Source organism: Perna viridis, chromosome 7, assembly GCF_037379345.1.
Source record: "Perna viridis isolate PV_CMFRI_1.1 ecotype Kerala chromosome 7, ASM3737934v1, whole genome shotgun sequence".
Lineage (NCBI taxonomy): Eukaryota > Metazoa > Mollusca > Bivalvia > Mytilida > Mytilidae > Perna > Perna viridis.
Genome location: NC_142451.1, coordinates 386,542 through 447,489, shown reverse-complemented (window position 1 = coordinate 447,489; position 60,948 = coordinate 386,542). Strand labels below are relative to the sequence as shown.

Genomic DNA, 60,948 nt, shown 5'->3' with positions numbered 1-60,948 from the left:
CCAGGGCGATGTTCTATTTGCATGTGAAACTGACTCAGTTGTTGAATCCATCTATGAATTTGACCGTCTGGTTCTTTAAAATTTTTTTAACCACGTAAGGGATCCATGATCTGTTCTCAATTTAAAACGTCTACCAAGTAAATAATGTTTGAAATACTTGGAAAAATATACCACGGCTAACATTTCTCGTCTCGTCACACAATAATTTCTTTCTGGTTTTTCCAGGCTTCTACTTCCATACGCTATTACTCTCTCTTTTCAATCTTGGACTTGAGGCACAGTACCGCTCCAATAGAGTATGCACTTGCATCAGTATCCAAAATAAATTCGGATCCATTAGCTTGCATCAGTATCCAAAATAAATTCGGATCCATTAGCTTGTGGATATGCTAAAATAGGTGCAGTGGTAAGTCTATATTTCAACTCTTGAAATGAATCCTCACAGGTTTGCTCCCAAACATACGTCTTATCCTTCTTCATTAAGTCGAATAAAGGTTTAGCGATCTTTGAATAGTCTTTTATAAATTTTCTGTAATATGAAGATAGTTCAAGAAAACTTCAGACTTGCGTCAATATTGTTGGTCTTTTAATTTCTCCAACTGCTTTAATTTTATCTGGTTTTGTCTGTATTCCATTTTTAGAAACATGACCAAGATACTTAATCTCTTTCTGTAGAAAATTGCACTTTTTAGGTTTCAATTTTAAGCCTGCTTGAGATAATCTGTTCTACACTTTTTCTAAATTGTCAAAATGCTAATCTAATGTTTTTTCCGAATACATTATATCATCTAAATAAAGCACTGCTATTTTCCGCCGTGGAGGTTCCCTAACTGGTGTCTCGTCTTTAAGCAAAATTTTATGTACACGCAAGTTAGTTCGCCCGACCTGACCTTGACTTGCGAAACAATTTTGGTGCTTACATAAAAATTTGCGAAATTTACAAATTTGATCCTTGTTCAAATGTTTCGAGCCATTGCTATACACTATTTTGAGATGTTCAGGGACAACATCTTGGTCTTCTGAGACTTTATTAATGTGTTTCTGCTTATCCGATTTGCTCTCAAGGTCCAAGAAAGGGCCAATTCTGCTAATCGGTGTAAGAATTGCCATGTGAGTATTTTTATATACTGTTACATCACGAGGTCCAGGATTATATACTCTAGTGAAAATCAACTCATTTGACACATCTACTGAGATCTTTGCCAATGCCAATCCCAGCTTTTCTTTTTCTTCTCTGGTGTCAAAATACCAACGAAGGAAACTTTTCCTGCAATTTTAGTCCGGTTAGACAAACCTGACTTGATTACAGCTTCATGTCCGGTTGGTACTGTTTCTAAAGCAATGATGCGCCCGGATGCCCGATTATTATCTGTCGCTTCTAAAGGTAAAGGACAACCCTTTATAATAAAAGCAGATTCGTCATGATCCCAATTACAACGATATTTTGAAATAACCTCATGTTCAAAAGCTTGATCCCCAAAAATTAAGGTCATCAAAGCTTTCCCAAATCAATTCAATTTCTGCCCATTTGCAGTCACATAACAAGTTTCAACAGGCTGTAGTACAGGTTTATCTATCATCTCTTCAAAAACCTCGCTAGCAATGAATGTGCTTTTTGCACCAGTATCAATTTTACAATTCATTTTAACGCACTCTATTTGTCCCTGTACAATCATGCTGCCTTTACTTTTCACTTTAATCGCGGGATTAGTGGTGCCTAGAATCACAGGAGCTCCACAATTATGGCTTGGTGTTCTGGACTCACTTTTATCGTGTTTACTCATTTTCCTCACATTGTATCTTAATTTAAATTTTTCTTTAGGCCTTTTATAATTGATCGACGATTGGCCAGCAGCGTCGATCTTTCTTAGTTTAATTTTTTTTATTATTATCTTCCAGTTTATGAAAATTCTTATTACGATTCCAATCTTCTGAATGCTTGTTTCTTCCACGCCATAAAATTTGGTTGTAAGAACGCTCTTGGAGACTTAAACCAGTTTTCCGTGGAAATCCTATGGAGCTATAGTGCTCAAAATATTTCTCATTTTCATCTCTTCTAGTAGCTACATATGGTTTACCAGCCCTGTCCTCTATTTCATATAGTGAACTCCGGGTGGGATTATTTTTTTTAGCTAGATTCTTCTCTCCAGCTCGCAGACATTCCTCTTGTATTGCGTTTACCACTGCTTCTTGTAAAGTTTTCGGCCTTGTCCTCTTTATAGCAAGTCGGAATTCTTCAGATTGACCACATTTGTCAAGGAATGACTTACTAGCATTTTCTTCAACTATTTCAGAATTTTCGGGATACGTTCTCCTGTATAAATCTTCGATCGCTTGACCAAAATCCCTTAAAGATTCATTAAGCTGTCTTTTTCTGAGTTTCGCCTCAGTAACATAGCGTTCTTTCATAGCTGTATGTCCAAATCTCTTTATCGTCTTTTCTTTAAGACGGTAAAAATCCCGTTGTATAAACAAAGGCATTCCGTAAGCATACGTCTCCGCTTGACCCCACAAAGTGCTCAATAGTACCCTCCATGATTTTTCAAGACTCCACATATTCAATTCTGCTATATTTTCAAAATATTGGATAAACTCGTTCCAAACATCGTTATTTAAACCAAAAAAGGTTCTCCTTACAGGATAATCTGATACTGGTGCTTTTTTACTTTTATTTATTTCACTGTTAGTGGTCATATTCCTAACTCTAGTAAAATCATCTCGCTGATTTTCCCTTGGAATTTCACTTGTTCGATTCACAAAATCTGATGTAGGAACTCGCGGTAATGGTTGACCCATATTATCGGATAATTGCCCTGATAAATCAATATCCATTGAATCGTGTCCATTTTCATTAGGACAAGATAATGCTGGACTTTGATTATACGGCATTTCTTCCGTTTTATAGAGTGTCCCATTTTTAGCAATCGAACTAGTATTAGGAGACTTATAAAATTCGTCACTCTGGACTCCCTGTATCCTGAAATTCATTTCATGCACAGAGTCTGTCTCATTTCCTGAAACTATATAATTCCATACCAATTTCAGACAGATAGTCAATAATATCAACCCTTAAAGCGATAAGGAACCATACATTACATACTCCTGTGATTTTTGTACAACTTCATTTTCGGGAAAGTAGACTAATGATATAGTAACAAGAACGCTACTAAATACCAATAGACAAATCCAAAACAGCCAAAATCGTCTCCAGCTTCCACTATTCTCTCTTTGCACATTATCTTGACCATTAACCATGCTCATTCCATGATAAGGGTTCTCTGTGGACGTTTGTCTGTTATTCCGATAAAATCGAGAAACAGGCGTTGTCTAAGTATGAACACCAAAAGGAGTACAAGACATGGGTGAATTACCTAACCCCGAATCATTCGGAGAAAACAGTCTATTTCTAACGGTTAAGTTCTTTCTTACCTGAGAAGACATTTGAGCCTGAGGTTTCCTTAGTGAAGTTCTTGGTGTATCCATTCCTCAACGAATCTACTGATATCACACTGAATAAATCCCACCGCTGCCACCAATGTAACGTATTAAAAAAGTGTGTTTTGGCGACGACAAGCCTCTTATGAGTTTGACTGAACTAACGGACGTTACCTATACTTGTATGTTGACGACAAATACAAGTGACACTGACCAAATTAGCAGACAGACAGACAGACAGATGCCAAGTGATACTCTTTCAAAAAATTTCAGCCGAACTAAAAGGTAGCTCTGGAAATTCAAGGTTACAAAAATAGGAATGCACAGTCTGTGTTCCCAGAAAATTGGATCCTCAGTGAAGTCTCAATAGATTTAAATGAAATAAGACAAGAAGTCGTACATTAAATCAACTTTGTATTAAAGAAAAGTAACAGTTAACAGTTTATAAAATGTACATAAGACTTCCACTCACTCTAAGTACTTACACTCTCAGGTTCATCTGTACTCGTTCATAATGTTCTCCTTGTCTTCTCTTCCCTCTTTCACTCTCAGTCCTCCTTTTATGTCCCCCAATATTGCCCTATGACAACATAGTTTAAAAATAGTAACAATATGGTAATGAATCTGATGCAATACACAATATCTGTTATCAGGGCACTAGGGCACCATCAGTAGGGCTCAACAGGGCACCAGATCTTAGATAATGGCTCTTTGTTGATAATTAGTATTCAATATAGGCTAATTAATCTTATCATGATTTCTGATGATATGTTTGGAAATACAATAGACCTATTATAATTGTCTTATGTAAAGTGCTATCAAAATATGTCCTAATACTATAGTCGGCGTCACATAAATAACATACTGTTAAAATTTGAATAAAAATATTTTCTACGACTTTATTGACACCTACCGTCGTTTAAATTGTCTTAAATGACTTGCTCATTCGTTTAGCCAAACGGCTTCTCCCTAAACATTGAATCGTTAAATTCCGGTCAGATTTTAATTCTAGGTGGCAATATTTACATTGTAAAAAGTCGGCCATGTTTACAGTGATCGGGTTGCTAGGAGATGTTGTTTACGTTTAAATGGTTTGCCCAAAAACCGAAGAACCCAGAATGCAATTCGGCGTTATTTCGGATATCTCGGATTTATTTTACGCGAACAACGTATAATACCGAGAAGTTGATCAAGCAGACGATTGTCACCGGAATTCGACGGGAACTTACGCACTTCGTTTGTAAACAAATCGTCCCGTAAAAACCAACATGGCGGATATTAGTATGGGATTTTCTCGTAAGGATTTGTTACGCATGATTTAAGCTAATAAGCGACTTGTTTTTGAGAAGCTGTTTGGCTAAACGAATGAGCAAGTCATTTAAGACAATTTAAACGACGGCTGGTGTCAATAAAGTCGTAGAAAATATTTTTATTCAAATTTTAACTGTATGTTATTTATGTGACGCCGAGTATAGTAAGTAAAATAGTAACAAAAATATATATGATTATTTATCAAAAATCATTACAATAGACTGAATAAAATGATTTTGTTATAGTTTCAAGATGATCTTCTTTAATCAAAGAAAAAGGAAAGAAAGAAAATTTATCAAGTTGTAAGAAAAACAATTCCACATTTATTGCTGATTAATGGTGAAATAGTTATGATCTAGAAAAAATGATAAGAAAGTACACAAACCCAATGCATGCGCAAAAATACTGTTTGCATTTTTTTTCTTTTATCATTACCATTTTTTTTTTACATTTTATCCAATGTAATAATATTTACATACACAAACACATGCTTATTTAGGCGGCATCTGCACACAGTATGCCATATGGCTATGGAAGGGGAAATCTGCCATAAATAAGTTTACGCATTTCTTATTACTTTGTTACTTGCTTATTCATTCTCTGTATTTTCTTTCTTTGTTAATCGAACTGTTAATTCGTGAAATGCATTTTTTAGCACTGTAACTCGCAGTTTGTACGTATCTTTCTTTGCTTAATGTCGTTTCTTTTTCTGTAACGTCTTTCTTTTACATTCCTACAATTATTACTTCGTAAAATACTTCTAACTCTGAAAGTCGTAGTTTTTTACTATCTTTCTTTGTTGAAAGTCTTAAATCAGTGATTTGTACAGGTTAAATATAAATTAAAACACGTTTCTTTTCAAATCGACACGATCGACACAGTTACAAAGAACGCACTGACATTTGACGAATGAATAATAAACATGTTACTCGTGAGTGATTTTTCACCGGAAGATCGAGGGGTCGGTATAAAAACAGGAAACAGGACGGTATTTTCTGATACATTTTTGGCTATAACTTTTGTTTTGTTTTATTAAGGACATTCAAAATTTTGAAATGATTTCAAAAGAAGAATAAAAGTGCTTTTTGGTATTTTAAATTGATTTAGAGTGCTAAATCCAAAATCTTGACAGGACTAAATCTTTATTTATCGACATAACTAGGCTTAGAACTTAAATATATATATATATATATTTCATGAAAAATAATGTACATAAAATAGAATTTGGAGGTAATTTTCTACATAGAATCTTAATCAGTTTCACAACAGTAGTTTTATGAGCAGAAATCTTGCCAGGTCGAACTACATATAAATGTTCTTTGTAATCTGCCTAAATTAGATTAACGATCTCTAATCACCATTAACTGGCTCGTAAAACTTTCAAAACCTTGTTACTCTAATTCATAATTAATATATATATATATATATCTTTATTTCTCACATATCTAATGCATTACACTGGTACAGAGACAACATACAAATACAAACAAGACTATTTACAATATATACAAACAAATAAAACAAAAAGGATGAGAGAGGTTCTGCAGATATCTAGGCAGGAAGATAAACACATGAGTTTATACATCTAATCAATTTACAAAGCTTCAACAGGACTGGTTTTCGTTTGTTTGTAAAAAGTGAATAAAATTTAAGTATATTCGGTCTGTTAGTAAAAGTTTTCGAAATACGTTCTCTGCGTTTATCAGAGAAATAATTACATTCTAAAATGTAGTGGAATTCATCCCCAATACTGTTAGTATTACATAATAGACATATACGGTTTTGTCGCATTACATTTTGCCATCTCCCAGTTTCGATCGGTAGCTTATGATTAGTAGTTCTAAATCTACATAAAACAATAGCATTTTTGATATCTAAAATATTGAAATATTCCTCAAATTTCAATTCGGTTTTAAATATTCGATAATTAGTAGACTTTGGAGAATTTTGAACAAGAGAATATCAATCCTGTAGAAATTGGTCAATCAACCTTTGTTTAACTATTGATTTCAACCAGTTTTTATGTATAAAATTCTGTGTTTCCCATACATAATTAAAACCACAAGTATTAAATATATTTTTCACAATTTCAATCCATTTGATTCGTACATTTTGATTTGTATTCAGACAATATAATAGATTATATAAAACACGAGAAAATTTTTCTTGTTTTCTGTTTAATAATCTAGCCCAAAACATCACTGTTCTGACCTTAATATCAATGTCAATAGGATGTCGGCCTATTTCCCCATATTCCATAAAGCTGGGTGTTGATTGTTTCAAGTTCAAAAGTACTTTACAAAACTTTAAGTGAATTTTCTCTAATAGCTGATTATCACCAAACCCCCATATCTCACAACCGTATAGTAATATCTGCAAAATCATTTTATCGAATAAGTTAAGTTGAAGTTTTACAGACAAGTTATACGTCCTTCCGAATTTTAAAATTTCATACATAGCTATTAAAGCCTTGTCTGCTAGATATTTCTTATTTAGTCCAAAATTTCCAGTTGTTGTAAGTAAGACGCCAAGATAATTAAACTCCTTAACAATTTCTATTTCTATGTTATTATAGCTAAAGTTAATGTTTGGTAGAATTCTACCCATACCAAATATCATGACTTTTGTTTTACCTACATTGACCTTTAATTTCCATTTAGTACAATATTCATAGAAGTAATTGAGTTGGTCTTGGAGATCTGTGGGCGTCTCTGCTAATAGAACGGTATCATCAGCATATAACATAATGAAAATTTTAATGTATGTATCTAAGTCATGTTCTATGTTTTCAGTAATGGTATTTAATCCAACAATATTTTTACTGATTAAATAATCTTCCAAGTCATTTAGAAAAATGGAGAACAGAAAAGGAGACAAATTTTCTCCCTGTCTGACGCCATTTTCACAAGGAAAGTAATCTGATTTAAAATTATTATATGAAATACAAGATTTTATACTACTATACATGCTTAGAATCACATTGTACATTTTACCATGAATATTATTAAGTAACATCTTGTAGAAAAGGCCTTCTCTCCATACGGTATCGAAGGCCTTTTCAAAATCTATAAAAGCACAGTACAGTTTCTTTTTCTTACATTTCATAATTTCAAATAGCATATACAAAGTAAATATGCTGTCAAGAGTTGAATAGTTCTGACGAAATCCACATTGGCTTTCTTTTATAATACAATACTCATTTGAAAATTCATTTAGTCTATTACACAAAACGGAAGGGAAAAGTTTTCCCAGACAACTAACAATAGTGATTGGTCTGTAATTCTTCGGGTCATTGAAATCACCCTTATTTTTATAAATAGGTTTTATGGTTCCAATAACCCAACTGTTTGGGATCAGTCCTGTGTCAAATATAATATTGAAAAGTTTTTCATATATTCCAATAAACTGGTCCGATGTGGATTTAATATATTCATTAACAATATGGTCTTCTCCACAAGCCTTGTCTTTAAGTTTTCTAATACAATTGTAAATTTCGTCTCGTGTAATATATGAATTAAGGTCGTTATTAATACGATCTAAATCAGGATTATCGATATCAGGTAATTCATCTCTGTCATCATATTGAGGAGCGGTATTCAAATTTTTTGAAGAATTCATAAAGTTTTGAAATGTCAATATTTGGTTGACATTTCTTTTTAGAATTTTTCAAAAACCTCCAGAATTCTTTCGAATTGTTAGACTTCATATCATTAATGTTTTTTGATAAATGTTTACAACTTATATTTTTCATCCAGAGTCTTTATAACGTGCTTCTGCTTGTTTCATATTATTATAATTACTACGAGACCTATTAGTCTTAAATTTTCTCTCAAGTTTACGAAAATTCTTACGGGCAAATTTACAATCCACGTCGAACCATGGTTTATTATCCCTCTTATGTTTTTCTTGGGTACTTTTACTACTTCTTATGGGTGTTGTAACAAAAGTAACCTTTCCAGATGAGATAAAAATACCACATAACTCATCTAACAAAGCATCAACTGACATTTGATTTATTACATTATCATTCACTACACTTACATTTGATTCTAATTCTCTTACTTTTACACTATCAATATTGTTGAAAAATTCTCCACACTTCAAAGGGTCCCATTTTTTTTTATTTTAAAGACATCCTTGACTGTAGCATTACCAATATTTTCATGATCTATCATTTGTATAGAGCCATTTTCACCAAGGAGAGACAAAGAAAGAGGCGAATGAACGTCCGACAGTCATTTACTAGACTCCAGTATATCAAAATATACAATTGATCTAAATAAATGTGCAGAACTTATACAATAATATACTACGCTAGATTCTCTACAAGTACATTTCCCAATATCTTTATCACCGCCTACTCTACCGTTAACAATAAACAATTTATTACTCTTACATAGATTTAGCAAAAGGCCACCGTACCGGTTTTTGCCACTGTCCATACTCTTTCTGTGTACAGGTATCGACTAAGATTTTAATATATCTATATCATTATCAACAAATTCTGTAATATTATTACCCCCGTGCTCTCTTTCATTTAATTCGACAAAATCAGCGTCTGTACCTGTTCTAGCATTAAAATCCCCTAAAGGCAGAAATATTCCGTAGAGTTTTGAAAGGATAGATACTCTCTTTCAATTTCAGTAAAAGCTTTATCAGAAGTGTATTTGGTGTATTCTGGGGGTATATAAACAACTCCAACTATTACCGGTTGATCTAACTGAAATAATTTACCATCACACTTAAACCAGAGTACGAATTTACAGTCAGTGTTTTTAAATTTGTTTTAATTTGCCTATCTGCTTTGTCAAATAGATTACTAACTCCCTGGCAACTCGTCTCACATTCAGATACTTTGGTTTTTATTTCACTTGTTTGTTTTTCTAATTCTGTAATCCTAGAAGACACAGACAATATAGACTGTTTTAGCTCTTCAACACTTTTATCTAGGTTAGATTCCATTCTTTTCATGTTAGATTCAATGTGTGTAACTATCTGTAGTATCATGTTAAGAATGGCATTGGAACTTGGATTGTCATCATGTGTCGCCTCCACAATTTTACGACTTTCCACTATGAGAGTGGACGTTTCATTCAAAGACATTGCTGGTTTCTGATTGGTCAACACTAAGGGTCAGTGGGTTATATTTACTATGTATTTACTATGTAACAGCTGTAATTACTACGGGTCCAAAGTCCAGAGTTAATCAATCGTGTCGTCAACTGTTTTCGATATTGTAAATACTGTCAATAGCCAAAGGGAATGTTCAGGCCTGGTCACAATGAATATAAACAGTTCTTTGTATTAAAATACATTTGAGAATGGACGAAGGAGTTACAAAAATCAAGATTTTTTCAGCTCAATACGTAATACAGATAATAATATTTACAGTTGCGAATTGTCAAAGCATAATCCAAAATTGAACTATCCGAAATCCTTAAATTTCATCGGAAGAAAATAACACTTCATTTTGTCTCTATCACGTGACCTGCTGAAAATCATGAAGGTAAATGGGTTTTGGACCAATTTGATGGACTCTATAATCCATTCTATGGTAAAACAAAAAATTATCAGAGTCTAAACACAACAATGACTGTAATCGCTCTTAAAGTTGGGCGCAAAACATCAAGAGACAGGGTAGGGTTACATATTTTATTTCTAACAATGACACTGGATGTCTGGATATTATAAGGAAAAAAGGCCCTGCAAAATAAATACAATCATAAGTACTCTAACTTACAAACTTTGCAGAAAATATCAATTCTATATTAGACAAAATACAATTTATACATAAAACATCAATATTAACCGTGTACATGTAAATTCTGATTTTTAACACAGACTTTGTTCCATGCCACATTAATTCCAGCTTACATGTATATAAAATATTCGCATCTTGCCACTTGATATTCGCATCAAGCTACATATATAAATATTACCAAATATGAAAAATAAAGTACGCTTGTAGTTTTTACAAACTTCAACAATATAAACGCATATAAAATCGTAACACGCTATATCTTCTATATTATGCGGTAAGCAAACTAATTAACTATATACATACAAAAATAACTATACAATAACTTGACACTCTGCTTACCTTACATCAAGGTGCAAAGGCTGCAAAATCGTCTACAGTCTACATGCAAAACGTCAATCACAAGCAGGTCAATCTATACTATAGGTGACATATCAAAATACCTGTAGAACAAAAATACCTTACATATAGTATTTTGTCACCTGTATTAAATCACCTGTAAAACTGATTTGTACTTTTACGATACAAATATAATTGATCCAGTTAACAAAAGTATTTACGGTTAACGAAAATGTTTACGATTGCTCTTTAACTTTAAAATGATCAAGACATTAAATCATTCATTCCGGAGCGCTCGAATACGCATTCACTCAGTTTATTTATTTACACATTCTTTATCCTGGAATTACGTTAAACTTGCTTATTTATGAAAAATGCATGAAAAACAATAAACGTTATTCTTTTAATTTATATGCACTTTATCATTAGATTTAAGCGTTTAACATCTACACAACGCACATCGCTCAATCATCATTCAAATAGGGGAAAATCATGCAAACTCATTCCAATTAAAATATTCAGAATTCTGGCATATTATAAAAATATATTAGTAATTTAGGAGTAGAACTAACCTGTAAAGTTGCAGTAGAAAAACTCAAAGAATATATTAAGATATAAGTTGAATTAAATATTTCCAAGACACATCTTGTCTATCCGAGAAATTATTGAAGAGTGACATATAAAAGAACAAAAGAACTTTAGCGCCGAAAATATATCCAATAGAATTTAAAGAAAGAGAGCGGTCAAATCAACCATGAAATGAAAACCCTTTGAATTCAATACAGTGAGATAAAAATTAACAGAACCACATAAATAGTCATCGGTCAATAAGTCATATAACCGTAAATCGTCAATTAAATATAAACTATAATTATTTGATAACCAGTACCATTATAATATCCATGAAACCAACTTTATTAGCCTAAGCAAATACAAATAAAATATAAAAACGAAAACAACAAATACAGTGAAACCTTTCAAATTAGTGTCTACCACATGACGATAAACATTCGTATTTCTAACTTTTATATACGTAGAATTTCATTATACATGCATTGAAGTATTTTCCATGACATACATTTCGGTTTTGGGGTTTTTATGGCCGAAAATAATTAATTCGAAATGAAGACCAAAATGGTAAAAATGAATACCAAAGATCTGGTACGCAAATGCCTATATTTAAGCGTTTCAATGGTGTTATATTTATAAAATTTTTAACCTTTAAAATTATACATGGGAAAATAATTTATCGCGAAAAGAAGGCAAAAATACTAGTGGCTACTAGCATTTAAGACCAAAGACGACGAAACCTGAAACTGGAAAAAAAATATGCATTATAACTTACAATGTAGATTGTCAATTTATTGGTGCATTTTGATATATTGCATTTTAATGTTTTCATTTTGATTCACATTAAAATAGTTAATTTGCTCGTGCATGCGATCAGGTTAAGATCTGATGTAACATACTATTATCGGGGAGTATTGCAACTAACGAATAATCGACGCAGTTGATCAATATACTACCGACAAGTTATATGAAGTGATACGTACATCACAAAGTTTTAAATATCCTGGCTGACTTCTGTTGATAGGTGGCCTTTTTGTTTGTTTGGTTTTCGAGTATGTCTTTGCGGCTTTGGTAAATGATAATTTTAAAGTAGATTGTACAGACTCTGTTTTTGGAAATATGCAATCATTAATAAGTTTTTTTGTTCAATTTATACCTTTGGTTTTCAGATTTTGAGAACCAGGTGTGTTGTACTACATGTCTTTCGTGTCATAGTTTCCCAACAGAAAACCGGGAGCTGCAAGATCGGCTTTTAATAAGATTGGTAGTTTCTTTGCCCGTGTATTGCTCTTTCGGAGATATGTTTTAAGGACTCACTATTGTTGTTAGTCCAGTCTACCTGCCTTTATTTCTATACAGGGACGTAAGACGTCGTCTTCAAGTCTTTTGCGTAGACCGTGTATGAAATAACTTTCAAATGTTAGGAATTTTTCATAGGAATCACCCCGCGTCTGTCTGTGTGTCCGTACGCCCGTCTGTTTAGTACATTACAAAAAATATGTACATTAGACGAGGAAAAATAGCTAAGTTCAACTGGCTAAAAATCTAGAAGCTTAATTGTCGAAAGAAATACACGTTAGATCAGGATGGTTTCCGCATGGCTTCGGGGGTTATGCTACCCTTTTGCTAAAAGTTTAGCAAAAAAATGAGCGGTAAATGATAGCCTGGGACGGGGAGTTTAGTCCCTGCATGGAACTTATTTTCTTTACATACGTTTCTTGACCGGAACCACTGCCCCCTATTGTAAATAAATAGATTCGTCAAGCCCTATATGAAATATCTGAAGACAGCTCTTCCAATTGGTACTCAGCATTCCTCTTTTTCATTGCTATGATCGATTACTTTTTATAATCTCGAACGGTTTTCATTTCTAGCTAAACATCAAATGGTTTACGTATCATGCGTTTAAGAATTAAGCATTCGTAGGCAACTTCAATATAATATAATGAACGATTGGTTTATTCGGGTAAATGAATATGTCAGTGTGCAAGGTTTGTGACAGACAATTTTACGACACAATTGAACATTTCACTATGGACTGCTCATGTACTGACGTCATAAGAGACACATATTGAAACACAGTGTTAGACGTTTTTGGGGTCGAAACATACGTTTACCTTGACGGACTTTTCTCAACTATCAGAGAACGCTTACTCCAAGTGATTCTTGGTTATGTTACTTTGTTAATGGAACATTGTCCAAGTCTAGAGTCTGAAGTTATTCCCAAATTTATTAACATTTCTGCAAAGTTTTTCAGAGATTGGGCATATATCTATTTTTCTAATGAGTAGATAATTTGAAGAACTTAAATCGTTTCGTAGTTGTCTTTCTTTCAAACTGATCTGATAAATACTTCACTTCTCTTTCTTTCTTTAATCTTTGTATTTGCTTGTATAATGACTGTCATATCTCTGTATTAGAGGGATATATAAACCAAATAAAATTCGCAGTAATTATGAAGGGTTTCCTCCACAAACTGATCATTTAAAATTTTTCATCGGTCAAAAACATGGCCGTCGTTCCTAAACTAAAAATAGAACATAGGGGACAAAATGCTTCTTTTGTTATTTTTTCCTCAACTATAGAAGAATAATGAAAATGAAAGCTACTCGTGAGGTAAACATGATATTCTGAGTTGACTGGCAGTATTGAAATTATTATTTATGCGGCCATTTTCAAAATGGCTGCGATTTTACGACCATGTTCACCATGCAGTTGTTCAGTTTCCATCTTTAGGAAACTAGGTATTTTAAGTTGAATGGTGATAACGAAAGATTATCCTGGACGCGGCCATTTACCCGCTAATTTTCATGCTTGCTCTTATTTCTATGGTAATTGGTTTACATAGCAAAAATGGTCTCCTGATATGAATGGTGATGATGAACATTTTTTATAGCCAAGGTTTAACATTATTTTATGTTCTTTTTCTGCAAATGTTTCTTGGCTAATGTCCCTCCAGACCTAGCGGAATAAAAAGGGCACAGGGGGACCCCTGCCCAAAATTTTCCCATAGGTCTAAAACACTTTGAAAGCATTTCCAACATTTTACATTTACATTTTTTGGGTACTCTTTGACACCTTTAATTTACTTACTTAATTAATAGGGTATGGTTTGTCAGGTGAGCGATTTCACAGGTACTTGCGTTCTAAATTTATAATTTTTGGTTAAAAAAAAAACAAACAAAAAAACAAAACAAAACAAACAACGAAATAATGTGTTATAACAGCAAATAGTACACTTAAACTATCCGTATGAAGTTTTCTGATGTATGCATGGGGTTCGACTGGTAAAAAAAACACTATTCCCCATAATAGTTACGTGAAAATAAATGATACCTCTAAGAAATAAGGATCCCTCCTCCCCACCTTGCCGGAAAAAAATGGTAAGTCCTATATAAACACTTATTATCCTCGTTGCCCAGGTTTCAAATACTTTTTATCATTATTTTGTCAAAAACACCAAATCCACGGACAGAACTTCTTGTTGGCGGTCCCTGGCTTATTTATCAAACAGAATCTCAGGATTTGTAAGTCTCGTACCAGTTTCGGTTGCCCTTCCGAAAGACTTGCGTACCTGTTCCAGGACTCTGTGAGAAAAAGGTCCTGTTAACGCGTTGTTGTTTATATTTTGTTTTTGGTGTTGGGCAGTTGATGATTAACCCTTTTTTTTAGTAATATAGCTAGTCACGACAAGATAATACAGATTAAAATTATTTAAGCGTTTCGATAATATTGTAGTTATATTTTGATTTAATTGTTTTTGGAGCCTCAAATATTAACTGCGGGATACACGGAAGTGATTGTATGAACCCCGAAATCAATCAAATGAGCTCATTATGGATAACGGTTTATTCAAAATGAAGAAGTTTGCTGCAGATGCTGGTACACTTTTCAACAGAGCTGTTCAGGTACGCGCTATAAAGGGACAATTACAGTGTCGAGCCACGTGAAAAAAAACATGGCAATTTTTTTACGTCATTAAATCAACATTTCTAGTCTAATTAATGGTACAGCTTGAAACGAAACGATGATTTGTTTTATTATATAGAAGTGTGTCATGTCCTGGTGAGTCACCCAAAGGGTTGAGACGTGGATTTAGAATTATAATGAAGCTTGCTGGTTATGAGCTGATTAATATTTCCATTGCTTGTACATAAATGTGCATGTATTGTATGCTAATGTGAATGATGAGGAATAAGAAACACTTCTGAATTAAATAAAAGAGACATAATACGAGAAAAGGCTTACTTTGATTACCCCTTATGTTGCCAAAGTAGCATTACTGTCAATCCCACCAAATCCCTTTTACCATGTTTACTGTTGATAAAAAAAAAGTGATGGGTGCAAGAAGCTGCAGCAGTTAGTACATGTATTAATGTTAAGGTCCCGAAGGGAGCGTAAGTGGTTGTAATATAAACTGGGTCGTATCCTAATGGCCAGAAAAACGATTAATAACTGGTTTGTGCACTTAAAATCGGGAGCTTAAAAACAGCATCATGGCAGCTTCATTTCGGTATACTTTGTAACCAACATACGGCAACCTGGTTGGAGGTCTCATTTGGGAAAGGAAGGACAGCAGACATTTTTCTTTCAAACTTAAACTATTTAGACTTCATTAAGTAGCTAAATGGTTTGAAATTAATTATTCAGAAGTAACCAAGTACCTGTCGCGGCTACGATAAGTAAAATATTTGAATTTGAAGTCTGCTGCTGTCCGTTGTTTAAAATTAAAAAAAAAAAAAACAAAGTCAGATTTGGGAATATGATAAAGGTCTTTTGGGTTAGGGTCCAGTCTGGGAAACATTAGCTAGCTTCATTGATTGAATACAAATCGAATCTTAGCTTTTTTGGTCAAAACGGCATCCGAATGTTTACAGATATGACATAATCATCTTATTGATACTGAACCATAACAACCTACACTTTGGCCCATACAATGATACATATTTCAAACCGTGACAATAGCATAACGTGTAAGGACAATAAAAACCATATATCATAACAAATTTTACCATTTTGGTATTAAATAATATAGCAGGGCTGACAAAAATAATTAAAGGACTTAGGTTTTTCTTCTAGAGTGTTTAGGGTTTCAGCTCAAAGGCTCTGCATCAGCATCAGAAATTTTTAGACATCACCCATGATCGGGATTGTACTCCATCTTTTAAGTGGTATTTTGATAAGAGTTATCTCTCTTCTGATAACAATTCAAATAAAAAATTGTACCCATTCAAGAAAAAATAAATTTTGAAAATCTTTCAAATCTATCAAATATTCAATTACAAGCAAGTATTTTAATCAGCTTTCGTTACAAATGTTTAACACTGGATATGGAATGAACATTCTTCACTCCAGCTTATGATAATTCATGTTTTATCATTTATATTCCATTATGAAATGTGCAAATTACTCATGCAGTTTGTTGGGACTTGGATTAAATTTATCCCCATTGATAATTTGGTAGAAAACCCAAAGCGTTTCTTTTGATCTTCTTGTTTCATAACTGAACAGTAAAATCTATATTTCAATGGAACATTTCATAGAAATTGATGGTAAAGGAATACTATTGACCACACTTTATGACAAACATAATGACTTTTCATTCAGCATAGTCAACTTTCCTTTCATCTGTGGCAACTTCTCTTCAGCACCTGCATATGGAGTGTTCATATCACAACTTATATATTATGCCAGAGCTTGCCGAAACTATGCAGACTTTTTGTATGGCGCTAGAATTCTAACAAATAAGCTTCTGGAACAGGGTTATGTTGCTACAAGATTGAAGTCATCACTACAGAAGTTATATGGTCGTCATCATGAACTCGTGGATCGTTACGGTGTATCCATGAAAACTGATTTGTTCAACATGTCATAGGTTTCCTTTCCTCTTTCGTCTACCCCGGACTTTACTTTTTATGAGCAACTTGGCAGGTGTTTCTAGAAAAGCAGAGGACGCTTACCCTACCGGTGCACCTGGTCCATGCTCCCAGTTTTTAATGGTCTGCGTTGCTCATTTGCTTTTGTTACTTTGTATGTATGATTTTAGTTACTTTATGTTCTTTGTTGTGTATGTCTGTTTTCCATGTCTGGTCTCTGTCCCTGGATTACATTCTTTTGGTTACCACTATAACCTTGGTTCCTTTGATTACTCTTTACAAGTTTGTACCTACCACTACAATGTGTGTCAATAAAGTTTCAGTCTTGATTTGTCAGTAACAAATTTTGAACATGATAATTGATATTCTTGATCAATTTATATCAAGAGATTGGATATTTTTAACAAGAAACCATTACAGATTAAGTGGGACAGGGAATCAATCTAAGAAGAAAATAAACAAATAAAAATGCCTGCTTATATTGTGTGCATGTAAGTAACATATTAATATATAATTAAAAAAAAGTGTTGGTGAAGGATGCAAGTATGCATTCACTTCTCCCTAGCCACTCCCACTTCTCCCTAGAGTCACCTTGCCATTTCATCTGTCTGTCTGTCTGTCTGGCTTGGCTTGGCTTGGCTTGGCTTGGCTTGGCTCGGCTCGGCTCGACATACATGAAGGTGGGGCATACGTTGTAAGAGATATTGTTTGCTTTCGGATATCAGCTTCCTGTATCGATGGGAATTTGCCTAGCACTAAAATGCATGCAACATTATGTACTTAGGATTATCCAATTTGCCACCTACGGCTTATGCAGGCTTATGCAGTCTACACTAATTCATTTCACCTGTCATATTGTGCATTGCCCAGGGAATATAACATCAATTTGTTTCAAGCCCTATATTGCCGACATAATCACTGATTTTTATGAGGAAATAAATTGAAATTTGAAAAAAAAAATGGTATTGCATGACCACCTTCTAACAAGAGTAAAGAGAGCTTATTACGTCATGTCAATATTGAAATGCTACTGAACAATAACACATACTTTGATTTCAAATTACAGAGAATTCTACCGGCATTGAACTGTGTGTTTGTATTAGGAAACTGTGCAAATCTTACATCAAAGCTTTTGATTAAACTACCACTACACAGTGATTTAGCTAGCGCTCGCCATTTTTGCCATTGATGAATGATTTTCGAAAGTGGCGAATTTTTCTTGTGCACGATTCGTCTCTTGATATTTCGCTCCCCAACAAAAAAATATCGATAAAAAAGCTTCTGATGTTCCCATGACCCCATAATTGACAACTTTATTACCTTTCCCAAGCCAATTAGGGTTTTACAGTAAACAATCATGACCAATGTTTTGATTGCATCACCCTTGATCACACCTTGCTTGATCACCAGGTTGAGGCTAATTATCCGGACAAACAAATTAATTAATGGTAATGATTTGTTTGTTGAGCGCTGTGACACGTTCTCAAAGTACTCAAAGTGTCATCGTATGTATTTAAAATGGAAAGATGTTTGGATATTTCAATCACAGTTTGAATCGCAACTATGTCCGCCATTACGAACTATTTTAGTTCGTCGTCACATGACGACGTACCTAAAGGTCAAAAGTCTAAAAATAAGTCAACTACTACAAAGAGTCGCAGTGATCGACTATTAAAGTCAAAATTTAAACCAGAGTGGTCAAAGATATGACATGAAAACTACTCCAGGTCCTAGGTTGAAGTCATTCTTGTCTCAGGTTTCTACTGATGTTGAGAAGAAGGGTCATTTCATGTTCAATGGTAACTTGATCAAGTACAGTGCAGCTCAGAAGTCCAACTTTGACGATCTTAAGGTGAGGTTTATTGACCAGTTAGTTTCTAATCTTCAGAGTCGTTTCCCATCACAGGACATTTTCAATGCTCTTTCTATCTTTGATCCCAAGTTGATTCCAGAGAAGGGTAGTCGGGAGCTTGTTTCCTATGGCAGTGTTCATGTGGATTTTCTTTGTAGGCATTTTGGACAGGACAAGGGTGAGTACAGTGCTTTGATCAGTGAGGTGCATTTTAGAGAGGAATGGTCTATGATGAGGCATGTTCTTGTAGGGTATAGAGGTTTAAGTATGGCAGATACTCTGTCTTCTTTGTTATCCTAGGGCAGTTGATGACTATCCTTATGTTTCTAAGTTGCTCCCTGATTGTCTTCTTTCTGCTGTGAGAGGGGCTTTAGTAGGTACAATCTGATCAAGACCAGTCTGAGGAATAGGTTGAAGGTGGAATCAGTGAACACCCTTCTTAAGGTTTGTCTCCATCCTTCTGATATGGGTTCCTTTGATTTTAAGAGGGCTTTCACTTTGTGGTGCATGGCTAAGGACAGGAGGTTTATGCATTACTGATCAAGTAAACAGTGCTTTACATTCTTAGACACATGCCAACAATAGTAGCTGATGTATATAATTTTTAGATTTTTACATACATGATATGTATGACACAGTAACAAAGTATTTTTTTTGCATTTTTTATTCATGAATAGTTGCTAATGTAGAAACTGTATGTTGTTATATATTTTTTATTAATATGAATTATCTGTTATTTATATACCAGTGCTGAAATAGAAATAAACATGTTATTATTTATAATATAGTTGTTATAAGTATATGTATATACATGCATGCTGATAAATTTGCGACGCGAAAAGAAAAAACAGTATTGAGATTTAGTCTTATGCAAAAGTGATTAATGGGTTGAAAATCCTGGCTAAATCCCTGCACTATATGTATGTACAACTGAAATTCAAATTTTTTAATTGAGTATTGTTTTTTACCTGAAACCAACAAATTCATATGGATATCCAAATGAAATATTAAGAGGTGTAGAGGATCTGAGGAATATTTGACTTCTTCTTGGTTTGAAATTTCTTGTTTTTATCATGTTTCAGTTCACAGAAGAGAAATTAGGTCAAGCAGAGAAAACCGAGTTAGATGCACATTTTGAGAACTTGTTACAAAGGGCTGACAAAACTAAGATATGGACTGAAAAAGTTTTAAAACAGACTGAATGTCTGTTACAACCAAATCCAAGTAAGTATATATACAAAAAGTATAGATACATGTACATGTATACCAGGAAGATCTTAGTTAAAGTTACAAGTACATGTATTATGATATACATGTAATTTGGTGCATGAAATTGTGTCTGGTAGAAAAATTGACACCCATTTGAGATGCTTTAAAAGAGAATGAGAATTCAGTTTGTTGGCCCAGTGACTGTAGTGAAGTGACCTATATATTTTACACCTGGTCATGATGTTCAAAATGTATCATTGACCACATTCAGCTGTAAAATGTTGGACAGTTAAATTCATATGGGTTTATAAGAAAAAAAAAACACCTCAAAAGTGAGAAAAAGAATCAAGCACAAGTGAGATTTGGAAATCTCAGACACCTTTTGTTGTAGTTTTTTTAAGTCTGCATAGCCTCATTAGACCAATTAATTCTTACCCACAAGTGCCTTATATTTCTCTATCTTGCATTCACACAGGAGTTACAGTTTTATCAATGAAGAATCGTCAGAAATGTTCTATACATTTGTAGGGATCTGAAACAATGAACCAAAAGGCATACAATTGTTTGAACATTTCATGCAAGTGGAGAGATAGTGTTCCAGGAAGTCTCTCCAATGGTTGAGACATTATCTATAACATATAGCTGTGCATCACCAACCTATAACATAGCTGTGCATCACCATAAAAGTTGTTATTTCAGTACAATTAGCTTTGTCTCTCATAGGCAAAGCATAAAATTATAAAATCTCATTGTCATTTTATAAAAATGTTGATTTTGCCTTATTTTATTGTTGAAATTTAATTTTACTTCTATCATACTTGTACACAAGGTCTGTCAAATATATCTTTTACATTTCAGATGTCCGTATGGAAGATTTCTTTTATGAAAAGTTAGATAAAAAGAAGCGAGATCGTGTAGGTAATCATGAACTTCTTGGTCAGATGATGGTGGATGCTGGAAATGAATTTGGTCCAGGTACATCCTATGGTAGGTATATCACAGGGGTTTAGCAGTTTGATTTTCTTACAATCAAATAGATTTATAACTTTTATGATGTGTGGATACTTACCAATTTATTATACACCTTCCTATTTAGATGGGTCATATTATAGTATACCAGTGTCTGCACATCTGTCCATCCACCATTCACACATTGCACACATCTGTCCATCTACCATTCACAGATTGCACACATCTGTCCATCCACCATTCACACAACTTAAGTAGTGGATTGTTTCTTTTTATTGATGTCAGCTCCCTTTCAATTTTTCAAATTTTCAGTTTGAACTCAACAATCAATCAATCAATCAATCATATATCACCTAACTCTTTGATACTTACTTGTATACTACCTAACTCATTGATACTCACTTGTATACCACCTAACTCATTGATACTCACTTGTATACCACCTAACTCATTGATACTAACTTGTAATCCACCTAACTCATTGATACTCTTGCGCTTTCTTCCGCCAAAATGTCAAAACACGAATATCAATCTGCCGTTCACAAAATTTAAATTTATATTGACAATAAAAATGAATAATGCAAAAATCTATATAATAAATAGGAAAATCAATAGGTTATCATGATTAACCAAAATATTATCGCGAGTGCCGAAGAACGCCTAGATTAAATGAGTGTGTGGAACTTGTTCCGCGCACGAGTTAAATCTTAATGCGTTCTTGGCATGAGTTATTCACTCTTTCCAATTAATTATCCTATTATTGTTTGTTTTTATGAAGTTTTACAAAAAGTGTGTATCAGTTATATCATTGATATGCAAGTTTGTAAAGGTAATGTTCCATATCTTGAATCACAATGCATGTACATCTTTCTGTATCTTTTGTCAGTGTTTGATATATGGACACGAGAATTTGAAATAGATATCAAATGATCTAATAGAATGGAACAAACTGTCACAACAATGTCAGACTAGAAACATTTACTTGTGAATGTTGACAGTGTTGTTTCTCGACCAATCATAACACATCTGTCCATCCACCATTCACACAACTTAAGTAGTGGATTGTTTCTTTTTATTGATGTCAGCTCCCTTTCAATTTTTCAGTTTGGTACAAAAGTGGGGGAGATTTTCTGTTTTTGGCTTATGACTCAGACCCCCTTGCAGCAATGTCAATGAAACTTTTTATGTATACTGATGTAAGCTCTCTTTTAATTTTTGTTAAATTCCAATTTTATACAATTAAGTATTATGTGACTTTATTCATAAAAGGGGTGATATTATGATTTTCGGACTATAACACAGTAGTGGGGCCAAACATAAAATATGTTTGTTTGCTGTTCCCCTACCCAATGGTTTGAAGCTTGGGTCAGTAGGTAGGGGAAAAAATTATTGAAATCTTTGGAGAGGAAGAAATGCAGAATTAAATTTATAAGGGACGTGACATATGCCAGGTATTAAGTTAGTCTCTGTATCTTTGATGACTTAAGTTAGTCTCTGTATCTTTGATGACTTGTTATTATATTATCCTAATTTATTATACAGATAGCAGTGATTTACCAAATGTTCCCAGTGTAATTTTTTTGATAATTCACACTGTAAAATAAATTTGGTAATTTCATATATCAAAAAGAATAGGCCTGCAGCAGCGCTAAGCTTGTCGTAAAAGGCGACTAAATAGTGCTCAGAAACCTAGCCGGGGGCTAGGCGCTCTGCCCACAGAGCAACTGGGATGTGTGCCCCAGGTGGTGGAATGGGGTACCCCTGGCATGTTACATGCTGGGGTTGTCAGGCTATAATACGGAAAACCTGACCGCAAACCATAGTGGTGCATCGTGTTGGGAAAGATGCCAAGTTCCTCGCACGTTAAAGAACCCTGCTGTGGTATTCGATAGGAGTAGGAACCACTGCGCTCCGCCGCAGGAGGCTAAATTGCCCGACCTTCCCCTTCCCTCCCTTTTTCTAGTGGCAATCAAAATTTGTCGACCCTACTGTCCTTGTGTCCCATCCCATTTTTCATTTCATCATCATTTCATGTTCATTTTATCATCCATTTCATGTTCATCGTCTGAATATAGCTGAAATATTGCTGCTCGGACATTAAACCCCAACAATCAATCAATCAATCAATCATATATCACCTAACTCTTTGATACTTACTTGTATACTACCTAACTCATTGATACTCACTTGTATACCACCTAACTCATTGATACTCACTTGTATACCACCTAACTCATTGATACTAACTTGTAATCCACCTAACTCATTGATACTCTTGCGCTTTCTTCCGCCAAAACGTCAAAACACGAATATCAATCTGCCGTTCACAAAATTTAAATTTATATTGACAATAAAAATGAATAATGCAAAAATCTATATAATAAATAGGAAAATCAATAGGTTATCATGATTAACCAAAATATTATCGCGAGTGCCGAAGAACGCCTAGATTAAATGAGTGTGTGGAACTTGTTCCGCGCACGAGTTAAATCTTAATGCGTTCTTGGCATGAGTTATTCACTCTTTCCAATTAATTATCCTATTATTGTTTGTTTTTATGAAGTTTTACAAAAAGTGTGTATCAGTTATATCATTGATATGCAAGTTTGTAAAGGTAATGTTCCATATCTTGAATCACAATGCATGTACATCTTTCTGTATCTTTTGTCAGTGTTTGATATATGGACACGAGAATTTGAAATAGATATCAAATGATCTAATAGAATGGAACAAACTGTCACAACAATGTCAGACTAGAAACATTTACTTGTGAATGTTGACAGTGTTGTTTCTCGACCAATCATAACATTGTAAGCATTAGGTCTAGGTATTTAGTTATTGTTTGTGCTTCTGTTGCGTGTTTGCCTTGGCATCTCTCAAAACTTCAAAAATTAAATATTTAAGTTTTTTATTGAAGTCTTGAACCACTGTAATCACCTTTTCAAATCCGGTTTAAAATTTACCAAGACAATATACCCCATTAGCTATTTGTCCAAGACTTAACACTTTTCTCAAGGGTCAAATCATCAAGATGTATTAAAACACATTTTAAAGATCTTTGCATGCAACTTATAATTTAGGTCTGGTCAAACCCATTTTCATGAAACTGAAAAATAGTTTTTTACCTTATGATGTTATCTCTTTTTTCAATTGTTATAAATTTCTGAGTTACTTTAAATAGGAATTTTTGGACTTCAATCATAAAAAAGTGGGGATTTCTCCATAATTGCAGAATAACGTTTTAAGAAATTATCATGATTTTATTATTATTTTTTTAGTAATGTAAGATCCTTTTAGATTTTCATATACTTATTTTCAAATATTAAATCACAATTAAAATTCTGTATCAATTTTGAATTTTGTGTCTATATTTGCCTGATCACTTTAGGGTTCCATCTATGTGGGCGTACATGTATCTAGAGACACTTTGTGAAGCATTATATATAAACATGATTCTTTATGGTTACCATATTTCCATTGTATTTGAAAGAAAGGATGAGTTACACATAAGAGTGCTTTTGACTTTTTGTAGCTGGCACAGGCAATTGTATTTCTTGTTCTTGCTTGTTCTGGAAACTTTTAACTTTGACAGTTCAGAAGTTTGGGGTATCTGTGATTACTAGATCAATTATGTGAATTTTTTAGGCAATGCTTTAGTCAAAACAGGTCAAACACAGCTTAACATTGGAAATGCAGAGAAAGAATTTGTACAAGCCACAGCCAATAATTTCCTTCAGCCTCTCCGAAACTTCTTAGAAGGTGACATGAAAACTATTCAGGTGACTATGCTATTTAATGTCAATTATATATAACAAATTATCACAATTTTTTTATATTAATTCCTCAGCTCATTGTGTAGGATCACAAAATTGTGATATAAGTTTCCATTGTTAAATGTGTGCACTTGTAAAAACTGTAAAGACATAACTTAGGTAGTGACTTCAAGGGGCTGCCTGGAAGTATACAGAATGCTGTAAAATTGTATCCCCATCAATAAATCAAGTTAAAAAAGTATCATACATTGATTTTAGCGTCAAAATACATGTACATCTTATGCCATCCCAGACGTACCACAACAAAAAACACAAAACACAACAAATTATAAATGGAATAAATACACAATTTTAGAAAAATATGAAGTTCACTCTGTTAATACTTGTAATACCTGCAATACTATGAGATCAGAGAATATGGCTTTATTCACTCTAATTTACGTATAAATTATTGATGGTATTTTTATCTGTTGATGATGATATGTATTTTGTGGTATCAGTCAGGCCTAAACTTCTAACTATATGCATGTTTATCCTATAAAGTTTCATCAATTATTATTGAATTAGGTGTATGTACATGTAGGTATATGTTCTATGCAAGAGAATTATAGATTTTCTGAACAGTTTACATGGTAAATAGATGGTAACACATGGTCTCCCAATCAATATTATTGATGTTTGTCACAGTTCTGTTTAATGTTATCATACATTTGAAGTCCATATAGGTTTGTATTATATGGAATAAAGCTCAGAGCTCGTCTCCTGACCTTATCCTATTGTACATTTTGAAAATTATTAATACAAAAATTTATATACTTAGTCATCATTAAAGGATGAAATAAACTAATGTCTTTGACAGTAGAATTAACCTGCAAAAGAGAGCATCCCACTGCCACAACATTACTTAAGTTTGATAAAGTTCGTAACTGTTTGTGACAATATCAATTTTAAAGACTTATTGGTGTAACCATGGATATAAATAATATTCTCAGACTTTAAATTTTGTGGTGCCTAGGCCTGGTCTTTATAAAAGTTATAAGTCATCTAGATAAGAGCATTTTCAGGGTCAATAATGTTAACTTTGGCCAGTCTGTACAGGGTATATATGGGTAGGTGCTATCATTCTGCTTACAGAACTCATTGAGACTCACATATATACCACCTAACTCATTGATACTCACACATATACCACCTAACTCATTGATACTCACACATATATTACCTACAAAAATTTATGCTACATATATTTATTTGGTCTTCTCTTTTCAGAAAGAGAAAAAAATTCTAGAAACTAAACGACTAGATTTAGATGCAGCAAAGACACGTAACAGAAGGGCAAAATCACAAAATACACAGGTATGTGCATAGAATTATACAATATGCATATAGTCTAGGTGTAATTAATCATTAAATACAATGTCATTTGGTATGTGACAGACTAGGAGGCAAAGTATTAAAAAAAATTAGGCACACTCAGAAAAAAGACAGGTTATGTAATTAATACCTACAGTGACACAACAGACATACCAAACTAGACAGATTCGCTTTACATGCCTGCAGTCACTCACTATAATAAAAAATAAACAGTAATGTATGTAATCAATGTATACAATCAATGTCTGTTTGTTATTAAAGAATCAGCTTCATCAAATTTATCAAAACTTGATTAACTGATATTTTCATGATTTTAATAATGTTACCACATTGTCTACATATTTAATTCGACATAATCATATGAAACAAATCAACTCTCTTGGCTATATGACTTGTTAAAATTATAAATACACTGGCCTGTATGAAAAATTATAAATACACTGGCCTGTATGAAAAATTACTTTTAGTCTAATATTAGACCTGTTTTAAACCCCAGCCACATGAAGATTGGGATGTTTTATATTATTCCCTTTGAAAGTTAATTGTCAGTCCCCCTACATTTTCCTGATGATAACTTGAGAATGGTTCATTGAATTTTGTACAAACTTTGCATAGTTGTTTACTACCATAAAATTCTGGTTGAGTTCACTTTTCATCAAAATCCACAATGTAGTTTTCAAATTAATTTTGCTATTCCCCCTTTTTTCACCATTATGTGTAGGGTATCACTTAATGTCCTGTTTCTTAAAATAACATGAAAAATTGAAGTAAAATCCAAATATTATAAAGGATTGACAATTATAAATGACATTTTATTTAGTAGTATCATAACTATTGCTTTGGTTTATTCTGGAAGTATTATTGTGCATTTAATCTTAGCTGTATAACTTTGTGTGTTGGTCTTTCTAACAAAAATGTACTTCATAGAAAACAAAGGTAATCTTTCTACCTTTTGTTTTTACAAGCCAACCTCTCGACCCCAAACGTTGGCTCTGATAGAGGTTAGTCCTACATCACCATATGAATGTTTTAATGTCGTTAAAGTATGTTTATCATTGGTCTACCAGATAAGTGTATTTAGTTATTGTCGTTATAGTCTGTGTAATCATTCAGATGATATCGAAATATTTTCTGTTTATTTGGATTCCTTTAAATGTGTTCATTATGGGTGAATTTTCTTTAGTTCTGAAGGTGACACTATTTTTATTTGTTTATTAAAATAGGTTTATATTGTTTGAATATTAGCATATTTTTTTTAATGGTTAATGATGGATGTTGTGTAAAATATTTATTATTTTAATGGTTCTTAAATAGTTAATTAAACCAACCTAAGTTACAGCAACATTCTAAACTCATGTCAGGACACAAGAAAGCTGAGAAAAAAACACAGGATTAATGTGCTGAAGCAAATGAGTAACACGAGGAGCACAGACCAAACATACTGGTTAGGAAAGAGTAATCAAGGGAACCAAGGTTATAGTAGTAATCAAAAGAATGTAATCCAGGGACAAAGACCAGACATGGAAAACAGACATACACAACAAAGAACATAAAGTAACTAAAATCATACATACAAAGTAACAAAAGCAGATGAGCAACTGGGACTCCTAAAAACTGGGAGCATAGACCAGGTGCACCGGTAGGTTAAGCATCCTCTGCTTTTCTAGAAACACCCACCAATTTGCTTATAAAAAATTCAAGTCCATGTTAGACGAAAGAGGGAAGGAACAAATCAGTTTTCATGGCAGAGATGAATACACTGTAACGATCCATGAGTTCATGATGACGACCATAAAACTTCTGTAGTGATGACTTCAATCTTGTAGCAACATAACCCTGTTCCAGAAGCCTATTTGTTAGAATTCTAACACGATACAAAAAGTCTGCGCAGTTTTGGCATGCGCTGGCATAACACGTAAGCTGTGATATGAACACTCCATACGCAGGAGCTGAAGAGATGTTGCCACAGATGAAAGGAAAGTTGACAATTCTGAATGGAAAGTCATCGCGTTTGTCGTAAAGTTTGGTCAATAGTTTTCCTTTACCATTGATTCCGAAGTGTAGGTCAAGATATGAGGCTGACTTCACAGTTTCTGTAGTATCCAGAAGTAGCTTCTGCTGTTATAGAAACATGTCATGTCCTGTTAAGTACTGGTTAGGATACAGTCTCTGTTGTTATAGAAACATGTCATGGCTTGTAAACATTTCAGAGAAAAAAACTTATGACTTGAAAGGGTTTATTTATAGGCTTAAAGCTGTAAATGATCCCATGACCAGTATATTCTGACATTTAATTGATCAATGTATACAGTAACCTGTGTCCATCATTTTTCCAACCTTTAATTTGGTTTAGAATTTTGCCTCATTCCCATCAAGAAATATACGCCCAACTTTCCCAAATTTCAGAAGTGAAATTCTCCAATGTGACTTTAAGCATTGTTTACAATGGAGATTTGTAAGATGTACAAAACATCTCTTCACGATCCTGTATCAAAATTGTCATTCTCTTAGGTTAGCCATGGTTTAATTACTGTTCAGAACTGATGTTATCAATTAAGGACTTTGTTTGATTTTAAAATGATTTGAACTATCAGTTAATAGATTATACATTTATTTAGGGCAACCAGCTAACTACATGTAGTAACATGTATATTTTATCAGCCAATACATATTTTTGAAGAACTGTTTATGTTTATATATATATAATTATGTATTTATTTTATTTCAATATTGGCAAGGATGATGCTGTTGCTAGAGTAAGCTGAATGTTGTATATATATTAGTAATTTATAGGATGAGAGGGAGCTACAGCATGTTTTATAGATCTTTGAAATGTTAAGACTGTCAGAGTTCTACCTATAATGTGATCCCTATACTGCAATCACATTGTTCTCTGGTCCATTTGTCTTGTCTCAACTGTTCTGATGGATTTTGTATTATGGTACACAGCCTTTACATAATAAGCTGTTTGTTTTCTCTTCTGTAACCCCTTCGCATATAGTGGTGATGTATCTTTGGATATTGGTGACATATCTTTGGATACCCTCTGTTTTTGGGTATTTGATCCTTCAGGATGTTGCCGGTTCATCACTGGAACTTCCCTACTATTTCGTAACTCTACACAAATATGTAGTCCAAACTGAATTCCTTTAATGTCATTCTTTTATATCCAGTAAATATGTTTCTGGCAACCATTCAGCTCAAAAATATTCTCTATTATTTCTGCAAATAAAATTAAGATCTAGTCCCCAAACCAGTTGAAGATTTAGGGACTCCTTTTTGGCCTTGAAAAATATTTAGTAATGCTTCAAGATGTACTAAATGTGTTCAGCATGTTCCATTTAACACATTAATCAGTAAAAATCTCCATTCTATCATTATTATTTACCAATTAATAAACAGGAAGTGAATAGCATTGATTTTAACTAAGTAAAATTGGCAGGAAAATTCAAGTTGATAAAAAGTGTCTTAATTTTTTTTAAATCTTATGTTCTTCAAGATAACTATTTGCTCAGCTGAATTTGGTTTTATTTAAGTTTAATTACATTGTAGAATAAATAACTGTTAATTTAGTTATTGAATGAAGATACAAACAAACTTTTGGATATGTTTAAAAATTTGGAAAAAAAGGTGAAATTTGTAAATATGTGTGAAGTTGGATTCTCTTTAACTATTGATTACAGTTGATACTTCAGAAATCTGTAGTATTGAGTGACATTCTGTTTATGTGTATTAAAAAAAAGTTCTAAATAATAGGAAATATGCAAAGTATGATCACAGTTTTTATTTACATCATGTATTCTTTGAAATTTTGTTCATGCTACAATTTCCACAAGAATCAGAAACCTCCAGTGCTAACAGCACTTTGATTGGCAGGTGTTTGTTTGGCCCTCTGCCTGTCAGTTTGTCAATGATTCCAGATAAGAACTTTAGAACCAATCAAGAGATTTTATTCAAACTTTGCTTAATTGTTAAGTATTATTAATACAAATCAAGGTTGATTTTCAACACGATCTCATCTATAGTTTTCTAATAATACTGTTTTAAACTTGTTGTTTCCAGTTGATAAAATGGGAACTGATTAACAGATTTTATTCTATGTATTATGAAATACAGATCAAATTTGATTTTCAGCATAATCCAATTTTTTAGTTCTTATACTACATGTACTACATGTACAATGTAAGCTTCCATCCTCTCTTTTTATGGTATTGATTTTTAGCTCACCTGGACACCCATTGTGGGTTAGATGGCTTACCAGATGGCTGTGGTCACTCGAAGAGTAATCAAGGGAACCAAGGTTATAGTGGTAATCAAAAGAATATAATCCAGGGACAAAGACCAGACATGGAAAACAGACACACACAACAAAGAACATAAAGTAACTAAAATCACACATACAAAGTAACAAAAGTAAATGAGCAACTCAGACTCCACTAAAAACTGGGAGCATGGACCAGGTGCACCGGTAGGGTAAGCGTCCTCTGCTTTTCTAGAAACACCTGCTGAGTTGCTCATAAAAAGTCAAGTCTAGGGTAGACAAACGAGGAAAGGTAAACTATGACCCGTTGAATAAATCAGTTTTCATGATGCTGATGGATACATCACAACGATCCACGAGTTCATGATGACGACCATAAAACTTCTGTAGTGATGACTTCAATCTTGTAGCAACATAACCCTAATTTGCCATTGAAACACATTTTGACGTATACATCTTTGGCTACTACTTAGCCAATGGTGACCTAACATAGCAGAAATAATAGACGGGACATTTGTAATGATAATTGGCAAATTTTTAAATATCCAACTTCTCTGAAACCACCGGTGCCAATTTTTTTAAACTTGATAAGCTTTTTTTTTCTTTTTTTTTTGAACTTGATTAGCTTAATGACCTACAACTATCCACATTTTGTATGGCTCAGGGGGTGGCTGTGGCCACTCTAGTTACCATTGAAACCTTATGAGGAAACACATTTTGGCCTATATCTCTGTCTTTATTTGGCTTAGGTGGTTCATTGAATGACATAAATGATGTAAGTATAAGGAACTCTCTAAACCTTTTGTTTACATAACCTTATGATTTCAAAGTCTCAAAGTGAGAAATTAATTCAGACTCTGTTAGATCCTATAGTTATACCCCCTGGCAAACTAAGTTTAGGGGAGTACAAAAATGTATATAGGAATCCCTCTGTCTGTCACTCCGTCCCTCCATCCGTCTGTCTATCTGTCTGTCTGTCCGTCCGTCTAAAATTTTATAGGAAGGTTTAGTATCATATGTAGATGGGCATGAAGGAATATAAATACTGTTGGATGACACCAAAATGAGATAATCCAACAAATATTTTTCATTTAAGTCCATTTGAAACCAGTGGTCTTACTCACAGTATTTTTAGTTTATTTTCAGGTCTGTTTTGCACAAACTTGTTGTTTGATGGGAAACAGACTTAAATGCATTTAACATGTTTTAAGTAGAAATTTATTTCCTTAACCTCCTGGATGAAATAATTTGATGACAATTATAAGTTTATTAAAATTTTCTTGGTTGAGTATAAACAAATGGGTGTAACTTTAGCATGACACTGTGTGTAACCTTTTGTTAATTATTATTCTTTATCTTCATTACAGTCACCCTCTAATAGCGAGGTCATTGATGTATGTTCAAAGCTTATTGATCAGTTATAGCAATAACAATCCTATCTCCACCTTCAAAATTTAGGTTTTGTTTGGTAAACCTTCATATATGTGTATGATGTGGTGTATATTTTTCTTTGTGAAGGCTTTACTGTTGGTAGATCAGTGATTTATTTTAGAGCTTGCTTTTTATGCCTTGTAGGTGATGGAGCTTTCAAATCTTACTTCATTTTCATTTGACTGATATTGTGTTATGATGCTGTTGTCCTTGTTAATTTTTGTTCTTTCCATGCAATCCATGTAACTTTAGCTGTAATTAACTGAACGTCATTTGGATGTATTGTTATTTGGTGCTAGAGACAGCTTGCCATTATGAAATAAGGTCTATCATCCCTATTGTTCTGAAAAAGGACAAATTTAAGGTTAGGTCAGTGTCCTTAATATTCTGAAAAAGGACAAATTTAAGGGTTAAAATAAGTGTTTATTTTAACATTATTTAGAAGGTATATATCATATTTATATTTAATGATTCTGTGTTTTTCAATCAGATTTCAGATATCTCTTACAATTGTTTTAGTTGTAAGGGGCAAGGAATGCAACATCCCAAAAGATGAACTTTAAAGATTCCTAATGCAAATTCCTGCCTGCTTTGGCTATCAAATTATAGATATCTCATATGGTCTTAAAGTCATATGGATCAAAGGCTACATTGTTTGATCATGTTGATGAACACTCTTAAAGCAAAACTTCTTTCAACTTTATTTGAATTACAAAATGTCCATAATTAACTGTATGTCCCTATTTTCAAGTGTAGCAAAAATTAATAGTGTTCACACTTGCTCCAAGTGGACAATATTCATTATGTTGTGGTCTTATCATGCTGCATTCTGCATTTTGAAATGAAAACTGATCTGAAATGACAATATGAATGAATTTTTTTCGATCAGTATGCTGGTATGGTATATAACTGTCCCTGACATATAGAAAACATTTTTTTCTAAATAATCAATTATTTAATTTTCTTCTGGATTAAAATTAATACACTTAATTTTAGTGACAATATTTTTCTAATTTTGTTAATGTGTCAAATAAGTTGTAAACATGAAATGATTATTAGAGTTTCCCTTGACACTGAAGTTGTTTATCCTAATATTACACAATGATCATCATTTTCCTGACATATGACTTAGGATGTAGTTGATGATATATCATTGAATCATTTTATATTGCAGGCTGAGGCAGACCTACGGATAGCTCAGACAGAGTTTGATAGACAGGCTGAGATCACTAAACTTTTACTCGAGGGAGTTAATAGTGCCCATGTAAGTTTTTATCATATCAAAATTGTTGAAGTTTTTTTCATGGTTTCAGCATTAAGTACATACATCATCTGATGTTCTATTGAGACTGTAAAGCTATATGTCTTTCCACCTTCCATATCTTAAAATATGTGTTCTTCATTTAACTCAAGATATGCATAATGATGTTACATTCTAAGGTCATGCCAGTATTGTAGTAGAAAAATTTAGACTTTCATTTCAGGCACACCACTTGAGATGTTTGAATGATTTTATTGAAGCCCAGATGACTTACCATGCACAATGTCAACAATACATGACAGATTTACAACGCCAGTTAGGGAGGTTAGTATACACAGTATTTAATCTTCTGTCTTTTCTATGTTATTTGCTGTTTATTGTTAGTTTATTGTGCATATTTGGTGTTCGGTATTTTATTGTTATTTCTTTACAATGTTTCATTTTTCATCCAGTGTAAACTGATGTATATGTCTATTAAACTGAACATGATTATGAAGAGTAATTATCTATTATTGTGGTAATATTACAGGACTGCTCCAGGGGATTTTGAGAAAGCTTTTGATGCTTTGTTGTCAGAATGTAAGATATTCAGAGTTATCTCCCCTCTTCAGATAGTTTGAGGACATTTGTAAGCTCCACAAATAAAATTAGATTAATGGACATGAAAATTAACACCTGTTATTGTTTCAGAGCTTTGATCAATGTTTGCGCTCCTAGGTAAACTTGGTGACTGGTTGTTTAGTACAATGGGTTGGGCTTCTGTTGCTTCAGCTTCATTTCCTTGAGAGCAAAGTTCTGAAGGAGGATAATTATTTATTATATTTATAAGTTTAATTGGTAAGTTTTCCATTTTCTGAAAAGGTGGGTCAGTTATTGAGTTGTTATATCTGGAAACAGTCAGTAAAAACTTTGGTTTTGTTGAATTCAGGTAGATCATACATCTTACACTAATCATTTTTTTCTGACATCTTACAAAATTGTACTTATATTTTTTTCTATTAACTAATAGTGTTCTAAATGATTTCAAAAAATAATTTAAGTAATTTCAAATGATTTTTTACATCATCGAAAAAAGCCTCTTTCAAGGGGAGATGATTGTTGGAAAAATGTTCTATTAAAATATATAGGGAATTTTTGTTTTTTCAATATGGCAAGAAATTTTTTTGAAATTCAATGTTCATTATATTAAATTGTAAGAAATTTTATCTACCAGTTTTGTAGAAGTTTGCGAAGTATTGAAAATTCCCTTCAGAATGTATATAAAATGTAGTGAAATATTGGCTTTAATAAGTCTTAATCATCTCAAAATCAAGTTTTGGTGATCTATGTTTTTTACATTAAAATTCTAAAGTATGTTCATTCAGGGTCATCTTCGAGGGAAACTAGGGAAATTTATTTACTATACAGTCAGTCCTTCATATATGTCCCAATGAGTGGATCTCTGCTGTTGTTATAGTAAATGTTGAGTCTGAAGTCTATACTGTCAGACAATCCTTCATATATGTCCCTATATATGATAATCAAGTGATGTTATTATAATGTTGAGTCTCCGAAGTCTACCATCAGTCAGTTCCTTATGCATGTCCAAGTAGGTGATAAACAAGTGATGTTATTATAATGTTGCATCTCTGATGTCTGTACCATCAGTCAGTTCCTCATGCATGTCCCAGTGTGTGATAATCAAGTGATGTTATTATAATGTTGCGTATCTCTATACAAGTCTATACCATCAGTCAATTCTTTATAGGTTATTATAATGTTGCTCTAAAATCTATACAGTCAGTCAGTCCTTCATGTATGTCACAATGTGTGGATCTCAGCTGGTGTTAAAATAAATGTTGAGTCTCAGAAGTCTATATAGTCAGTTAATCCTTCATGTATGTTCCAATGTGTGGAACTCAGCTGGTGTTAAAATAAATGTTGAGTCTCAGAAGTCTATATAGTCAGTCAATCCTTCATGTATGTCCCAATGTGTGGAACTCAGCTGGTGTTAAAATAAATGTTGAGTCTCTGAAGTCTATACTGTCAGTCAGTCCTTCATGTATGTCCCAATGTGTGGAACTCAGCTGGTGTTAAAATAAATGTTGAGTCTCAGAAGTCTATATAGTCAGTTAATCCTTCATGTATGTCCCAATGTGTGGAACTCAGCTGGTGTTAAAATAAATGTTGAGTCTCAGAAGTCTATATAGTCAGTCAATCCTTCATGTATGTCCCAATGTGTGGAACTCAGCTGGTGTTAAAATAAATGTTGAGTCTCAGAAGTCTATATAGTCAGTCAATCCTTCATGTATGTCCCAATGTGTGGAACTCAGCTGGTGTTAAAATAAATGTTGAGTCTCTGAAGTCTATACTGTCAGTCAGTCCTTCATGTATGTCCCAATGTATGGATCTTTGCTGGCGTTAAAGTCTGTACTGTCAGTCAGTTCTTCATGTATGTCCCAATGTATGGATCTTAAGTGGTGTTAAAGTCTGTACTGTCAGTCAGTTCCTCATGTATGTCCCAATGTATGGAATTAAGTGGTGTTAAAGTCTGTACTGTCAGTCAGTTCCTCATGTATGTCCCAATGTATGGATCTTAAGTGGTGTTAAAGTCTACTGCCAGTCAGTCCTTCATGTTTGTCCCAATTGTCAATATTTCCTTTTTTTGCCGTATGCTTGGATTTTGATGTATTCACATTGTGCTTCCATTTTGATACTTAGGCTTATTTATATGCAGATAAATAGACCTTGGTCTTCAGGTTTTCTTTGGCAAGGCTTAAGAACTTTTTAATGTTTGAATGAACAGAGCTAACTGTAACATGTATTATATAGATTGATTGTGCATTTTAATTTTTTACGCAGTTTAAGGAAACAACTGGCCTAAGATCTAGATATAACATCAACTAAAAAATACATGAAGGTGTATTGTGATAAGATTTAAAAGTTACTTTAAGCTATGAAGAGGGGAGACAATAATGATCTTAGCCATGCATGTAGCTTGCTTGAGTGGAGTATTTTTTTCTACTGTTTTTCAGTTACTCTGTTGGTAGTGGGAACAGTTCTTCCAATTCCATAGGATCAGGTATCCCTAATTCTACTCTCCCCGCTCAGCCCAGTGCACCCCCAATGATTCATATAACAGCTGCTACACCTAGTACAGAGAAAAAACAAGCTCGAGTTTTATATGATTATGATGCTGCAGACAATTCAGAGTTATCCCTCTTAGCAGATGAGGTTAGCATTAATACATGTACCTGCACTTTGTTCCGCCATTATGCCCATAGCACATTTAACATGTATTATTTAATCATAGATCTTTTCGTGTTCTCACTTAATTAAACCTGTCTGTCTGTCTGTAAAATTATTGTTATTTGAAATATATCTTTTTGGACAACCATGAAATGAGCAATCATTTATGTTTCTGACCATTTAGAAATTTAATGAAAATATGTAGAATGTCTGTTTGTCTGTATCCATCTGTTTGTTGGTAATGTAAGTTTATCTTATTACTGTGATTTTGATACTATAAAATTATGAGGTGTAATGTTTCTAAAATTTTGAAACCATGGATAACCAATGAAGTTTGAATCAGTTAAAATGAAAGTATCCAAACTCTGTTGATTAACAAAAAATTTACAAATGACTAAAAAATGTTGATCAAAATTTGATAGGAGTTAATTTTAAGGAGCTTTCTCACTACATTTTGAAATAAATTATAAGAAAATAAAATGTTTGTTGTCCAATACTTGAAAGGGGAGATAATTTATCTTTATGTGGTTGACTAGATAACTTAAATGGTCTTACTGTCTACTCCAGTATCTCTGTATAGATAATTTACATTGTTTCATGGTCAACTTTGGCATAGTTTGTCTTGTGTCTGTAGTACTCTATAGACCTCTAATCTATGGAGTTAAATCAAAATACTAAGTCAAGAAATTTTGTTTGTAGCCTGACATTAAACAATTCAAAGTGACTTCTTGTATTTTCTAGTATCACCAACCCATATATTATGCTGTTAGTTTTGTTTTTAGTTTTATGCATGTTTTACAACCTATATAATTTTGCTGAATTTTTAAATGTACATCTGATTGTTTTACTTACTGGGTGTTACAAGATCAGACTAGTGGTAAAAGGCTCTGTTATTCATTTCCTTCCAAGTCTTGTGTAGTTCCTGTCTTTGTTTTGTTATTTCGCTTATTTTTATAAGTTGTACAGAGACAGTACCTCTGCAATTCCATGATATGAAATCATTATACAGATGACTCTGAGAATTATTATATTCCCCACAAACAAAGTTTGGGGGGTATATAGGAATCATCCTGTCTGTCTGTCAGTCATCTGTCCGTCTGTTCATTTGTCTGTCAACATTTCTTTTAAACACAACTCCTCCTAAACCGCTCAAGGGACTTTGATAAGGTAGGTTGGGTATCATATGTAGATATGTTGAAAGCACTACTCCTCCTAAACCACTCAAGTTGTTTTGATGAAATTTTGTGGAAAGATTGGGCATCAAAAGTAGATGTGCATGATGGAATCTAATTACTGTCTGAGGACTCCAAAATGAGATAATACAAATGAAGGGCTTCAAATGTTAAAGAGTAATCAAGGGAACCAAGGTTATAGCGGTAATCAAAAGAATGTAATCCAGGGACAAAGACCAGACATGGAAAACAGACATACACAACAAAGAACATAAAGTAACTAAAATCATACATACAAAGTAACAAAAGTAAATGAGCAACCTTGTAAGCCCTACTTCTTCTTAACAACTATAGAAGTTTTAATGACATTTAATAGGCAGGTTTTGTATGATATGTAGATGTCCATGAAGGAGAATAATTAGTTGGAAGACTCTAAAGGGAGATAACCTAAATACAAAGTTTTACATTTTAAAACCTGGTAACTGCAACTCCTCCTTAACCGCACTAGGGATTTTGATGTTATTTTATGGTAAGGTTTGGCATCATTGTAGATGTGTGTGAAGGTACATAATTTCTGTCTTCATAATTAAAATATGATAACCCATATTAAGGGCATAGGTTGCACTAACCACTTCTAATGTTTCCATTACTTTACATGTTAAAAAAGTAATTTTCAAAAGTCAAACCACTTCCGGGTCAAATGACCAACCCCCATATGTAGTACCAAAAACCCACTGAACCTAGACCTATGCATTGTAAGTGCATTATTTGTGTGTATTCTGATTAAAAGTAGTCAAAATAAAGCTGAGAATGTGTACTTTAAAATCATTTATGTAATTTACTACAAAAGTGTAAGAATATTGTTTACATGTGTGAGTAATTTGCCTCCATGCTGTCAGATAGCAGAAAAGGTAAAAATGTTGATTTTCAGTATTTTTTATTCAAGTAAATTTTGTGAAGAATTTCTATGGACATTGTACCATTGGTGTAATGATTTTGGAAGCCTTATTTTCCAAGCTTTGCAATGGTATGTAACTTTAAGGTGTCATTTGTCCTGAGAATTCACAGTGAAACATTGAAAATTACTTGTTTAACATGTAAAGTAATGGAAACATTAGAAGTGGTTAGTGAGACCTTACATTTAAGTACATTTAAAGTGGTGGGTATTCTCTTTTTGGGGTGGCTGAAAGTATTTCTAGTTAGTTTCTGTTTAGTATTTTCATTGGTTCTACTTATGTCTGTACACTGCTTTTGTCTTTATGCATCATAATTTTGAAAAAAAGCTTAAAAGCTTCAAAAATTAACTATTTATACTCCAAGTTGTAACATCCCTATAGTTACATAACTGTTGATTTTGTGATGTCACAATAAAATGTTATAATTCCACTATATTTACTACAGAAAGCAACCAAATATTAGCTTACAATTATAGAATTATTGCATTTATATTGGTGAATACCACATATTATACTATAGGGTTATAGATTGGGTTTTTCATATTAGTCCTATATTATGTCCACAGTCTTATTGGGTTGAGGCAATGTCTCAGCCCAATACAGCTATCTGAGGCCCAAAACAACTTGTCTTAGGACATTATACAGGACCAATATGAAAAAAAAACTATGCTATGACACCTTTATTAACCAGTTGTGTACAATAAGAAATCTAGTTAATTGTGGGCTGTTAGCGTGCCAATATTTATAGATTTTGGCCACAGTTACATACAAATTGTAACATGATTTTTACAACCCTGAAATAAAGTTTGGGGCTATATAGGAATCATCCTGTCTGTTTGACCATCTGTTTGTCCACATTTCTTGTAAGCTCCTCCTTAACTGCTGAAGGGATTTTGATGAAATTTTATAGGAAGGTTGTGTATCATATGTAGATATGCATGAGAAAATATAATTACTGTCTAAGGATTCCAAGGGAAGATAATCCAAATGAAGGGTTTTACATGTTAAAACCTTATAAGGACTACTCCAAAACCACTCCAGGGAATTGGGAAGGTTGGAAATATAATAACTCGTTGAAGATGCTGAAAGGAGATAATCCAACAAGCATTTTACATTTAAGTCCAATTTAAGTAGGGGATATTCTCTTTTTTTTAGCTCACCTGGCTGAAGGCCATGTGAGCTATTGCCATCACTTGGTGTCCGTTGTTGTCGTCAATAAACTTTTAAAACTCTTTTTATCTGACATGGCTTCACCAATTGGAACCAGTCTTGGTATGAATTTTCTTTGAGTTATCCTGCATAGACCTGATGTGAGAATTTTTTATTCATCAAAAAACATGGCTGCTGTTACTAAAACTAGAACATAGGGGTTAGACAATAGTTTTTCACATATATCTCCAAAACCGAAAGGTTTAGCCAAATTCTGACATGGGTTAAAGTGTTCAGCATTATAAGATCTATATGTGATCAAATCTGAATTTTAATCTTTTAAGCCATGTTGGAGTTATTTCCTATTTCTGACGTTTATTTTGCTATTTTTAATGTTATTTCTGTCAAACATTTTCTCCTCTGACACTACTGAACCAATTTAAATCAATCATGGTATGAATGTTCCTTTTGGTATCCCGCATAGAACTGATGTGGGGATTTTTTATCCATCGAAAAACATGGCCACCATTACTAAATATAGAACATAAGGGTCAGGCAGTAGATTTTCGCATATGTATCTCCAAAACGTTTAGGTTTAGCCAAACTCTTTCAGTTGCTTAAATGATCCTTGTTATTAGAACTACGAAAGTCTTCAGGCATAGAAGTTGTTAGATGACTCCTTGTAAGAGTTATTATCCATGAAAGGGGAAAGTAACGGGGGCTTTTTTTTTTTTTACAGTTTTCAAGAAAAGCAGAGGACGCTTACCCTACCAGTGCACCTGGTCCTTGCTCCCAGTTTTTAGTGGAGTCCGAGTTGCTCATTTGCTTTTGTTGTAAAAAAAAATGCTGGTGTCCATCCGTCCGTCCATCCATCTGAAGCTTGTGGACACAACTCCTCAGAAACAGCTGAACGGAATTTGACCAAATTTTGTAGGATTGTTTGTCACCGTATGTAGTTCACCATACACAACCGCTATTTTGAATCTGCAATTTTTATGGGAGTTTTGGGACTTTGTTCATTTTTCACATTATTCGCATAGGAACACCTTGTGAATGCAACTCCTTTGAAACCACTGAACGGAATTTGACCAAATTTTGTAGGATTGTTTGTCACCATATGTAGTTCATCATACTCAACTGCTATTTTGATTCGACAATATTTATGGGAGTTATGGGAGTCCTTCAATTCTTAACCTAACTTAATTTGATTCATTAAGGTACATTAACCTTGAATCGCCACATGGACTTATGAAAGCACATACGTTTTGAATCTGCTATTTATACAAGTGTCAAACATTTGTAATTCAACTTTTTCTACAGTGGCAGAGGACATACGGCTACGCGTAGCATTCTTGTTACTTTGTATGTATGATTTTAGTTACTTTATGTTCTTTGTTGTGTATGTCTGTTTTCCATGTCTGGTCTTTGTCCCTGGATTACATTCTTTTGATTACTGCTATAACCTTGGTTCCCTTGATTACTCTTTCAGCCAATATCTTGAAAACTATGATAGATAGAAACTTCCAATTGCTGAAATGATCCTTATGATAAGTCCTACCAAAGTCTTCTTGAGTTAAAATTGTTTTTGTTTTTTGTGGTGTACAGAAAGTTTTAGTAGAAATACACATATCTATTCTCACATCATTCCCTAAACATTAACACATGACTGTGGTGTTCAGAGAGTTTTAGTAGAAATACACGTATCTATTCTCACATCATTCCCTTACATTAAACACAACTGTGATGTACATAGAGTTTTGGTGGAAATGCACTATGAAATATATAATTTTATAGATATTATGTAATGATCCTCATAGGTAGATAGATATTTACTGTTTTAGGTTATTTAAACAGAGTTATCTTAAGCTTTATCCTTATGAGAAGTAAATCAAAAATGTTTAGATAGAAACAAGAGAAATATGTATTTAACTTTGAAAAGGTTGTGAATGTTTTAATATTAGTAGTGTATTTGTCTTTTTCAGCTAATAACAGTGTACAAAGTACCAGGACTGGATCCTGATTGGTTGATGGCAGAAAGGGGCACACAAAAGGGAAAAGTTCCTAATACTTATTTAGAAATTTTAGAATGATTTGATCATGTTATTGTTTATAATCTGGTACTCTGAATGGCCCCTGTTTAAAGGACACATTGTCCTCTTCCAATTGGGCTTATACATTTTATACAGATGCAATTTTTATGTTATTTTTTTTCTTTTTCTGTTTTTATTTATGTCCATTGAGATTATGACTTGCGATATAAAGTGATGATGTTACAACACGGTATAGACTAACTGGTTTTGACTTTATTTCTACATATATTTTCATGTTCCAAGTTCATAGTGCCATATATAAATATGTAAGAAAAAATGCTAAGCTGATGTTTCTGTACAAAATTCTCTCAATTAATCTGATGTATCTGTACTCCCTGTTGTACAAAAATTCCAACACATCTGATGTTGCTATACAAATCTCCCAACTATCCTGATGTTTTTGCATCAATTCTCACAACTAATCTGATTTATGATTTGATGTGGAAAAACAAAACATATGATGTATGCTTCGTATAGTCAGATAAAAATAATAATGATTAAGTTCTAAATATTAGTGCTGTGTTACTACAGTGGAAAAAATGTGAATAGGACAGCGAACAAAATGTTTTAAACAGAAATATGGTATCATGTCTGAAATTAAATTGTTCTGGTATGAGAGTTGGAATCCACCTGAATTTTAAGGAGAAAAGTGCTAAGGTTGTTTAAACATAATTTGTGTCTGACTGAATATATCTCAGTATGAATCTGTGTTATGAACGATTCCTTTTTGTGCTGAATTGTTTTGTTTTATTTTATTGATGGAATGAAAGACATTCAGTCAGAGACTGGTAAAATGTTTTAGATGCTAAGAAACTTATTTTTACATCTTATATACATGTCTGTATCAATTTTGGAGAAATGGGGATAGCTTATGCTTATAAGGTGACATTGACTGCAAGGCATTATGCTGCAACATACACATTGTTTATCCAAGCTTTTCATCATATAGTATATATTTGTCACATTATGTCATAATTACATTAACCCAGGTTTTCCTGATTGGTCCTGGGTTTAATTTACATGAAGTGCACAGGTTACTAGTAGTAAGTACAAGATTGTTATATGTATTTATTTTTTATGTGTTTTACCTTATAGTTACCACTATTTCATGCTTGCCAAATTCAGTTAAATAGATAACTTTAAGCAGTAATTCAGATGTTTGTACATCTTTAACAAATCATGTCAAAATTGAAGTAAAATGTTCAAATCTACAACTCTTTCTTTCTGATTATCACCTTTCACTATTGTTAATTAAGTCTGAGATGAATACTTCATGTTTACCTATTTATGACAGCATCTATAGCAATCTTAAATCTGAAATGAACACTTCATGCCTACCTATTGGTGGAGGATATATTTTAATATTTTTATTGTGAGAGAATGTATGTTAGTGGTTGTTATATAGGGTTATGTCTTTTAAACATTTATTTGTTTATTTGTTTTTATGCTTTGATTGTGAAATGTGTACCATAATAAACTCAAAAGGAAGCCATATTCACTCAGCATTAAACACACTTAGTATTTATGTTTAAAATGTTTGAATTCATTTATTTGTCAGCTTTTTGGGTGCATATTGTATGTTGCATAATCAATTGGTTAATTTGTTTTTTTGTTCTTTTCTAAATCAACATACATGTACTGGATTAAGCTGACTGTTCAGTGATGAAACAAATGATAGAATCCTCAGCAGTGCCACCTCTTTTGATGCTGCTGTCTGTATAATGGCACTGATTCTCCACAAAAGATGACATCCAGAATGGTCCTATAGTGTATAGCTGGTGACACTTTATATTAATAAGTTGTTAAAATGAATCTTCATGTTAAAATGTGGTGTTCTTACATTGGAAGATTGTGAATAAATGATATATTTATGCCATTTGGTTTGAATTGTTCAATCTATATAAAGGATGACCTAATACAGTTGGACTTCTGTTGACACATTACCTTAGGGTTCGTCTATGTTTAGTGGTTGGAAGCTGTTGACACATTACCCTAGGGTTAGTCTATGTTGAGGGTTTGGAAGCTGTTGACACTTTACCCAAGGGTTAGTCTATGTTTAGGGGTTGGAAGCAGTTGGCATCACATTTAACAAGGGTGGATATTGTTGTGAAATATTTCGTGACAGTACCTCGAAAATGAAAAAAGGGGGGTTTATAGGAATGACCCTATCTAGATCCCTCTGTTTATCATTCACATATCTGAAGTACAACATTCCTATATGGTTTCATATATTTTAATGGCATATCATAGGAAGGTTTGTGCATACCTGAGTCCAGGCTATGAGTGACACGCTAGAATCTTACCTTCAGGTAGGGAATTGTTTTGGGTATCCTCATGATGCTTATACAATATGTAATTTAATGTTCAACAAATGTACACTACAACTGCTATGTTACTTTCTCTTAAAACATACTCACATAAATTGCATGTTCAAAGACTAATCAAAGGAACCAAGATTCTAGCAGAATAAAAAAAGTAATCCAGGTTCAAAGACCAGACATTGAAAACAGACACGCGCAACAAAGAACATAAAGTACTCAGTAACCAAAATAATGCCTACAAAGTAATAAAATTAAATGAGCAACTGGAACTCTACTAAAAACTGGGAGCATGGATCAGGTGCACCGGTAGGGTAAGTGTCTTCTGCTTTTCTAGAAACACCTACTGAGTTGTTCATAAGAAGTCAAGTCCGGGGTAGACGAAAGAGGAAAGGAAAACTATGACACGTTGAACAAATCAGTCTTCATGGTGCAGTTAGATACACCGTAACGATCCACACGAGTTCATGATGACAATCATAAAACTTCTGTAGTGATGACTGCAATCTTGTGGCAACATAACTCTGTTCTAGAAGCCTAATTGTGAGAAGTCTAGCACGATACAAAAAGTCTGTTGTTACCACAATCTCTGAAATAACATTAAATGATCTAGCTAAACAATGTTGCTTCTTTTTTATCAGATCAGCTTTAAAGTCAGCCTCATAAGAGTGAAGGAATAAGCCATCAAACAGAGGATCACATTATGTTCTCATTGGAATGTCGACCGTTTTTTTGCAAAACGCGTCCACCACACTGGACAAATATGTTGTAGATAAAAAATTCCAGCATTTTTAGAAAACCTTTTGTATATTTGGGAGATCATTTGGAATTTTTTTTTAACATGTATGAGGGATCTCTACTAAGAACTTCGTGTTTGTATCTAGGTGGACCGCCTTTTTGGAGTTACAATGATATATAATGTTTTTGAGACGGAATTTTTACTGAGTATGGGGAATAGAAGTACTAAGTGTTGAAAAATCATAGGTTTTAATGCTATTGTATACTGATGATAATCTTGAATTGAGCGTTTCTAGAAGTTAAAAGTTTTGAAAGAACTTTGGTGGTACATTTTGCGGATTCAGCTATATAGCATCGTTTGTATGGCTTCTTGTGGAGTTTAGGAATCTAGTACATAGTCGGTAGATCAACAATCAGCTCTTATTACTGCTTTTATTTTCAACGTCTACATCTAATAATAAACATTGGATGTTTTACGTTTTGCAGACAAAAGAATGTTATTTTGGACTTTGTCTGCTGGTACGTATATTTGTCATGTATAGTAGACAATGTTTTTGCTACATAGGGGTCTTTGAAAACTAATGTACCATCGACACTCATTGACCTACCTAAAACATGCATACGTTTCAAAATTAAAGACCTCACAGCCTTTACCCACTTTGACGGAGAATCAATGTCTTCTTGTCCTCGTTTTATCAATTTTCTTGCATAGTCCTCTAGATCTACGGCATGCATAAGAACTTGAAGTTGTAATTCCAATTTATGAAGCGTGGTTTACGGTACTTGGGACCTTTAAAAAGGACCTTACAGTGAGATTCGTTTTCGATGATGTTTATCTCCCGTAATGACGTGACCAAAAGGATCATATTTGAATGGAGAGTTTTTGCAAGAACAATGAGGTAGTTTTGCCTTGAAGTCATTAAACAAATGGCGACATTTAGGTTACACACTACTCACTCAAATAGTCGTACACAATTTTACTGAATTAAAATATTTTTATGAGTGAAGACCCCCTTTTTGTGAAAAGTAGAATTTATGTTTTAGCTCATTGACATCCAGGAGTCGGTGTTGCAATGCAAGGTAGTGAACCCTCTCTGATATTTTCACAGCTATTACTGTAAACATGCAGCTTTTAGATGATATATAGTCGTTCTCGTGTTTAATTTGAAGTAGAAGCTCCATTACACATTGAACTCAGTGAAATTAGTATTCGAGACTATGGGAATTGGCATTAGTGGTCTGTAGCTTTTACAAACAGTCAAAATAGTGACGGACGTAAACTACCAACGTCTTCACATTCGTAAACCGCCACGGTTGCTATTTCACGTGTACATGTATGTACAGTCGATCATCGTAAGGATGTTATATAAATTATAGATATTTTTGTCGATATTTAGTTCGGTAGATTTTGTCCATCTTTTAAAACTGTTTACATGTACCTATTTTCGTTAAATACTGAGCAGGTGTTAATTAAATTTGAATTTAAAATGAGAAGACAATGGTAAAATGGATAATTGCGTGATAATTTATCGACTAACAGGTGTGATTATTTACCAACCAACAGATGTGATTTTTTACCTACCAACAGATGTGATTATTTACCGACCAGCAGATGAGTTATTTACTGACTAATAGATGATGGTGAAGACACGATATAATTGTACAACATTTTCTGGAATTTTTACGACTACCAAATATATACATGATATAAAGAACTAATAAAATTTAATATAAAATACAAATTAAACAGAAAAATGGGAAAACCTAATACGTCTTAAATGTAATGCATTTAAATATTGCTCAGAGCATTACAAATTATAATTTAAATTTAAAATCTAATGTTGAAAAACCATTGGCACAGAAACTTTATAATATATAACAGATAAGTTCAGTACAACTGTTCCTTTACCAAAAATAGTGAAGGGATTAAATTTGCAGGTTACAAATGAGACGACTCACATGATCAATGTTTGACGTTGATAACGTATTTAACAAGTTCTGCAAACAAGCTTACAAATAGAATAAGGGCCTTAATTTGAGTTATCTACCTTTGTATGCATTGAACTTCAATACAAAACTCCATAACGTTGCCTAACCTTGCTATAAAATTCTACAGAAGTCAACCGAGGAGTTGTTCATTAGTTTGTGAGATCTTAATATGCACAACTCTAAGGCTGAATTATTTCCCTTTGGTATTATCAGACAATAATTTTATTCCACATCTTCATATGATGCCCAACCTTCCGATAAGATTTCTGCCAAATCCATTGAATGGTTTATTAGAAGTTGTGCATGAGAGTTATGTGAATAGTCCAACAAACGGGCGAACAATATTACTCCTATAAATGCCGAACTTTGATGGTGGTGTATGAAAACAAGTTTATTATGGCCAAGATTTGGTATATCTACAGGCGAGGAGCTGAGAATTAGTCGCTTACATGTATGCTTTCTGAAAAAAATAAATCAATCAAAAATAATTCTTAAAAAAGTAGTTGTTGTTTATTGTCTCAAACTAATGTCTTGTTTTCGTCCTACTTATAAACATAATATTTGACGAGTAATATAATGCTTAACAAAGAAAAATAAACACAAAAACAAAAACACTGAGCTTATGGTACATACATACACCATGAAACTGTAAATATGTCCAAAACTACATCCACGTTGATCACCAGAAATCATAATTAATATCTCATTGAAAAATCACTGCTCATTCTAAAATTAACATTCTAGTATATTACTAGTGCAGGTCGAATCGGAATTAAGAAAACAAAACTGATGTTTTTGCTTATATGTTCATACATGTTTATTTATTTATTTCATTAAGAGAAAAATGGGATAAGACATTTACAATACGTACGAAGAATCAAAGGTAAATGGGCATCACGGACTTCAGTAAAAACTGGGAGCACGGACCAGGTGTTCTGGTATGAATATAATAAGAAGTATAGACTTATCATCGGCGTTGCTGAGTTTTTGCAGACACTGGAATAAATATATTATAATGTGCGATAAGAACAAACAAACATAAAGAAAATTAAGTACAATTATGTGTTTATCCTAACACACAAGTTAAGTTCTTGACAAGACACGTGTGTATGTTGTTTTTCTATTGGATAAGTAAAAATTGGCCCTTTTCTAACCGTTCACAAAGAAATCAACCGTCACTTTTCCGATATACAATGACGTGCAGGAGTTATGCACAGCTCTGCCTAAAAACCAGACAGAGGCTTATAATGTGGGATTCATGCAATTCTTAATCCCGAGTATTTTTCATTGCAAATTTTTCTGTAGGCATCTTAGAAGCTGTATTAGGAAATATCAGTGCAAATAAAAGTAGTCGACTGGAGATATTAAAACTTTAAATTTGGTTATGTTCTACTACAGAAAAAGTTTTATTCTATAACGAGTCAAAACATATTTCAATGATACAATATTTCAAGATATATAGGAGATCCCAAATATTAATGATTGGAAATCCTTCAGTTGGCCTCATAGAAACTGTATTCAAAAGTGAAAGTGCAAATGAAAATTGCCCACTGGAGATATTAACACTTAAATTTTGGTTACGTTCTACTACAGAAAAGTACAGGGACATTTCCCGCCAGAGTTTTTACACTATAACCAGTCAAAAAATATTTCACAATAAATAGCAGGTCCAAGGACATAAACAAAAACATTATAGGACCTTACAAATGTATTTATACAGTTTCATTTATTATCTTTAGATATGATGAATCTCCCCTGCCTGGTTTATAGGCAGAACCATACTTAAGACCTCAGCTCCCATCTCATATTAACGTCAACATACACTCTCCAATTAGTATTCCATCCCTATTTTAAACGGGAAAAGTAGTTTATCATGATGAAAATAATAGTTTTTTTTAAGTTTGTAAATTAGAGACAATATTCTATTTAAAGAATAGTCAAGGGAACCAAGGTAATAGCGGTAATCAAATGAATGTAATCCAGGGATCAAGACCAGACATGGAAAACAAACATACACAACAAATAACATAAAGTAACTAAAATTATACACACAAAGTAACAAAGTAAATAAGCAACTCGGACTCCAATAAAAAGTGGGAGCGTGGACCAGGTGCACCGGCAGATTTGGAGGGTGGAGTTGTAACTCATTTCCACTTAATATCTTACACTTTTTAAAGCGATTCTAACCAATGAATAGAACACAGAGAAAATAAAATTTTAAAAAAATCTATATATATTCATTGTTTAAGTTGCCGCCATCTAATTGTCAGTAACGTAGAGCAACAGTGTCAACGAGTACACGCGTATGCCTTTCCCTAGCTGGGGGCGTCTTATCATTGGAAATTTTAGTTTGGGATGTTTTGGAAAAGAAACCGAGGCGTTCCGGTTAATTAGTTGGAGGTTTTTTTCACATTAAAATTTTGGGCATTTGTTCACCTGAATGTAATTTTGACTCTCATCATCAGATAATTACACTTTCAAATGTATTAATGTATGCCTTTATGTCGTGTGAACCTTGGTGTACCTTGGTATATAAACCCATTCATTTAAACGGTTTAATATCTTAAAAAAACTGCAACATTAATCCTTTCATCTGTAACAGAATAATAAGCAGCCATTAAAAGTAATGATAAAGCACATGATAATAAACTTAACGTCATAGTTTATTTGTCAGGGATTTTGTTCACTGAATCGGTAAATTATTCTTTGAGATGTATTATCATGGGTTAATCCAATATAAAAAGTCATCTGTAACTGATAAATATTTTATTAACTAATAATTACTTGACAAAACTATATATTCAGAATATGTATGTCATATAATTAGTTACGTTGGAGACGAATGTTCTAACAGAACGTCTGATTAGATTCTATAAACTACGGTAAGAATTGTACATGTATGAATATATTTCTGAAATTTCACATCCCTTCTTATTTAGACAAATAGAAAGTTTCGGGGCATCCATTGTTTGAGAAACTGTCTAGTTATATAATTATGTTTAATGATAATCCTTTTCGGTTTGCTGTAAGTTTTCTTCACTTATTCTGTCATTTTTCTATTCCAGAATTTTTGTCTGAATAGTAATTAGCCCATTCAGTAGATTTGAATATGTCAAACGATATTGTAAGAAATCATTGGAAATACCAGACAAGTTGGACGGATGGATTTAAATGTAGCCATGTTAAGTTACAAGCCAAACCCCCATCAACCATACTATACAGCGGACGACGGTTCAACTCTCCATCAAGAATCTCACAGGTTTTTGTTCAACATAATTGTAAATGTCTTCTTTTTAAGCATGTCATGATTTGTTTTAGGCCAAATTCAAATTATATCGTGAAAATTTAAATGGGAAAGTTTGAAGTTAAAATACATCTTGATCAAATTTGTAGCATTGACATGCTTTTTGAAAGAGAATTATATGACTTATACCGATAGTTAAAGCCATGATAAGGCCATGTACGTAGACTATAAAGAAATAAGCAATAATCTACTGTAGTTATTGACAGAAATGTCTTGAATTAATGTAAACGAAATAAGATTAGGCATGTCTGACATGTATGTTTGGGGTAGGTTCCATAGAGTTTACTGATATTACTGACAAAATGTAAAACTAAATGGCTTTTAATATTGAAAAAAAATCAGCAAGTTAAAAAGCAGCTGAATTGACCCAAAAAGATTTAAAATATATAAACCATGCAAAGCTTTAGAAAAATAGCAAAATCCAATTTGCAGAAAATATCAGTCCTTTGGTGCAAATCCGAACTTGGCTAAACACGCTTATTGTGAATTCCTTGCATTTTTGTTCAAGTTTTATTTCACTTTTTTTCTTTTTCTGCGTGTCTTTTTTTATTTCGTTTTTATGCGCATTACTTCGTGCGTAATTGAGTAATATTGCATTATAGTTTACAATACTAATTCGTCAACTTTAGTCCAGCTCCGCAGAACACAGTCCGCGTTCAGACAGCCGCTCAACTACACGATACGACAACACGAACCAAACTACAGCCTTACAGAAGTTAGATAGACGACGTGAACAAAGAGTTTCTAGAAGAAAACCTTGGTCAGAGAAACAACCAAAGGCATACAAAGCAAATAGAAATGTATATATAGGTATGTAACAGTACGGCAAGATTTATCAGATCGTCAGATCACATACGTCGGTACAAGATTTAACGGGGCCGTCAGATTATATTTAGTATTGGCATGTAACACAACGGCCAATATTTTAACGGTATATCTTCGGGAAAAAAATAAAGCAAAATAACAAAAAAAAAAAAAAAAAAACACGCGAAAATAAAGATCCCCGAAGTGTCCCATAATTATGAAACTGTCACCTTATTAAAATGTCCAAATAATATCGATGAGCGGTTTGATTATTTTATGTATCACAAAATATACAGAAAATATAACACACATACACCAAACAACAACAACAACAAACAACTGTTCGTTGAGTGATATAGGTCTGCACTTTTGCTTTTAAATGTATTAAATATTCATTTCCTAACACACCACGAACGGCAGAATGAATTACAAATGCATAATGCATTATACTTTGTTTGATGGAATGTTCGTCAAATATTCTTTCCAATTATTCAATTGGAACGGAACTTTACCAGAGATTCATAATGATAGTTCATTTTTAAACAAAAGAAAACTATGGTTAATTGTTGAAACAGTTTAAACGTATTTAGTAACAGTCTTTATAAATACCAGACAAGAGATACATTAATATAAAATAAATGTTCCATTTCCACCGAATTCTAGGAGTATATTGTCAAGATATGAGGCTGACTCCATAAACGTCCCGTACGGTGTTGGTGTGAGCTTGCGTAACGTCAATTTGACGTTGTTTTACACGTGATTTCGTAATTGTACAACGTTACTCTGCAGCAATGTGTTATTGTTTTCACTTAGAATTATAATTTAGTTTTATTTTGTCAATTTAAGACTTGAAGGTAGGAATTGACGTAGCATTCTCCTGAGCCGAGAGAAATTTTCTTGTTTGATATATAGACTTTTTCTTCGATCTTTCAAACCAAAATATAAATCGGTAACTTCGTGTTATGAGACTAAATTACCAGTTTATGATTAATTTGGCTATCTACCGAAGCACATTAGGGTCATTTATTTTTTTCTATTTTTATTTCAAATTCTCGACCTTAACGTTGGAATTTCCAACTTCAATATTGAAATTACCAACTTTAAAGTTGAAATTATCAACTTTAATGTTTGAATTTCCAACTTTAAAGTTGGAATTACCTACTTAAATGTCGGAATTTTCAACTGTTTATAGCTGTTTTGTTGACATTAAAGTCGGCAAAAGGAAAAAAGAAAAGAAAAAAAGTGACCCTAATGGGCTTCAGAAGATGAGACTCGGTTTTCTTCAATAGGACCTGACTTTCAAATAAATATACTTTATTCATGCATAAGTCTCAATAGTATTTTCATAAAATGACACCATATCCCGAATGTTAAAAATGAATGTTTTAGGGCGTTACAAGTCGCTCTATTTATCTCATTCGATTTTAATTGACTTATGAGTAATTTGATTTTATGTGCTATGAGTGGTTGTTCATGTCCAAGGTCTACGGCGACCATAGCCAATGAAATAATAGATAGGAATTTCTATAATGGTATCATCATTTAGTCTTTGTCAACGGTTCCTAGTCAGCTGGTTTATAATGTTTAACTTTAAATGTGAAATGCAGCACGATTAAAGTCGGAACAAACAACTTGTTGTTTTTCTTAATGCATACTACAACTTCCCGGTGCAGTTAAATGTAAGATTACTTTTGGAAAATTTAAGTATATCATATGGATTTTGTACCTTTGCTGTGGTGCACACAGTAGGAAAGTCAATTTGAGATTGTTTTACCCCCTCCCCCCCGACCTGCTGACCTTTAGCATGGAGTGTTTCGATTAAACAGAATAAAAAACAACGATGAAATTAGATTCTTATAGCACAGTTCATCTGTTATATGCATAGAAAGACAACTTGTTGATAAAATATTCACCAGAGGTAGCGAACCCCAGGACCCCCCTTCTTCTTTGAAAAGAAATTGTCAATCTCGTGCAAAATTTAGATTTAAGATAGCAAATAATAGCCTTCAACCACTTTTTTCTGGGACCCCCTTTTCAAAAATTCCGGATCACCCCCTGCACCATTAAGCAGCAATCTTTTCTCTTTTTCTTATTTGAACCATTCTCTCTTCTAGTGTTTTTGACAGTCTGTTACCGCTTGTACTGCTTATTTCACCACCTCTTGAGAGAATCGTTTCATATACACATACATTTGTCGGTATACTTTTAGAAACCTTCTATGAGAACTATTTACCATCGGACGTTGATCTTGATGATTTAAGGCTGCAGTCAAGGAAATATGTTGCTAACTCTCGGTATGGAAATATCTACCAAGTCAAGTAAGTTATCTAACTTCAACATCAAGACTATTGCTTCCAATACAAGTTTCGTGAAACGTTGTCAATTTACATCTGGCAAAATGAATATCAGATCTTCAAAAATATCAACGCCAATAACATATCAAAAATGTGTTATTGGCTTTGTTTTACGGTTGTGTTTTAATATTTTTTTTCGGCTTCGTTTTTGTACTTATAATTATGAACAGTACTAACACCTTAACCGTGTTTTACTTTTATACAAATAAGAGGTAGATTCTAAATATCTTTCATCATTGTTGGTAAACAATTGTCTCTTGTAGATACAACAGGAACAAAATACCTACAAATACAAAAACTGACGGAGGTTCAACATGGATGTGGGAGAAGGACTATAATGTATGGTTACATGATCAACAGAGGACACAAACTGGAAGGTAAAACGAGTTTATATCGTTGAAAACTGGAAGGTAAAACGAGCTTATGTCATGGATAACTGGAAGGTAAAACGAGCTTATGTCATTGAATACAGGAAGGTAAAACGAGCTTATATCATTGAAAACTGGAAGGTAAAACGAGCTTATGTCATGGATAACTGGAAGGTAAAACGAGCTTATGTCATTGAATACAGGAAGGTAAAACGAGCTTATATCATTGAAAACTGGAAGGTAAAACGAGCTTATGTCATGGATAACTGGAAGGTAAAACGAGATTATGTCATTGAAAACAAGAAGGTAAAACGAGCTAATGTCATTGAAAACAGGAAGGTAAAACGAGCTTATGTCATGGATAACTGGAAAATAAGATGAGCGTATGTCATTGAAAACAGGAAGGTAAAACGAGCTTATGTCATCGATACTGCTTCATTGAGTAGAGTAATCAAGGGAACCAAGATTATAGCGTTAATCAAAAGAATGTAATCCAGGGACAAAGAGCAGACATGGAAAACAGACATTCACAACAAAGAACATAAAGTAACTAAAATCATACATACAAAGTAACAAAAGTAAATGAGCAACTCGGACTCCACTAAAAACTGGGAGCATGGACCAGGTGCACCGGTAGGGTAAGCGTCCTCTGCTTTTCTAGAAACACCCGCCGAGTTGCTCATAAAAAGTCAAGTCCGGGGTAGACAAACGAGGAAAGGAAAACTATGACTCGTTGAATACATCAGTTTTCATAGTTCATGATGACGACCATAAAACTTCTGTAGTGATGACTTCAATCTTGTAGCAACATAACCCTGTTCCAGAAGCCTATTTGTTAGAGTTCTAGCGCGATACAAAAAGCCTGCGTAGTTTCGGCAAGCTCGGGCATAATGTATGAGTTGTGATATGAACACTCTATACGCAGGAGCCGAAGGGATGTTGCCACAGATGAAAGGAAAGTTAACAATTCTGAATGAAAAGTCATCACGTTTGTCGTAAAGTTTGGTCAATAGTTTTCCTTTACCATCGATTTCTAAGTGTAGGTCAAGATATGAGGCTGACTTCACAGTGTCTGTAGTATCCTTTATCTCAGGTTCTTTTGGATAGATGCGATGTATCAAATCCCCGAAATTAGGATTGTTTAAAGATAATACGTCATCTATATAGCGGAAACTGAGATTGAAGGATCTAGCCAAACGATATTCTTTCTTTCTGATCAGATCAGCTATAAAGTCAGCCTCATGAGAGTGAAGGAATAGGTCAGCAAGTAAAGGAGCACAATTTGTTCCCATTGGAATGCCGACCATTTTGTTGAAAAACACGTCCACCACACTGGACAAATATGTTGTCGATTGAAAATTCCAGCATTTTGTAAAGAATGTAAAGAATGTATATAAAATAATACTACTGATCTGTAGTATATGTAGAAAGGTGCATAGTCTATGGTTCCCTACTCTGATCAAGTGAAGATGAGATAAACAGTCTATCTTAGCATGACTTAAAGAAAACCATCAGTAATTTATAGATTATGTGTCAGAAAGCCAAATGCTGTAGGTCAATGTGATCTATCACAAAAAAGAACTTGGAATACGGGTTAATTTTGCTCTGGTAATCAACGATTGTTTACAGGACTAAGTACTAACACCAGCTTCCACGCTTTTTTCCATAATCTGATTGAATGGCTTCTATTGAGTGTCAGTTTCCTTGATCTATAACCTCCATTATCGCTATTCTATTTCTGTCCTCAGACAGTTGTACAACAGGTGCCATACAGAAGCTGCTTATGATTTAAGAATCCCTTAGTCCATTCCATATTGATAGATATGAGAGATAGATATGTGCATGTCTCTTGGTTCTGGCGGCTTCGTTCATTTTGTCCACGGCACGCTATCCCCCTTTTGTTCTTTTGGATTCCCTCTTTTTATCTGACAGATATTTCAAGTCAATTATTTAAAAATGGGATACTAGTTATACTTGCAAACCGATCATTACTATTCTTTTTCTACCACTTATCTTCGGAAGAGGCTAAATTTACCTTTGGAAGAAGCATGTGGTTTGTTTCATATTGATAGTACCTCAAACTTGAGGCATGAAATTGCTAATGAAGGTCGTTACATTTTGTGTCATTATTCTTTGATTAGGAGTATTGTATATTGCCCCCTTTGATTTCTTTTGCATTGCCTATATGTCTTGGATACTGCCTTAGGAGTTCTAGATATTTTAACATAAGAAAATAGTAAATATATTAATAAACCTGTTACAATATTAATTTGGTTTTAGATCTTCACCTATGCTCCCAACATATGTTTCAACAACAACCATGACACCGAGAGGTATAAATGTTGGTCACTGCACAACGAGAAACCAGGACGGATATTGTAATATAAACTTAAAGTCATCTACTGACACAATACCCAACCTTGTAGATAAAACTCCAATACCAAGCACAGGATCAACACCAAGAAACATGAGTTTAACTAGACGAAGAAGTTTGGTATCAACACCAAGGCTCAAAGGAGAACAAGATAAAGGACAAAGCCTTACGTCTACCAGAGGATCATTAGAGAAAACCAGACTAGGGAAAAGCATTGTAGACAGACCTGATGCAGAATTGTTTGCGTGAGTAAATATACTATTAAGTAGAGTTAATGTTCCTAATATGTTTTATGGATTTTCAATAAGGTGAGAATTAAAAAAAATATATTCATAATACTATAATACTAGTATTTAAATTGTTTTCACTGGAAATAAAAGTATTGTTTATAACGGATTATACAAAAACAAAAACAAAAAGAAAAAATAAAATAAAATAAAATAAAAAAAAAGTGGGTCTTTTATCTTTTAGTAATTTCATGATGAAAATAAGGGTAACAACAAATTTACCGAACACTTAAATAGATATTACATCACTGGAGTAGCTTGTACCACATTGGTCATGACTTGGTACAGTCATTTCAAACGATATGGTGGTTCAATCTATATTTTACGGCGTGCCAAATCTTCTTCTTTCATTGCGGCGTGAATATATACCGGTGGTGATTTAATAGCGTTTGCATGCTATATGGTGCTAATCGGTAAATCATTGGTTATATCAGTACAAAGAATAATTTACAAATACCAATCATTACTCAAGTAGAAAAAATACCAGAAAGTGTAAAGATGAAACCTTTTCCTTGGGAAATGGGAAGAGAAGACTTTTCTATAAGAAATGGAAAGAATATGCGTAGGAACTTCTTAAAATGCTGCACACATTTCTCCCTGATTAGCATGGTTTAGCATTAAACCTACTTCCAAACGCTAAAAGAAAAAAAAAGACAAGAAATATTGAATCGATTCATAGATAACTGTTGAATAAGAAGTAATAAATATTCGTTATTAAATTTTACAATCCAACTTTATAACCAGCATTTTCATTTAATCAATGTCTTTCTTATTCAAGTCATTACAATGCCTACCGACTAAACAAACAAGAGAGACGATCGGCTGCCATCAAGATACAATCTGTGTTTAGAGGATATAGTGTTAGACTTTGGTTGGACAAATTGAAAAGAAAGGTAACAATCGATGTAAAAAGTGTAACAGCAAAATTACTAAACACTAATCCGATCCATAATCAGGTCAAATCCAAATAAAATAAGACAAAATAGATAAGACACCATCAGAGCAGTTGAATCCGCAATGGTCCTGACTTTATACAGGTATTTCAAACTAGGTTTTACAGCGCCATAAAACTTTCGTAGCGGTGTGAATAACCGTTGGTGATTAAACAGCATTCGCATACTAAAGTGTAGTGTCATAATCGGTAAATCAGTGGTCACATCAGCACAAAGAAATTCTTACAAAAAGCAATTATTAATCATTGTTTTAGAAAAAAAACCCTGATTATTTTTCAACCAAGAACTGATATGGATTTGAAACCTAAAACAACATAATTTTTCAGATAAAAGTTTTACAGATAAGTCCATTTAAACGAGATTTCAATCTATCATGTGGCAACTTACTGTAAAGAGTTGAGAACTTAAATGTTAAAGAGAACGTATTTCCGAAAAGCTACGGGAGTTTAGGTTTTCAAGTAAACCTTAGAGTTTTTAAGAATGTACATAATTATGATTAATGCCACTAGAGTATTGCAACTAGGAGGCTGTCTATCTTTCACTGCGGACAATATTTTTGTAAGATGAATTGATCCAGTTATAAACCTTTCTTTTTATGGATTCTTTATGAAGTTATGGAATGCAATAGAAGTAAGGCAATTCCTCACATGTGTTTTCGATGTTGCGGGAAGACATAAAGGACTTCTGATTGTTTAGGATTTCATCTTTTTCAAAAGGAGTACGTTTGTTTTTGGCATTACATGGGATGTTACATATTTGTCGATAACATAATGATAATGAATGATTCGTTTTCTAACATTAATGATTGTACCCTATGATGATAATTTATGGTATCACAATCATGGTAACACCCTATGATTTTTATGATTGGCTAGAGTTATCACATTCATGGAAATACCCTATGGTTATTATGAATGGTTATAATTATCACATTCGTGGTAACACCCTATGGTTATTATGAATGGTTACAGTTATCTCATTCATAGTAACACCCTATGGTTATTTTGTATCTTTACTATTATCACATTCATGGTAACACCCTATGGTTCTTATGAGTGGTTACAGTTATCACATTCATGATAACACCCTATGGTTATTATGAATGATTACTGTTATCACATCCATAGTAACACCCTATAGTTATTATGAATAGTTCAAATTATCACATTCATGGTAACACACTATGGTTATTATGAATGGTTACAGTTATCACATGCATGGCAACACCCTATTGTTATTAAGAATGGTTACTGTTATCCAATTCATATAAACACCCTATAGTTTTTTTATGAATGGTTACAGTTATCACATTCATTGTAACACCCTATAAGTATTATGAATGGTGACTGTTATCCAATTCATGGTAACACCCTATTGTTTTTATGAATGGTTACAGTTATCACATTAATTGTAACACGGTATAATTATGATGAATGGAAACATTTATCACATTCATGGTAACACCCTATGGTTATTATGAATAGTTACAGTTATCACATTCATGGTAACACCATTTGGTTAGTATGTAGTTTTACTGTTATCACATTCATGGTAACACCTTATGGTTATTATGAATGGTTACTGTTATCACATTTATGGTAACACCCCTTTGGTTATTATTAATAGTACAGTTATCACATTCACAGTAACACCCTCGAATTATTATGAATGGTTACAGTTATCACATTTATGGTAACACCCTATGGTTATTATAAATGGTTACTGTTAATACATTCATGGTAACACCCTACGATTATTATGAATGGTTACAATTGTGACATTCATGCTAACACACTATGGTTTTCATGAATGGTTACAGTTATCACATTCATAGTAACACGCTATGGTTATTATGAATTGTTACAATTGTGACATTCATGGTAACAGACTATGGATTTCATGAATGGTTACTGTTATCACTTCCATGGTAACTCCCTCTGCTTATTATAAATGTTAAGAGTTATCACATGCGTGGTAACACCCTATGGACTGTACAAATTAGAATGTATACTACTGTTTTATTTTATTTTTATGTATTCATCTTTATTAAATGAGAGAGAGGTAGAGAGAGAGAGAGAGAAGGGGGGGGGTAGGGAGGTAGAGAGAGAGAGAGAGAGAGAGAGAGAGAGAGAGAGAGAGAGGTGGGGGAGGATATGAACACATGATGGACAATTTGATTATATTTCTGTATTTCTGTATTATTGTCAGTTTGTTAAAGAAGATCTCTTTAATTGCCGTTTAGGTTGTACTTGATCATGGACGGTCCTGGAAAAATTTTATCAGTGATTACAAAGAGTTAATCTCCCGTATACGATCTAGATATGGAATTATGAGAAACTCGTGTGCCATCGTCCTCAAGGAAGTTGACAGTTTCATCGACATGAAATATAGTAAATGTTTTGTTCGTTAACAAAAGCTATCCTTTGTTTTGTTTAATCTTAGGTGCCTCTTTTTTAATTTTTTCTGCAATCTTTCCTTAAAAAGCTATGAACAATCTTAAAATTAAAAATGGTCAAAGTCACAAAAAAATCAACCCAAAGTTCTCGTTCAGAAAAAAATGCACCTACACATTTCAGACTGAGACAAAAAGAATATTTTGTTGTATTAACAGATTACGAAAGGAAATTTGACATAACAGCAACAGAAGGCAAATTATTGAAGGAAAATTTAGGAGACTTCTTTGAAAACTGTAAACTTCACCCAACAGAAGGCGACGTCATATCTACGTTCAACAAAATATACCATGGTAAGTATACTAACATTTCAAAACTGTATTAGATATCTCAAAACCAATCTGATATTTTCCAATTACAAACCAATGTTATTTTCAATAAAAAGTGGGTTGTATTACGACTTTTAAATGAGTTTTTATAAGTTTTTTTCCTTTGTTAGGAACATGTTGCTCAGCAGAAGTGGTTTTTGTTTTGGATTGCTCAACAAGTATTGGTACTCTAGGATTTCGACGTCTTATCCAGTTTGTGAAGGATGTGATCTTGACGTTTGAAGTTGCGTCAGATCGAGTAAGAGTTGGTGTGTTACCATTTAATGAAGATATTTTCCAGTCATTTAGCATATTCACCTACCAAAGCAAGCATGATATTCTCAATGCAATAGGTATGTGTTTATAATTGTATAGTGTCGGTTGTTTTTTTAACGTCGATGTTCGCATTGTTTATTGTTAATTAAGACAAGTGATGAGCTTTTTTTTAAGATGACGTCACATGATTTACATAAAATGGGCACTCGACTTGCAATGCGGAATCTTGAAAAGTTCATGAAATAATTACCTTATCTTGCAATAGTTATCAACGGAAAAATATTCTAGCGGGAATTAAAAGAATGTAATCCCCCCCCCCAAAAAAAAAAAAAAACAAAACAAAACAAAACAAAACAAAACAAAAAAAACAAAAACCAGACAGGCAAACAGACATCAAATAACCAGAAC

The 60,948-nt window shown here is 33.3% G+C and overlaps 2 protein-coding genes and 1 long non-coding RNA gene across 7 annotated transcripts in view; 2 read left to right on the top strand and 1 right to left on the bottom strand.

The window, feature by feature from the left end:
• Positions 1-10,384: 10,384 nt before the first annotated feature.
• LOC148610853 (uncharacterized) lies at positions 10,385-15,013 on the bottom strand. Its single transcript, XR_015924003.1, has 3 exons — positions 14,750-15,013; positions 10,847-10,947; positions 10,385-10,449 (listed from the first exon to the last, which is right to left on the bottom strand). It is a non-coding gene; the product is annotated as an uncharacterized LOC148610853 (long non-coding RNA).
• Positions 15,014-15,089: 76 nt separating this feature from the next.
• LOC148610852 (endophilin-B1-like) lies at positions 15,090-43,890 on the top strand. 5 transcript variants are annotated; one of them, XM_088590655.1, is made up of 11 exons: positions 15,164-15,321; positions 20,224-20,365; positions 21,209-21,337; positions 24,965-25,098; positions 26,362-26,448; positions 29,205-29,222; positions 32,095-32,121; positions 33,333-33,422; positions 33,643-33,743; positions 36,434-36,632; positions 41,907-43,890. In XM_088590655.1, the coding sequence occupies exons 1-11, from the start codon at positions 15,250-15,252 to the stop codon at positions 42,012-42,014; spliced, it is 1,107 nt and encodes a 368-aa protein (XP_088446781.1). In that variant the 5' UTR covers positions 15,164-15,249; the 3' UTR covers positions 42,015-43,890. The 5 variants fall into 5 exon arrangements, with proteins under 5 accessions (XP_088446784.1, XP_088446781.1, XP_088446785.1 ...); XM_088590659.1 differs by lacking the exon at positions 36,434-36,632 and adding an exon at positions 33,949-33,998; XM_088590656.1 differs by lacking the exon at positions 29,205-29,222.
• A 6,247-nt stretch (positions 43,891-50,137) lies between these two features.
• Positions 50,138-60,948, top strand: part of LOC148610851 (uncharacterized) — a 15,826-nt gene continuing 5,015 nt past the window's right edge. Inside the window, exons 1-9 of the mRNA XM_088590654.1 lie at positions 50,138-50,318; positions 50,993-51,173; positions 53,377-53,485; positions 53,785-53,898; positions 56,170-56,508; positions 57,329-57,443; positions 59,746-59,893; positions 60,115-60,249; positions 60,396-60,617. Of these exons, the coding sequence (XP_088446780.1) occupies positions 50,169-50,318; positions 50,993-51,173; positions 53,377-53,485; positions 53,785-53,898; positions 56,170-56,508; positions 57,329-57,443; positions 59,746-59,893; positions 60,115-60,249; positions 60,396-60,617 (1,513 nt within the window). The 5' untranslated portion in view covers positions 50,138-50,168. The remainder of the gene's footprint in view (positions 50,319-50,992; positions 51,174-53,376; positions 53,486-53,784; positions 53,899-56,169; positions 56,509-57,328; positions 57,444-59,745; positions 59,894-60,114; positions 60,250-60,395; positions 60,618-60,948) is intronic.

Bases quoted from the DNA above. Each gene is read 5' to 3' on its own strand.
- LOC148610852 (XM_088590655.1), top strand. From the start codon at position 15,250: ATGGATAACGGTTTATTCAAAATGAAGAAGTTTGCTGCAGATGCTGGT. The intron at 15,322-20,223 runs GTACGCGCTATA...ATCATGTTTCAG, and splicing joins TTTTCAACAGAGCTGTTCAG to TTCACAGAAGAGAAATTAGG. The intron at 20,366-21,208 runs GTAAGTATATAT...TTTACATTTCAG, and splicing joins TCTGTTACAACCAAATCCAA to ATGTCCGTATGGAAGATTTC.